Genomic DNA, 72089 nt, shown 5'->3' with positions numbered 1-72089 from the left:
CTGTTGGGGCACCAAGAACCACACCCATATCAGACAGCAGCGAACTAAACGAATGTTGTGTGTGTTCTGATGACTCCACCGACAAGCTGTTCCCCATCTCTCTCCTTCTCCTCAGGATATCTTATTCCCTGAGGCGCAACAATATGGAAATTAGGCCAAGCAATAACCCCAAAATAGCCTCTAAGTGTTCAAGTGACAGGAAGACTCACAAGTCTCTCACTTTAAATCAAAAACTAGAAATGATTAAGCTTCCTGAAGAAGGCATGTCAAAAGCCAAGACGGGCTGAAAGTTAGGTCCCTTGCACCAGTCACCCAAGTTGTGAACGCAAAGGGGAAAAGTTCTTGAGGGAAATCAAAAGTGCTACTGCAGTGAGCACACCAATGATAAGAAAGCGAGAAACAGTCTGATAGCGGTGTGAAGAGTTTTAGTGGTCCGGATAGAAGGTCAATCCAGCCACAACATTCCCTTGAGCCAAAGCCTAATCCAGAACAAGGCCTAGCTCTCTTCAGTTCTATGAAGGCTGCAAGAGGTAATGAAACTGCAGAAGTAAGCTAGCAGATTAAACCGTTTCCATAACATAAAAGTGCAATAGGCACCAAGGCAGGGTGGCTCATGCCTGTAACCCCAACAGCTTGGGAGGCCGAGTTGGGAACATTGCATGAGGCAGGGAGTTTGAGACCAGCCTGGGCAACGTAGTGAGACCCTGCCTCTACAAAAAAAAAAAAAAAAAAAAAAAAAATTAAAATGAGCCAAGGGTGGTGGCACACACCTGTAGTCTCAGCTACTCAGGAGGCTATGGTGGGTGGGGGATCACTTGAGCCCAGGAGTTCGAGGCTGCAGTGAGCTGTGATCATGCCACTTTACTCTGGCCTGGGTAAAAGAGCAAGATGCTGCCTCTAAAAACTTGAAAAGAAAATATTTTCAAAGTGCAAGATGAAGCATCAAATGCAGAAGTTGAGGCTGCAGCACGTTATCCAGAGTCTCTGTTTTGGTACCAGAACCATGCTGTTTTGGTTACTGTAGCCTTGTAGTATAGTTTGAAGTCAGGTAGCATGATGCCTCCAGCTTTGTTCTTTTGGCTTAGGATTGACTTGGCAACACGGGCTCTTTTTTGGTTCCATATGAACTTTAAAGTGGTTTTTTTTAATTCTGTGAAGAAAGTCATTGGTAGCTTGATGGGGGTGGCATTGAATCTATAAATTACCTTGGGCAGTATAGCCATTTTCACGATATTGATTCTTCCTACCCATGAGCATGGAATGTTCTTCCATTTGTTTGTATCCTCTTTTATTTCATTGAGCAGTGGTTTGTAGTTCTCCCTGAAGAGGTCCTTCACATCCCTTGTGAGTTGGATTCCTAGGTATTTTATTCTCTTTGAAGCAATTGTGAATGGGAGTTCACTCATGTACAACTATGTGATCTTTGACAAACCTGACAAAAACAAGCAATGCGGAAAGGATTCCCTATTTAATAAATGGTGCTGGGAAAACTGGCTAGCCATATGGAGAAAGCTGAAACTGGATCCCTTTCTTACACCTTATACAAAAATTAATTCAAGATGGATTAAAGACTTACATGTTAGACCTGAAACCATAAAAACCATAGAAGAAAACCTAGGCAATCCATTCAGGACATAGGCATGGGCAAGGACTTCATGTCTAAAACACCAAAAGCAATGGCAACAAAAGCCAAAATTGACAAATGGGATCTAATTAAACTAGAGAGCTTCTGCACAGCAAAAGAAACTACCATCAGAGTCAACAGGCAACCTGCAGAATGGGAGAAAATTTTTGCAACCTACTCATCTGACAAAGGACTAATATCCAGAATCTCACTGAACTCAAACAAATTTACAAGAAAAAAACAAACAACCCCATCAAAAAGTGGGCGAAGGATACGAACAGACACTTCTCAAAAGAAGACATTTATGCAGCCCCAAAACACATGAAAAAATGCTCATCATCACTGGCCATCAGAGAAATGCAAATCAAAACCACAATGAGATACCATCTCACACCAGTTAGAATGGCGATCACTAAAAAGTCGGGAAACAACAGGTGCTGGAGAGGATGTGGAGAAATAGGAACACTTTTACACTGTTGGTGGGACTGTAAACTAGTTCAACCATCGTGGAAGTCAGTGTGGCGATTCCTCAGGGATCTAGAACTGGAAATACCATTTGACCCAGCCATCCCATTACTGGGTATATACCCAAAGGATTATAAATCATGCTGCTATAAAGACACATGCACACGTATGTTTACTGCAGCACTATTCACAATAGCAAAGACTTGGAACCAACCCAAATGTCCAACAATGATAGACTGGATTAAGAAAATGTGGCACACATACACCATGGACTACTATGCAGCCATAAAAAAGGATGAGTTCATGTCCTTTGTGGGGACATGGATGAAGCTGGAAACCATCATTCTCAGCAAACTATCGCAAGGACAAAAAACCAAACACCGCATGTTCTCACTCATAGGTGGGAATGGAACAATGAGAACACATGGACACAGGAAGGGGAACATCACACACCGGGGACTGTTGTGGGGTGGGGGGAGGGGGGAGGGACAGCATTAGGAGATATACCTAATGCTAAGTGACGAGTTAATGGGTGCAGCACACCAACATGGCACATGTATACATATGTAACAAACCTGCACGTTGTGCACACGTACCCTAAAACTTAAAGTATAATAATAATAAAATTTAAAAAAAGAAATAAAACAAAGAAATTTCTTCCCCCAAGATATCTAAAAACATGACATGGGAAATCTTTGTATTTGTAAAAATAAACAATTAAACAGATGGTACAATGAAAAAAAAAAAGATGATGAGGGTGGCTACGCTGAACAACAGATTTTCAGTCTGAATTAGACTGTCTTCTATTGGAAGATGTTACGTAGGATTTTCATAGCTAGGGAGGGGAAGCCAATCCCTGCCTTCAAACCTTCAAAGGACAGGCTGACTCTCATGTTAAGGGCTAATTCACCTAAACATATTCAGTTGAAACCAATGCTCGTTTATCATTCCAAATATGCTAGGGCCCTGAAGCACTATGCCAAATCAGCTCCACCCATGCTCTATAAATGGAACAACAAAGCCTGGATGACAGCACACCTGCTTACAACATGGTTTGCTGAATATTTTAAGCCCACTGTTGAGACCTACTGCTCAGGAAGAAAAAGAAAAGAGAGATTCCTCTCAAAATATTATTGCTCATTGACAATGCAATGGTCACCCAGGAGCCCTGATGGAAATGTACAAGAAGATGAATGTTGTTTCCATGCCTGCTAACACAACATCCATTCTGCAGCCCATAGATCAAGCAGTAATTTTGACTGACTGCCAAGTCTTATTTAAGAAATACATTTGATAAGGCTACAGCTGCCATAGGGAGCTGGACAAAGTAAATGGAAAACCTCCCCTGATGGAGCTGGACAAAGTAAACAGAAAGCCTTCTGGAAATGATTCACCATTCTAGATTCCATTAGGAACATTCATGAGTCGCAGGAGGAGGTCAAAATATGAATGTCAACAAGAGTGTGGAAGATGTTGATTACAAACCTCTGGCTGACACTGATGGTTAAAGACTTGATTGGAAGAAGTTACTGCAGATGTATTGGAAATAAAAAGAGAATTGGAATTGGAAGTGGAGCCTGAAGATGTGAGTGAATTGATAAAACTCGAATGGATGAGTTGCTTCTTACGGATGAGTGAAGAAAGTGTTCTCTTCAGATGGAATCGACTCCCAGTGCAGAAGATGTGAACGTTGTTAAAATGACAACATAGGATTTAAAATATTACATTAATGCAGTTGACAAAGCAGGTGTGTGTGTGTGTGTGTGTGTGGGTGGGGGGGATTGTTGAGAGGATTGGGTGCAATATTAAAGCAAGTTTTACTCTGGGTAAAATGCTATCAAACAGCATTGCATGCCACAGAGAAATCTTTCATGAAAGGAAGAGTCAATGAATGTGACCAACTTCATCGTTGTCTTCTCTTAAGGAATTTCCAAAGCCACTCCACCCTCCGGCAACCACCACGCTGGTCAGCCAGCAGCCATCAACATCAAGACCAGACCCTCCACCAGCAAGAAGATGATGACTTGCTGGGGGCTCTGACCATCGTTAGTCTTTTTTAGCAATCAAGTATTTTTTAATTAAAGTGTGTATATTGTTTTGTAGACATAATGCTATCGCTCACTAAATATATTTCTTTATACGGTAAATGAAACTTTCATATGCACTGGTAAATCAAAATATTTGTGTGGCTCACTTTATTGCAGTGGTGAAGACCCAAAAATGCAATAGGTCAGAGGTATGCCCGTAATTGCTTTTCCTTGATTCTTAAAATCGCATGTAATATTTTGCAATGGCCGTGTAACAACATGGAAACATTAGCCCATAGTTTTCTGAGTCTCAACACATTACAGCAGTCCTACAGCAGTGGGGAAATTCACCTGGAGGACTCTGAGTCAAAGCATGGTCCCATGACATTAGCTCTTCATGGTTTTGACAGGGTTTACCTTAAGGGATGCTGTGAGTTTGGGTGTGTCTTTGTCTTTCAGTTGTCTCCATTGTGTGTTATACGTGCATTTCTACTTAAAGAACTAATTTTTGAGTTTTACTTACTGGACATGTCAAAATGTCCATGTATTGTATTTGTATCCTTCAGGTAAAAGCAGGGGTCTCACGCTGATTGGTCCATCCAGCTGGTGTCATTTCTCTGAGAACTGCCCACTGCATACACACCCTTGTGTTTGCTATTGACTGAGTCCCCTGGCCGTAGTTACTTGGTTTCATACTTTTCACCTCAACCTAGCGGAGTCGATCATGGTTTTGTCCTGCCAATTTTGGAGCTCTGGACTAGACTATATGACTGAGTATTTTCCTGCTCAGTCTGATGATACCATTTCTTTACAGAAAATGTGATTTAGAAGATCCACTGTTGAGTTCTCCTGAGCTACCTGCGTTCTTGTTTTTATCAAGCTTATCAGTTGCTTCTATTTCTCAGATTTTGTAGAATAGTTATGGTCTTCTGATAAAAATTTGTTGTAGAGTTCCCACTCATGGATTGCTGTCAGTAGCCAACAGCACAAGTGTGATCAAGGAAACTTGTGGAGCTGCCACATGCATCCTCACATGTACCAGCACAGAGCTCTGACCTTTATAATCTTGTGCACGGAGGTGAGGAGATTGGTGGCAGTGGTGTAGAGGTTTCCAGATCAGGAGGGATGATCTCCCGGTTCTTGAGGTAAGAAATATGGCAGTTAATTGATACCTCCCTATGCTGGCTACCCATATGCTGAAGAGTGAAACTGGACCCCTCCATTTCACCATACACAAAAACCAACTCAAGATGGATTAAAGATTTACATGTAAACAGATAATTATAAAAAAAAAAAAAAAAATCCTAGAAGACAACCTAAGAAATGCCATTCTAGACATAGGCCCTGGCAAAGATTTCATGATGAAAACACCAAAGACAATTATGACAAAAACAAAAATTGAGAAATGGGACCTAATTGAACCAAAGAGCTTCTGCACAGCAAAACAAGCTATCAACAAAGTAAACTGACGACCTCTATAATGGGAGTAAAATTTGCAAATTCTGCATCTGAAAAAGGTCTAATATCCAAATTCCATAAGCAGCTTAAAGAAATTAACAAGCATAAAACAAACAGCCCCATTAAAAATGAGCAAAGGACACGAACAGACACTTCTCAAAAGAAGATATACGCGTGCCACAAGAAGCATATGAAAAAATGCTCAACATCACTAATCATCAGATAAATGCAAATTAAAACCTCAGTGTGAGACCATGTCACACCAGTCAGTCAGAATGGCTATCATTAAAAAGTCAGAAAATAACAGAAGCTGGCATGACTGTGGAGAAGAGGGAATGCTCATACACTGCTGGTGGGAATGTAAATTAGTTCAGCCACTGTGGAAAGCAGTTTGGAGATTTCTCAAAGAACTTACACAGAACTACCATTCGACCCACCAATCCCATTACTGGGTATATACCTAACTAATTATATAAATCATCGTACTGTACAGACAGATGCACACATATGTTCACTGCAGCACTATTCACAATAGCAAATACATGGAATCGACGTAAGTGGCCGTCAATGGTAGACTGAATAAAGAATATCTGGTGTATCTATACCATGGAATACTATACAGTCATCAAAAAGAATGAGATTGTGTCCTTTGCAGCAACAGGGTGGGGCTGGAGGGCATTATCCTAAATGAATAAATGCAGGAACAGGAAACCTAGTACTACGTGTTCTCACTTACAAGTGTGAGCCAAACCTTGAGTATACATGGAAACAAACAATAGACAAATAGACACCTGGGCCTATGTGACGGTGGAGGGTGAGAGGAGGACGAGGATAGAAAAACTACCTGATGCGTACTATGTTTATTTTCTGTGTGATGAACTAATTTGTATACGAAGCCCCCATGACATGCAATTTTCCATATAACAAACTTGTGCATGTACCCCCTGAACCTAAAATAAAAGTTGGAAAGAATTTTTAAAAGGTGGCTCTTTGACAAGATCAAAACAATTTTGAACCTCTAGCTAGGCTAAGTAAAAAAAAAAAGAGAGAGAGAGAGAACACAAATACTGATATCAGAAGTGAAACAGGGGCCACCACCAATGATCCCAGGTACATTAAATGAATAATAAACAACTTAACTCCCACAGATTCCATAACCTAGATGAAATAAAACAATTCTGAAAAGGCACAATCTATCAAAACACACAGAAGAAGAAGCAGATACTTTGAATAGGCCTATGACTATTAAGGAAATTGAATCAATAATTAATACCTTCCAAAACGGAAATCAGGAAACCCGGCTGGGTTTACTGGGAAATTCTACCAAACATTTAAGTTTTAAACTATACGAATTGTCTACAATCTCTTCAAAAGTTTGAATCAAAGAGAATTCTTCCTAACTCATTCCTTGAGGCCGGTATTACCCTAATACCAAAATCAGACAAAGATGTTATAAGGAAGGAAAACTATAGGCTAATATCTCTCACGAACACCAATGTAAATATTCCCAATAATACATTATCAAATTAAATCCAATAAGGTGTACAAAGAAATATACGCCATGACCAAGTGCGATTGATTACATTTGTCAAAGCCCATAGACTATGCAACACAATGAGTGAGCCCCATATAAATTACCAGCTTTGGTTAATAATAATGTATCAATACTGGCTCTTCGGTGGTAACAAATGTCCCACACTAGTGCAAGATGTGAATCATAGAGGAGACGGTGGTGGTGGGCATATGTGAACTGTCAGTACTTTCCACTCAATTTTTCTTTAAAACAAATATAGTCTATTAGTCTAAAAATCTTGAGTATGTAGATTAAGGGAACAATTGAGAAATAATCTAGCACTGCTATTACAATCTAACAAGTCTATGTGTGTCAGGTGATGAACAGATTTGTCTAACAATGTGTCCATAATGTCCTGGGTCCCATCACGCTCTTACTCGGTAGATGCTGTGGGATCCCTGCTGCTACCCACACACTTGTCTAACTGCATTCTTTAACTCAGAGCAGTAGAGCCTCACATTTTTATTTTGGGGACGTGGGATACAGGTGGGCTTTCTATGCCTTGGAAAATCTGAGGCTAACGTGGACCTGTTCCTTCCTAAAACCTCCTGAACCACAACCCGTCTGGTACAATTCAGAGACCCCCAGAAGTGCAGTCACGGAGCCCCAGTGAGGGATCCCTATCACCTCCTTCTGTGTGAAGCCAGTCCCTCCACCATGTCTCTAAATGGCCACAGATACATGTCAAGTCTTGTCCTGATCTGTCAACCACCCCCTCCCTCTAGGGTCTTTACCTCTCCCTGGGGAGTGTTTCCTGAATGAAGGGAGGAAGAAGGAAACAGAAGGATGGGTGTCTGCACTCAGCAGGTAACTGGCCTCAGGCTACTGAGTCAAACACTGTGCTTATGGGCACCGATGACAGAGCCAGGCTGCTTGGACCCAAATCCCAATTCTCCCAGGCTTGGGGCCTTTAGGCAAGTTGTTCAACTTCCTTAGACATTCAGTTCCTCATCTACAAAAAAAGCTATGATAATAATCCCTGCCTTGCAGAGCTTTGAGGATTAAGTTAGTTGTCACACATAATGGGCACAAGACTGTGTCCAGCATAGATTACATACTCTCTAAGTCTCTGCAATTACAAGTACCATAAAGAAGGAGCCTGCATTCATCTTCCTTCCCCTCTCTTGTGTTTTTCATGCTGAGACATGATGAAAAGACAGGCCACGCACACTATGCTCCTTTCATGACCTATTACCACCCCAATTCATTCCCATGACTCTCAGCATTCCTCTACGTTCAGTGAACCCTTCCAGCCCGCTGCACTGGGGACTACTGTCCTCCACCCTGTAGACCTCTCTTGATGCCCCAGCACTGCTTCCACCTGGTTCTTAAGACCCTCACTTTCCCCCTCCCTCTGTGTGTTCATCTTTTGCAGTGATCATGCCTGTTTTCTCTACAGGAGAGGAAAGACAAACAGATTACAGTCACAGTGCCAAGGAATTACAGAAGACCCATCCTAACTGGTCACCCTGCTTCATGTTTTGGCTCCTTCCAGCCTGTTCATAACCACACGGCCCGAGGGATCACTGGAAAGCTCCAAACCTTTCAGGGATTTCAAATGTCACGTACAGTAACGTCCGAAACACTTTCAGGGCCCTACAAGGCCCCACAGAGACCAAAACTTTATTACCTCTCATGACATTCTCTCTATATTTTGCATATTTAATATCATGTCATTTTTTAATAGAGATGGCTTTTAACTTTCCGCTTCAAAAACTCCTTCTTTGTTTTCTTTTTTTTCTATATTGATTTGGCTCAAATGTCCAGTGCAATACTGAATAGACGTGGTAAAGCTGGCATCCTTATCTTGTTCCTGATCTCAGGGGAAAAGCTTTCAGTCTTACCAAACTCTATCCTCCTACAAGAGACTCACGTCACATGAAAGAAGCACATAGACTGAAAGTGAAGGGATTGAGAAATATATTCTATGAAAACAGAAACCAAAAAGAGAGCAAGGGTATCTTTACCCATATCAGATGAAATACCTGTAAGTCAAAAGAGAGCAAAGGAGACAAATAAAGTCACTCTATAATAATACGGACATCCATTACTCAAGATGATTTAACAATTGTAAGTATAAGTACAGCCAATACGAGACCACCAACATGCATAAAGGAAATATTAGTAGATCTGAAGGGAAAGATGAACCACAATACAATAATAGTAGGGGAGTTTAACACCCACTTTCAATAATGGAAAGATCATCCAGACAAAAGGAACATTGAACTTAAACTACACCTTAGACCAAATGGACCTAACAGACTTCTACAGAACATTCCATCGGAGAGTAACAGAAATACACGTTTTTCTCCAGTGCACACAGAACGTTCTCCAGGATAGATTGGTCCTATGTTTGGCCACAAGACACGTCAAAACAATTGATTGTGAGGACTGAAGTCATATCAAGTATGTTTTCTGATCACAATGATATGAATCTAGAAACCAATAATTGGGGCAATCAGGAAATTCATAAATATGTGGAAATTGACGCACGAGCCACTGAACAACAAATGGGCCAAAGAGGAACTCAAAAGTGAGATAAAGAGTACCTTGACACAAACAACAATGGTAATACAACATACCAAAACGTATGGGATGAAGTAAAAGCCTTTCCAAGTGAGAAATTCATAGCAGCAAATGCCTGTATCGAGAGAGCAAAAATATCTTAAATAAAAAAGCTAACATTACACCTCAAGGAACTAGAGAAAGACAAACACACTAAGAACAAATTAGCACAAGCGAGAACATAACAAAAATCAGAGCAAAAATAAATGAAAAAGAGACTATAAAAGCAATAGAAAAAATGCAATGAAATCAAGAGTTGGATTTTTTAAAAGATAAACAAATTCGTCTTTGTTAGCTACACTAACTAAGAAAAACAGAAAGAAGACAACATAAAGAAAACCAGAAATAAAAGAGGAGACATTACAATTGGTACCACAGAAATACAAAGGATCATAAAAGATTACTATCAAAAATTATATGCCAACGAATTGGAAGACCTAGAAATAATGGGACAATTCCTAGATACGTATAAGCTACCAACAGAGAATCAGGAATAAATAGAAACTGGAGGACATTATGTTAAGGGAAATAAGCTTGGCACAGGAAGACACATTTTGACACATTTTGCATCTTCTCACTCATCTGTGGGAGCTAAAAATTAAAACAATTGAACTCTGAGAACAATGAGGAGGTTTCTCTGCGGGACTCTTGCTTGTGGGTTCTGGGCTTGAGAGGCACCTCTGGGTTTGAGCTCTCCGCTGTCTCTGCTACACAGGGACTCTGACAGTCCACAGACGTCGTGTCACCCAGTAGCTGCTCTTCGGGGCTTGGGGAGCGCGGGGTGATGCCCGGGCCATTCACAGTCTTTTTGTAAATTGCGACCATGAAGTGCATTCCTGTCTAAAGAAACAAAAAATGAATACACGCTCTCCAGTTTTTTTTTTTTTTTTCTGCTCTGACATTTTTTCTTCATTTTCTTTGCCAATATCAAACCCGAGAGAAGAGATAGGAATTGCAGATGTCACCCCGCTCCAAGGAGAACAGAGAGATGGAGAAGAAGAAGAGCCATCTTCGATGCCTAGTGGAAAGGTAGAAGCTCCCAAGCAACATCCTAAACCTCTTTACCGTGATTAAGGCTGCATTTTTCTTTTCTTTCTTCCCAGGCGTTCAGTGAACACTTGCCCACCTCTCTTGGGGTCAGGTAACTGAATCACGCCCTTTGAATCCTGCAGTTCTCAGTGCAGACAATGTTTTGCTTGAGAGAAGCTACTTTCTAGGCACTTCAACATTCATTCAGGAGAGCTGCCTCACAAGTGCCCTGAATGCGGGAAAGGATTCCCTCATAGGTCCAACCGTTATCGGCACCAGCCAGTTCACGTGTGGGAGACCCCTGTGAATGCACAGTGCATAACAAGCGAATAATAAGTCGCACCTCACAGCACCTGTGAAGACGTTGTGATAAGGAAATGTATGAGTGCCTTGAGTGCAGGAAAGGTGTTTCTCCTAGATCAAGTCTGACAGGACACCCGAATGCTTTCACAGGTGAAAAATCTCAAGGTTGTCACAGTTGTGGGGAAAGCTTTAGTCAGTCGACAGCTCTTTTTTGCACCCGAGAACACACGCTGAGGGGATACCATTTATATGTGATACTTGCGGGACAAGCTACAGACAGAGATCAAGTCTTGTTATTCGCTTAAGAATCTATACGTGGGAGAAGCCATACAAATGTAGGCACTGCTCTAAAAGCTTCATAAAGAGAGCAGACCATATGATGCACCAAGCTGCACACTTTAGAGAGTTCTCTAAGCATATCTTGAGGGAAACAGGTCCTACAGAAATGAACAGTTACTCATAAAGGCCTTTGCTTGCGGTAGGCTGTCTTGGAAGTAGAGTTTTCGTCTACCTCATTTAAGAGAATAGCTTTGCATTTTGCTATTAAATGTTCACCTACCCTTGCCACTGCCCTACATTGCATATTTTTCTGCCTAGGCAGATCTTGCTTCATCATTTCGATAAAAATGTCTTTGTCCCAAGCCAACCACATCATAGGGGTAAGGAGTATGTAAGCAGTGGCATTCCTTTCAGAACTCAGGACCATACAGCAGGAAGCATGAGGTGCCCGACTGATCTTTATCTATGCAATATTTTAATCAAGTGGACAGGCATATGCTCTTCCTATTTCAGTCTCATTACCACATTGTCTGAGCAATTGAGGTTGGAGATGCTTCCCTGAACGGTGGCGAAAAGTATCTCTCTTGACTCCTGCCCCCAGCACGTGCCAGGATCCCTTTCTTCAATACAACCACAGTGTTCTGTTTGTGCATGCTTTGAGCCTTCAACACAGTCCACCTTTGAAGTATGGACTATTTCGAAGAAATAATGGCAACTCATAAGCACTACGAGGGACAGGAAACACTGGCCAACACATACATAGCAGGAAGATGAAATATTGGTGTGCAGGTGCTATTCACAGTGAGCTTTCCAAAAATATCAGCCTATTGTACTCTCCTTCTATGTTGTTTGAAACGATAAGTGCATTTAAGGCTATGACTTGTACTTTAAGTCTAGCTTTGGTCACATTCCATAAGTTATAGACAATGTTCTTACTTCTGATTTTGCACGTTTCTCTTTTCAGTTTCGATTTCATTTCCTCCTTGCCTCAAGAACTGGACAATGTGGACATGTACCGGTCAATTTTTTGTTATATTGCACTTTGATTAATAGTTGGGGTTCTTTCCATTTCTCCTTTGAAGTTTACTTAGATGTTCTTGAAGGATTATATCCTAAAGACCATAAGAAAATCAGGATTTGATTTGTAGAGCGCACTTGTAGCATGCAGTCTGGGGACTCACAATTGCTTTTGTTTCATCAGGACACAGAGTAGATGGCCTTGCTCCCCATTCTGAATGCCTGCATTTTTGTACTCTCCATTCCTTCTTAAGAATTTGCTGTCATAGAGCAATTTGTAATCTTTTGTCATAGAGTGATTTTGCTATAGAGATGTTCTCTGTTACGGAGTAATGCTTAACAGTTGCCTAGGTATGAAGGTAGCAATAGAAAAGGGAGGTTAAATTGAAAACCTAGGAAAGACCAAGCCTCTCTAAATCAGGCTGACAACAGTCTCCTCCAGAATCCCTTACTTGTCTTCCCTCCTGAACATAGAGAGGACCTGTAGGGGTCCCTCTAAGGTTTTTGCAACCTTGACCACCCCCCTTACCCCCACCCCCCACCCCGGAGTCTGCAGGGATGGTTCCATAGTGTGCCAGGTATGTTGTCCAGGCTAAAATCCAGGAAAGTAAGGAATACACAGGGGAATCAGCCCCCAGGCGGCTCAGCATCAGGTAAGGGAGGAGAGACATTACACTTTGTCCGCTTGCCCCTGCAGCACACAGGCCATCCCGAGCAGAAACAGTCATGGGCACCTCCAGGAAACTGCACGGGCTTTCTTCTTGCAACACTTTCTCATTTCTAGCCCGGTCATATGGGCTGAATACTGCCATATATAAACAAAGCTCACCCTTAAACCCGGGCCAGCCCTCTACTTCTTGTCCTCCAGTCCTCTGTAACAGATGTGAAGTAGAATGCATCCAGAGCTCATCCCTCTGGCTCTCTTTTGCATTTACACTAAGCTCACTCAGCCCCCACTTCTTGGTTGTTAACAGTTGGGTTTGCGGATGTTGCTGGATTCCTTTCTCCCATCCAGTTGTTTAGTTTGCATGTTCAGACAGGACTTCTCGGAGGTCTAGCAAGCGTTGGTTTCACATTGTTAAGGATCTTGAGTATTAAAATGTTACAAACATATTGATATATTTTAGATAATTACTTTCAATTGGCATCTCTAATACTGAACACAAGAATAGGAACGTATAAATTATTGAAGACGACTTCAAGAACTAAAATGTGAGGCCTTTTAAAAAGAGTCAGATGGTATCACCAGGTCTGAGAGTGGTCTCTTGAGTCTTATCAGCATTACATTTTACAAAAATTCTTCTTCGGACATCTCTTCCCAACTAGGTTCCCTCACTAAGAAGGAGAGAGTATGAAAGGCAGGCAGTGAAAGACAGGAGGCCTCTCATCCTAGTCTTCAGTATGAGAGGCGAGACCTCCACTGCTCTACCTGCTGACCCTCTTCGGTCTATCCTGGGCAGGGTGAAGTTCCTCCTCCCAAGATGTTACTCTCAGGGCAATTTCCCCCATGCGAAAGAGCCCTCCAATGCGCCAAGGCAGGAAAGAAGGGTGAAGGACATCTGTGGTTCTTGCTACAATTCTTCCCCTTCATTATGAGAGATGACATAATTAGCATTGAGAAATCTCCCAAATGTTTACCAACTGAAGCGCCTCGACAAGTCTCCAGGTCTTTGTTACTTTCTTTGTTGTGGTTGTGCTAAAGATGGCTGTAAATGATGTCCTAACAATCTATGGCAGGCAGAAAAAATGCCCTTCAAGATGTCCAAGACCTATTCCCCAGAACAGATTAATATGGTACCTTCCAACACAAAAGGAAGTGTGCATATGTGATCATGTCAAGGGTCTTCAGTTAGGGACATTATGCAGTATTATCCAGGTCAATCCAAAGTAATTACAAGAGACCTTGCAAGAGGGAGGCAGGAGGGTCAGAGTGAGTACTAGGACATATGAGGACAGGAGCTAAAGTTTGGAGTGATGCCAGGAAGGGACCCTGAGCCAAGCAACGCAGGTGTCCTCTGGAAGCTGAAAAAGGTGAGGAAATAGTTTGTCCAGAAAAGCCTCCAGAAGGAACTCGGCCCAGCTGGCACCTTGATTTTAGACTTCTGTCTTCCAGAACTGTACTAAAATAAACTTGTGCTGTTTTAAGCCACTAAATTTGTGGTCATTTGTTATACAGCAGTAGGAAGCTCCTACACCTATCATCAAGAGGGGGGGTCTATGCCCCCTGCCCTTGAATCTTGACAGGTTGAGCCAGCTTTAACAGAGTACAGCACAAGTGAAGCTGTGTGGATTCTGAGGCGAGGTCCTAGAAGACAGCACTGCTTCCATTTTGTTCTCTAGGGGTACAGGGGACAGACGTTGAGCACCAGTTAAAGGTCTGTGTCTGTGTTAGTTTGATGCTTGCCCTGTGTATGCATGTGTGTGTTTATGCTTCCTTTGAAGAGAGTTCTGTGCTGTGTTTACTTCCATATTGGCTAAAGGTTCCTCATTTGCCTTGTGTCATTAACACGTCCCAGTTGGAAAACCTCACAGATTTGTTTCTCTATGAGCACAATCTGCTTTTAAAAATCACTTTCTGAATCCTCTGTACTTGCATGAAACAAACACCTCACAGCGTGAGATTTTAACACTTTCTAGCTGGATGTGTTATGCAGACACATAAAAGGCCCCCTTTCACATTAAATTTGCTACATTTTCTGTTTTCCCATATTGCTTCACGCTGAAAATATACATTTACAGAATATATTTGTGGGGGCAAAACATGTTTAAATGCTCATTGAAAAATATCAAAATACAGGACACCGAGTGAAAAGCACAACTTCTCTCTTGTCCAGTTCTAAAGTCTAGAGGCAATCATGATATTTCCGTGATTCCTTTCAGATATTTTGCTATAGAAGTCTTCTCTGGCATTTCGAAAATAATTTCATATTACATACATTGTCCTGTAAACTTGCTTTTTTCGTTTTAGAATGTACACGGGCTTCATTGCACATTGGCACACAAAAATCCATCACATTGCTTTCAATGAATGTTGTGTCATCCACAGAACGGACTCACCAGAGTGCATTCAGACAGGCCCCTGTTGATAGACATGTGAGTTGATTCCAACTGATAACCCCCTGGCAAGGGGGACAGGCAGGTGAATGTGGCAAGGCGATGACAAGGATCCGAGTACAAAATTGCTACCTCACACGGCCATGGATCCATTGTCGAACACAGTCTGGATATATGTTTACCTGGGGAAAGCAAACAGGGCAAGCGTCTTGATGGATAACCCCCTTACAAATGGAAAGTTCAAAGTGGAAGTATAGATAGATATCTCACTTGGTTGGTGGGATTTTAACAAGTTTTGTTTATACCAGTTATGAGGAAAAAGATCAAAGGCCCCCTCTAACACTTAGCTGGTCATATTTTCTGTTGTTCTATATAATTTTACCCTGGACTCTATGCATCGATTATATGTAATGTGACAGGAAGCATTTCAGTGCTCACAGAAAACCAATCAAATATACAGCCCCCAGAGGAAAAATCACATTGTCTCTCTCTCCAGTTACACTCCATTGTGGCCGCATGTTATTTATTATGTATCCATCCAAATATTTAAACACTAAAAAAGCTTACCATTGTTTGTAGAACTGGCGTCACAGGGTGTGCAGTGTACGCACTTCCAACTTGCTTGCTTGCTTCTTGTAATGATGTATGTGGCCATCTTTACACATTACTATACAGAAATCCACCACATGTTTTTTAATGGCTACAAGGTAATCCACTGAATGGATTCACCAAAATCTATTCAGACAGGCACCTCCTGATAGACATTTAAGGTGTTCATATTTTATAAGTAATTGCCCAGTGTGGCCTGAAGGTAAGTGATCTAGGAAGATGGCAGGGAGGTGGAAATACAGCCATGTAATTACATGCCCACAGTGGTGAGTCAACACCGCTGTGCCTTCTCCAACCACTGGCTTGGTCAACTGTTTTCCCAGTGGAGACTGCCCATGCATAGGAAATCCTCCTAGGTTCCTGTGAGCATGTACAGCCAAGGACAGCAGAGAGCCACTTACTGGAGCAGAACACGTGTGGTTGGATCAAATGCTGGACAATTTTTGAAGAGAGGTTTGCAAAAATGCAAAGTTAAAGATGAGAGCAAGGTTGATGCCAAAGGAATAAAGGCAGCCAGGGGAAAGGTCCAAAACTAGGGTTGAACAGGCCGCATGAGGATGGGGAAATTTTGAAAGGTAAAGATGTCTCCAGGGAGGTAAAATGGATTTTCAAGAAGCTAGAGGCATTTTCTTTATCTTGTCACCACTCTGCAGTCAAAGACCACCAGGAACACACCCGTAGTTAAACAAGCTCAACTTTCTGAGTACAGTTTATTGCTTGATGAACAAGTTGAGTTCATTACTCAAAGAACAAAAGGAGACTGCAAGGCATGAGGGAACCATGGAGACTCTCAGGAAGAGAGTGTTAGAAAGAAATAAGATCTGGGCTTCAGCTAGGTGATTTAGAGGAGGGTTTCCTGAAGCAGGGTTTGGCTCTGGATTGGATGCTGCCAGGAAGTGGGGGGTAATTTTGTGACTGGGTATATTTGTAAACCTTATCCTAGAGGAACGAAGATTTGAAAAAAGCTATTGTTGGCACAGAAGGAGTAGTCACTCACATCAGCCAGGATGGCAGGTGTTTGGTGCCTTTTGTGACTTGGGCAATGTTCCTGTTTTGTTGTCTTCAGACTAGATTTGGCAGTGGCCTTGTTGTTGTTGTTTGTTTTATCTAGACATTTTACCTTAAAAGAGATTTATATTTATACAAAAGTTGTGAAGATAGTACAGCGAGGTCCCTCATATCCCTCACCCAGTTTCCCCTATGCATCTTGCACTAAAGTGTCATTAGCATTTGATACGGTTAGTGAACCGATCCTAATACATTATTATGACCCAAAGTCCTCACTTTATTCAGACTTCCTCCATTTTAATCAAATGTCCTTTTTCTGTTTCAGCCTCACATACAGGATGCTACATTATATTTAAAATAATCATGCCGTCTTAGGGTGCTCTTGGTTGTGATAGTTTCTCAGACTTCCCTTGTTTCTGATGACTCTTGACAGCTTTGATGACTACTGGCCAGGTATTTTGCAGAATGTCTTTCGACCGGGATTTGCCAGGTGATTTTCTCATGATGACACTGGGGTTACGGGTTTTCGAGAGGAAGACCAAGAAAGTTAAGTGCCATTCTCATCACCCCCTATCAAGAGAGCATACAATCCACATGACATGACAGTTAAGTTCAACCTTGGTCACCTGGCTGAGGTCGTATGGATCAGGTTTCTCAGCAGTAAAGGTATGTTTTTCTGCCTTTCCACATTCTACTCTTTGGAAGGAGGTTACTGCGCACAGCATATGCTGAAGGAGGGGAGAGTTCTTTTCTACCTTATCTTGGGTAAAATATCTGCGAAAAATTGGAATTATTCTGCAAAGGAGATTTGTCTCTTCGCCCTATTTATTTATATCAGTATGGACTCATGGATATTTATTTTGTATTTTAAGTTATAATCCAAAAGCACTGTATCTGTTCTGTTGCCCAGCTTGCTCCAGCTTTAGCCATTGGGAGCACTTTTAGCAGGCTCCTGTGTCTCTTTGCCATACTCCCATCATTGTGTGTGTGTTTGTGTGTGTGCTTACTGGTATTACAAGATTCTCCAGGCTCATATTGCACAATCCCAGGCTCAGCCTTGGAATCAGTCGTTTAGCCAAAGAGCCCTGGCTCCTTTTATTGTTGGATGACATTAGAAACCAAGGTTTGGGCTCTAGGTGTGCTCTTTACTACTTGGGTGTCATTGCTTCTTGGCTCTCTCAGCTGACAGAGCAAGAAATCATGTGTGTGCAAGCTGACTCGCGTGTGGTAGGTAAGCAGTGATCCCCCAGTGATGTCTACTTCACAATCCCCATAACCTGTGAATATGTTACCTTACACGAAAAAAGAAAGTTTCAAATATGATTAAGTTAAAGATCGTGACATGAGGAGATTATCCCACATTATGGGAGTGGGCCACATATAATCACAAGCGTCATGTTCTATAAATGAGCCAGAAATGCACCCTGTCTATCGGCCTAAAATGATCCCCATGTAGTTTACTTCTTCACAGCAGGCTAGGACTATTGCCTCAAAGCCCACTGGTGCCGCTCACATTCTCATATATTCAGTCTCTTTAAATATAATCTGAAAATGTATTTTTAAGTCCTTTAGAATGTACCTATTTTCCATCTCTCACAAAACTGCTCCCAATATCCGCTAACCATAGAAAAGACAAACTCAATAGCTATAAAAGACCCCCAAACCACTGCTGCCCTTCAAAGCTCTGTGACCCAGAGAACTCCCCACCTTGCTGCTGATGACATCACCCACTCATGTAAGCCCCCTCTCTGGTTTCCTCCTCTTTCTCAGAAATCCCCTTGCCCTCATCCCCTTCTGGGTGGTGGCTCCACGCTGCTGTCTCTGGAAGGTGTCTTGCAGAGACTTTGCCTCTCATACAACCCTGTCCAAGCATGGTCCCAGTATAGCTTCTGTGCGACTGGCTTTCACAGTCCCTTCTCTTCCTTCTTTAATCCCCAAATACATGAACCACAGAGACTTTTAAGAGGGAGGCAGAGGGATCAGAGTGCATCACAGGAGATATTACTATGGAAAGAAGTTGGAGTGATGCCAGCAAGGAATAATGAAACAAGGAAGCCAGGCCGGTCCTAGAAGCTGAAAAAAGCAAGGAATTGAACTCTGCCCTAAAGTCTCCAAAAGGAACATAGCCCTAACCAGCAACCTGATGTTAGACCTCTGAACTCCAGACTCTAAGAGAAATTTTTGTTTGTTTAAAGCCACTACACTTGTGGAAATTTGTTACAGCAGCAATAGGACACTAATACATCTTGTGTACACACATACCTATAAATGTTTCTACATATACCCTTCTTCATCTTTATTAACATAAGCATGAGTTCATACCAATCTCTCCAACTCTAATCCCTTATCACATGAGTCATCGTAGCTGTCCCATTTACTTCACTAACTTTCCTCACCAAGAGTGAGAAATCTGGCTTCTACCATCACACATCCATTAACTTATTTGTCTAACCCAGTACCCATTCAAGCAATCTTAGAAATGTTCATCTATACACCCCCAGGAGAACTTATAAACCTCAGCACAATGTTTTGACGTTGGCCTAATCCCTGACCTTTATTTTTATTTTTAACTTACCCTTCAACTTTTAAATTTTGAAATATTTTGCATGCATAGAGAATTTGCTTCTTTCTTCCTGGAAAGCTCAGCACTATAGATGCTGCCCTTACTCCCGTCCCACTCCTTCCCACTGGATGCCTGTCCCCTTCCCCTGACAGACTCACCAAGAGCTGCTTTGCAGGGTTTTACACCTGCTTGACCCCAGCCCCACTCCCATCACTGCACTTCCCCACCAAAGCCCCTGGCCAGCCCCAGAGCACCTGGTGTCTGTAGCTCCCATAACCGTCCCAACTCAACCACTGGGCTCTTCCAGAAGCTTCTACCCAGACACACACACACACACACACACACACACACACACACACCTGTATGCATAACTGCACACAGTGACACTGGAAGGAAATGGTGAAGTATTGAGAGGCTTGCAAAGGAAGGGAAGCGTATTGGAACAGGAAACATGAATTGAGATTCAAGACAGGGGAAACCCAGAGCAGAAAAGCACCTGGCCCCACATCCTGGGAAGGAGACCTGCTCTCAGTGCTCCACTCCAACAGGAGGAGGCAACAGGAGCTCAGAAATGACATCCTGGCACTTAGGAAAGCAAGGTTCTGACATGGTGCCCTGGGGTCCCCCATGAGTCGTTTGTAGCACAGACGAGTTATAGCTGCAGGTCCAGAAAGAGACTCCACAGAAGAGTTGAGAGAACAGCTCAACAAGATGAGGCCAGGGACAGAAAAGAGGAAGACCCAAAGCGTGTAACTCTCCTAATTGCAAGCCACAACAGCAGCGGCAGACACCAGCCTCAGACGCCGGTGTATGCCTAGGGCCAGGCAGAATCAATTATATCCACCATAGGTGTAGGGCAGACAATGGCCAACATCCAAAGGTCAAGGGAGATGAGACAGCCAAGAGGCAGGTCCATCCTTCTTGTGCAGTCATCTTATTTAAGTTCTCTCTGTATCCAGATAGCCTCCTGAGGAAGAAGAAGAGAAAAAAGAGGAGGGAGAGGAAGAGAGGCTGGGGAAGGAGGAGAGGAAGATGAATAGACAGAGTAAGGGGAAGAGTAGGAGGAGTGGTAAAGGAGTGCACGAGGGCTTCTTGGAGTCTTCAACACTGATGGACTTCGTATAGCACCCACTGGGGGATATAGCACAGAATAGTTGCCCAAACATACTGGCCAAGAGAGTACATTGTTTACAGGACAGTTAGCAACATCTCATAGATCTAGTATTCCATGAAACAGTTTCAGAAATATAATTGAATAATGTAATGTGGTGAAAAGGGGTATTTGACATAAAGGATGGGCAGTGAGACTCCAAAGATCCTTTCCCTTCTCAAATTTGCTTTGACTGACGCTGCGCTGGTCGTGCTCTGAATCTCCCTCTTGGTTTTCTCTCTAAGAATAGGACCCCACTTAAGTATAGCCTCTTTCCAAGCTGCCATAGCCTGCATTGCTGTTAATGGGGACTATGCCTGGTCTAATTCAACTCTTTTAAAGCTAATCCAGAAGACATTCAACTGGAGCCCTTCAACTGAACAGGAGACCCCAGTCACCTAACATTGTGTTCAGAGAGAGCAGCTGGGAGTTGTTGCAGCTTCTTGGCATTTCTTCAATAATCAATGACTTGTAAGACTGGAGACAGAAGAAAGGTGAAAAGCAACAGCAGTGGAGCTGGGCATTGCGAGTCCCATCTGAACTGCGACAAAAAGGATTCATTACTAGACTCCCAACACAAGCTTGAGAAGGCCATCTGTTGCTGCCAGTGGCTATGTCAGTGCTGAAATGGAGTCACCACCCCAGAACAGCATTTCCAAGAATCCCTGGGGACAGGGGCACCCACTATGGGGACAGTGTGCTGAGCGTGGGCCTGGATGGGCATAGGTGGGTGGGAGCAACCTAACCAGCTACTCATCCCGTTCCATAGAGAAAGTAATGATAGGGACATGAATAAAGTTCCAGCTGCTATGGGAGACCTGGAGAGGAGGAGGTTCTTGAAATTCCACGTGCTGAGGAACCCCTCAGTAAGAGGTGAGACGCTGCAGCTTGGATTCCACTAGGCTGAATGGCAAGAATAGAGTTTCTGACAAATGCAGCCCAAGATCTCCATGAAATCCCAGGGACAGACCTGTGCCTAACACCCAGCATGGCACATCTGCAGGCAGGACACACTACAAAAATCCTGCTTTCTTTTCCCCAAGGGGAAGATTTTGATGTCTGCAATGCTCCTTCCATGGCTAAACACGTATCTCACAATTCTCTGGGACAGAGGTCCTGCAATCAGTTTCCAATTAAAACTGATAATCGGCAAAACACTTAAAACATGCTATCTATAGACAGGAAATGTAGCTCCAGTTCATTGAAAATTTTCACAAACGGCGAGTATTGAACTATTTAAGGAACAGACGGTGCCAAAAAGATTCTGACACTGACTTATGTATTTAGACACTGGCCCTGCAGAGCTAGGTCTCACCTTTCCATCTATAGGGCTGCTTATGGCAATCGCCGTGACGCTCTGCTTTGGGGGCTTTTTGTCTCACCCTTAGAGCATGCTGGATATGACCCAAGGCCAACTGAAGGTGACAGGGATTTATATCTCCCATGGGGGAAGTACTTTATCAAGAATGGTTGGGTATTTGGTGTCTAAATACCCCCAAGCCATCTCATTCTGCACTTGGGATGAATGTGAGGTGAGTGTTCTACAAAGTCTCCCATAGGGTTCCCCTGGGAATTAGCTCCAGTCGCCCACAGTGGAAACCTGCTAGCTTATTCCTCCCACTTAAATTGGCTGCATTCCTTGTATGTCTCACCTCCCCACACCCTTACCTGTGCTATCTGGGACTCCCTCCCAAGTAAGTGTTTTCCACTCACAAGTGTGCCTCAGGGTCTATTTCCAGGGAACCCACACTTGAACACCTTGTATGCTAATTTATCCTCGAACTTGAATGTCTGGCTAGAAGTAGAATTGTAGGCTCAAAGTTATTTTGCACCAACACTTGAAAGACCATTCGTTATTTCCTGGGCATTTCTGGTTACCTCTTTAGCTGCCTTTCTTTTTTTCTCAATTTAAGAAGTATATCTCTTGCGAGAATTCCCTCCCCACTCTGCAAGCCACTCTCATTTTAAATTTATTTGATTTCAATTTCTACCCATGCTCTCCCCCAAACTTCAAGGGAGACAAATCAAGACCTCTAAGTGGGCTCCTGAAAGTCCCCTCCCCCTAGAAATTTAGGGTTGCAGGGCCTCTCCATGTTCCACTCAGCTGCCCTTCCAGCTTCTCTAAGCAGGGCCCCTCGTGTCTCCAACATCCCCAGACTCTACAACGTTAGTAAACACCTTCTCGGAGGGCAGTAGGTAAAGTTCATCTGCTGTGGCCTCGGGTAACACAGAGACGGGTCAGAAGTCAAGAAACCAGGTGATCAAAGACCATGTCCAGCCAAAAGCAGTGAGAACACAGCTTCCACTTGTAATGGTTGCATCAGGGGAAGGATTTATTGATCCACACCATTTTCTTGGATTTTCTATCCTCCCCAGGGGGCAGAGGTGGGTTGATTGTGTGGCGTGTCGGCAAAGGCCAGGTCCACCCTGGTATGGCTTGCTTCAGTGTCCACAGCCACTCTGTCAGATCCACATCGTTTCTATGATTCCCAAGCTGTCTACTGAGTAAAACGCTCAGCACCGATTTAGAGGCCAGGCTGGGTCTTAAGTATTCATCCACCTTCCTCCTGATGCTCCACGCAGATGTGCTGGGACCTACTTCAGAGTGTCCCTGAGCCATGACTGCTTGACTCCACAGATGGCTTCAGGAAGACAGCACAGAAGAGGGACCTGTGAAAGTTGATAGAATCTAGAATTACCTGAAGGAGAAGCATCAAGTAGCCCCAGAAGCCTCTCTGCATTTCTCCTCCCTAACACACATGCGTGCATGTGCACACACACACACACACACAATCATAAAAGTCAGCTTTGTGGCAACTTGTGATTTTTAAATTTCTTTGAGTTTCACATATGCATGAGTATATTTCTAGAATCTCTTCGTTGGTCCATGGACATGTCTATCAATTCTTGTCTCATTCACCAATACTACAGAGTAAGTTTTGAGTCCAGAATGACAAGCTACCCCTCTTGCATAATCCTTCACATTTTTTTGGAATATAATTTCATCCGATCTTCCAGTTACACACACACTCAAAATTCTGCTATAAACTATCATTAGGATTGTACTGGATATACTGATTTATTTAGAGGCGAATTGATGCCATTGAAAAAATTGATCTTCCTCTTAAGAAAAATGTAGTATTTTAAAATATTATGTGACTATTCAAACTGAAGGCTCATAAAAAGTGGCATGTGTGTTTTCCTTGTATTTACCTTCATTATTTTTCTAGGTGTTTCATAACGTTTGCAACCAATGTAAATGGGATAGCTTAAATCTATGATATTCCCTATTTATTGGAAGACTGTGCAAATTTTTAATTTATTTATGTATTCATTTATTTTTATTGTAGAGATGGGGTCTCCTTATGTTGCCCAGGCTGGTCTTGAACTCCTGGGCTCAAGCGCTCCACCCCGCTCAGCCTTCCAAAGTGCTGGGATTATAGGCGAGAGCCACTGTGCCTCACCTAGTATGCAAAGTTTTTACGCATTTAACTTCTATCAATCAGCCTCTCCTGACCTATTTCCTAGGTGATTGCCTTGGATTTCTAGGATGTCAGTTCCTTAAGAGAAAGATAGTTTTCCACTTTCTTTGTTAACAAAATACACCGATAAGTTATCTTCCCTCTCCAAATTGTTTAGGACAATGAATATGGCCTCAGGGTCTTTACACGGTTCTATGTGGCCAGGAGAAAACCTGCGGGACTGAGCGTTCCTTCCCTGCCACTCAAGAAAGGGAGTGTGTGACCTGGGTCGCTTTAAAAAAAAAATTTTTTTAAACATGCTATGTATAGAAAGGAAACGTAGCTCCAGTTCAATGAAAATTTTCACAAACGGTGAATATTGACCTATTTAAGGAACAGACAGTGCCAAAAAGATTCTGACACTGACTTATGTATTTAGACTCTGGCCCTGCAGAGCTACATCTCATCCTTGCATCTACAGGGCTGCTTATGGCAATCACCATGACTCTCTGCCTTAGGGGCTTTTTGTCTTACAGTTGGAACATGCTGGATATGACCCAAGGCCAACTGGAGGTCTTGAACTCCTGGGCTCAAGCGATCCACTCCCCTCAGCCTTCCAAAGTGCTGGGATTATAGGTGAGAGCCACTGTGCCTGACCTAGTATGCAAAGTTTTTATGCATTTAACTTCTCTCAATCAGCCTCTCCTGGTCTATTTCCTAGGTGATTGACTTGGATTTCTAGGATGTCAATTCCTTAAAAGAAAGACAGTTTTCCACTTTCTTTGTTAATAAAATACACCAATATGTTCTCTTCCCTCTCCAAATTGTTTAGAACACTGAACACGGCCTCAGGGTGTTCAGAACCATGTAAAGCATGGTTCTACGGGGGCTAGGAGAAAACCTGGAGGAGTGAGCCTTCCTTCCCTGCCACTCAAGAAAGGGAGTGTGCGACCTGGGTCACTTTACAGTAACGTCAATTTCCTCCGTTCTTACATAAGACTGAGTGGGCAGCCAGTGTGGAGGCAAGCCACATCTCATAATAGTCATTTTAGTTCCTCATGAGAACCACACTACAAAAAACACAAAGCGCTGTCCTCACCGTTATCCCTCTGACAGCCTGGAAAATCCATGTCCAGCATCTAGACAATACCCACATGGGTCACACTTTAATGGCAACAATGTAGTTATTCTAGATCAGAGACTTGGAAGGGAATATGGCTTGAGACATATGAGTATGTCTCAAGGAACTGGTCCAGTTTTAGCATAAGATTTTCCAAAGCATTAAAAGCCCACCTGCATCCCAGGTCCACAGAATAAAGGTGTGAAGCTGCACTGCATTGAGCTTTGGGAGGGGCTCCACTGCACTGAGCTTTGGGAGGGTTTAGATAAGTGTGGGAGACACAGCAATGTTTAATTGCAGTGTTCAATTTCTGCAACTAAACACTCCATTTACATGAATTGTGTATTATAGGAGGAGTACTTGCAGAGTCATGACCAAAGATGGATGCAAGATTGAGAAGCAGGTAGGAAGTTTGACCTGGAACTAATTCCTGGATTGGAACATGGCGGACAAAGTTGCTGATCACTACCCAGGGGACAAGGCAAGATGCAATGGGTGCTGTTTATTTACAGAAAGGAGAAATTTTAATGGATTTTATACAAGCCAGGAACAAGCTCTGAGGCCAGGGTAGTTGAGGGTTCTGTCTAGGAAGGAGACATGCAGATGGCACCCAGCCACAGGATATACCCACCTCCTCTCCCAGCAACTTCCACTCACCTTATTCAGGCTTGAACCAGAAGGAAGCCAGGCATGGTGGCCAGTGTTTGAATCTTGCAGACTGTTGGCACTAGGTTCTGAGGACAATTGTGAGTCACCATAGTGACTATGACTTCACTTGGTGCTGAACCAATCAGGCCCTGGGACTCAAGGAAAGAGAGGGAGTGCCAAGCTGTTACTGTTTACCCTCTGGCCCAGATCTTTCTTCAGAAGAAACCTGAGTGGTCTCACAGGTAAAATATCCTGATATACCAAGATCATAGAGCATCCTTTTGTGCCATTAACTAACTAACCTACCTGATAAACCCCAACCCTGTTTGGTAATGGGGGGAGGTTATCAGAGAGTCATTTGTTCAAACTGATACAGAGACACTATAGAGCAGTGGGTAAAAGCAGAAGCTTCAGATACAGGCTTTCTCAGTTCCAATCTCACCTCTCTGTCACTTGGGCAAGTCTTTTAGTCTCTCTTGGGAGGTCAAAATAGAGAACACAGTGAGCATCCACCCCTAGCCTTGGCACTGTGCTAGATTCAAATGAAATGCAGAACTGGGTTTTTGGGGATGAGGCAGGGCCAGGCATCAGAGGTGAGTACAATCTTTAAGCCACTGTGATTACGTTCCCAGGATGGAAAATCAGCAGGATGGACCTTAGAAACAGAAACTCGGTAGTACTTGAGAATGTCCAGTTTATCTCTTACACAGGGGTTTGGAGTAAGATTCATACCTGCTTCACCAGTGATTTTCAAAGGAGGCAAATCCTATTTGAAGCTAAAGTCACATAAAGAGATTTGGAATGAGGAAACAAATTATAGCAGCCTGCAAGTTGTAGAATGAAGAAATGCAAATGTAAAGTACTGAACTTTGTCATGGATGGATTTACCAAAGAGAATTACTCTGCATAACATGAATAATGGAGTTCAGAAGGAAGCCCATATCCCAGGTACAGGGAAAACTCAGAGGTGAGAAGAGGCAGCTCTGAAAAAGAGCAACATAGAATTGAGTTAAAATTAGTGTGGATATAAGAATTACAATGACATTTGAGCTATGAGGTAGTGTTTTGAGTACAATCTAACAAGCCTGTGTGTGTCAGGTAATGATTAGAGGGATGCAATAGTGTGTCTTTAATGTCCCGGGTCCCATCAGGCTGCTGCACAGCCCCATGTGTAAGACAGATAGAAGAAACAATATGGTTGGTGCTTCAAATCAGATGATGACCCAAAGCAATCTCCTGTGACTACTGCTGGTAGCAGTGTGTGTGTGTATGGGTGTGTGTGTGTGTGTGTGTGTGTGTGTGTGGTTTTGTGCCAGTGAGGAAGAGGTTGCCGGGTACACTTGATTACCTAGAATACATCATCTTTTTCAGACTTCCTCGGTTGTGCTGTTTTACTGAGGTTGGGTGGAGTCAACACATCATGGATAAAGAAGTCCCTAAAGGCAGTCCCAGGGAGCCCGCACTGAACATCAAGAAGTCAGACAAATCCTTCAAACGCAAGAAGCCCACCGAAAATGTGCTGATCTTTTTAATCAACAGACAACTGGGCAGGCACAGAAGTGACATCGACCTGTCAAGATGGGTGTGGATGCTGTCATAAAGCAACTCTAGGGTGGACATGGCCTTGGACAAAAAGTCATGTGGCTTACATGCTGAAGCCTGCCCATATTTTTGAGAAATTAAATATAATTAGAACAATAAACTCCTCCCATGTTTGAGTCATTAAAACAGAGTCTGTCATTTCACTCCTTGAGGTTGGATGTGTGTTTGCTGACAGGGTGTTCTTGGGTTACACTGGAAGGGGCTTCTGTTCATCCTAACATGCTGTGCAGGGGTGCTTAGACCCAGGGGAGAGGGTGAGATCATGCTGCACACCAGATCTCTCCCACCATCAATCTGAAAAACACTGCAAAGTCAAAGTGATGTAGTACTTGGCATTTGAGGACCAAAGACTCTTCTCCCTAGCCATTTTGAAGAGACTGCCCTGGTGTTCCCCTCTAAAACCCAATGCTTGTCCTAGTGAAAAGACATTGTTTAAGAGCAGACCAACAGTTGGCCTGGGGGTTTGGGATATGTTTTAATACTGCCAATGTCATATCCACAGAGCCTTCCAGAGGCAACCGCTCTGCCCTTTGTCCCCAGGAAAGTATAGAATGCTCTGGTCACTTTTTTGTGTCATGTCAAACAAACCTGCTCAGGCCACAGCCAAAGATAATTCATTTGACTGAAATGAAGCCACCTGGTAGGACAACAACACACATGAGATGGCTCCCATTGAAGAAGCTCTGTCCCCAAGGAATGTGCTGAGCAAGTCAGATACTCATTCTGAGAAACCTGAAATGGGAACTATGTGGGCAATTGGTCACTGACAAGTGAGAGTTAAAGCTGAAGAGGGGACAGGGAGAGCAAAGAGGTCAGAGCCGTGGCAAACATGGGCAAGCCTAAGTGAGGAGTAAGATGAAATTTACATAAGGTGAACCATTAAAGCCATCACAGATTCCAAGCATTTCTCTTGTCCTTTCACGTGAGCTGCAAAATAAGCCCCTGCAAGCAGTCCTCTGTCCCCTCTTCCCCTCCTCCCCAATTCCCTGTGTTCTCACAACCTGTCCAGCATTCCCCAAGGCCCCTTCCTGTGTCCCCTCCCCCGCCTACATCTAAGGGGCTGTTACTCTCTCTTCCCTTAGCCAGGTCTCTTCCAGATTTTTTATGTGGTACGAAGTTAAACTGCTCTATGTCCTTTTCACTGTCCTCTTTGTCCCTGTCACCTTCTCTGTCCCTGCACTGATGCAGCATCGCCAAAAAAGAGCCACCAGCCTCTCCTCAGAGGACGCAGCTGGCTGTAGGATGGAGAGGAGGGGTTAGAGGCTGCCAGGTAGAGGGGCCTCCTGGGTGCACCGTTGGGAGGAACGCTGCCTGGACACTGCTATGTCGGTGACTATTTACCTGCAGCCCAGCATCAAACAGTGGCTGTGAGGTGGAGAATAGGTGGGGAATGGAGGCTGAAAGGGCAGCAGGTAGGGCAAGAAGGAGCCAAACCCACAGGAGCAGAGGCCAATAACAGCCAACCTCCTACACTCCATGGCCACACAACAGAAGAGACAGAATTTAGGATACAGAGTTATGTGTGGATAAATCTCACCATCATACTGAGTGAGAAAACAAGTAGCACAGAATTATGTACCAAAGAGAAACCCAACTGTGCCAAGCAGTACTTGGGTATATACATAGACAGTAAAGTTATCCAAACTAGAGCAGCAGCACATTCAAGTGGAACTCTGTCCACTTTCCGACTTGACTAGTGCCCCAAAACAATTGGTACCAACTATTTCCCATCTTGCAAGGAGTTGCCTAACAATGGAGGCCTGGTAAAGAAGGCAATCACAATCATGTGACCTCTGACCACTCACTCACCTACAGGTGTCTACTCACACTGGAAGTCTGGGTGGGTTGGAGACCAGAGAGGCATGCTTCCCAGGGATTGGAGGCTGTGCCGAGTTTAAACGAGGAAAACTTCCTACACTTCAAATTCACTGGAAGGTTGGGGCTACTCAGTGTTCACCTAGAGAACTTGACTTTTGTTTCCAGAAGTGACACTCACAAGGAAGAAATTCAGGAGGAAAGTGGCTGTAGGAGAGGGAGAGAAGATTTGGCCAAAATTCCTCTGAAGAGATTTTTCTCAGGAGATCTTAGTGGCGGCCAAATGTAACCTTCTCGGGACGGGGAAGGGGGTGGGAATCTGGATGCAGCTGACTCACAGGAATCAGAGGCTGACTGGAGACCATGCACACAGTGTCAGGAGACACTCTCTTCTTCTACTCTTTCATTTCTAGCTGCTGCCTCTCATTGCTCAAATCACTAACCAGACAGCCAGGAAGCCAAGGTGATGTCTTCCATGGTATCAGCCTTCTGGAACACACAGCCCTGCAGAGAAGCATATATCTAGTTGGACAAACTGAGAAGAATCAAATCAATTCACCACTTTTTTCTACTTCCATTACTGTTCCACCACTGTTGCTTTAATCAGAGGAATAAAACCCTTGCCCAACACATGGTAGCATACACAGTGTTGTGAGCCATCTTATCATAACAGATGAGGTCAATTTGATTATAATACCATGTGGAACCTAAGTTGTAACTCTAATGGTTACAAGAAAGTTTCCTACACATTCACATTGACTGGGTGAAGGGAAAGTCACCTTGGCAGGGGATAGATGAAGATGGCAGAATAGAAACCTACACCACTCATCCCATCTCCCTTCACTGGAACACCAGATTTTAACGACTATCTGCACACAAAAAACACTGCCACAAGAACCAAGAATTAGGTGAGCAATCACATCACCTGGTTTTAACTTCATATCACTGAAAGAGGCATTGCACAGGGCAAGAGAGGTAGTCTGGAACCACCAATGCTACCCCTCCTCCATCCACCAGCGTGGAGAGTCTGTGCACTTTGGGGAGGGAGAGTGCAGCAAGTGGGGGACTTTACCTTGAACTCAATGCTGCCCTATCACAGCTGAAAACAAATCCATGCAGGGTGCAGCCAGTGCCCACACATATTATTATATATTATATATAATAATAATATATATTAATAGATTATATATTAATAGATTAGATTGTATATAATAATATATATTAATAGATGATTATATGGTAATATAGTAATAGATTGTATATAATAATATATATTAATAGATTATATAGTAATAGATGATTGTATATAATAATATATATTAATAGATTATATAGTAATAGATTGTATATAATAATATATATTAATAGATATACATTATATAGTAATAGATATTGTATATAATAATATATATTAATAGATTATATAGTAATAGATATTGTATATAATAATATATATTAATAGATTATATAGTAATAGATATTGTATATAATAATATATAAATAGATTATATAGTAATAGATATTGTATATAATAATATATATTAATAGATTATATAGTAATAGATGATTGTATATAATAATATATAAATAGATTATATAGTAATAGACATTGTATATAATAATATATATTAATAGATTATATAGTAACATGATTGTATATAATAATATATATGAATACATTATATAGTAATAGATTGTATATAATAAAATATATGAATACATTATATAGTAATAGGTTGTATATAATAATATATATGAATACATTATATAGTAATAGGTTGTATATAATAATATATATGAATACATTATATAGTAATAGGTTGTATATTATATTATATATGAATACATTATATAGTAATAGGTTGTATATTATATTATATATGAATACATTATATAGTAATAGGTTGTATATTATATTATATATGAATACATTATATAGTAATAGGTTGTATATTATATTATATATGAATACATTATATAGTAATAGGTTGTATATTATATTATATATGAATACATTATATAGTAATAGGTTGTATATTATATTATATATGAATACATTATATAGTAATAGGTTGTATATTATATTATATATGAATACCTTATATAGTAATAGGTTGTATATTATATTATATATGAATACATTATATAGTAACAGGTTGTATATTATATATGAATACATTATATAGTAACAGATTGTATATTATATATTAATACTTATATAGTAATAGATTGTATATTATATATAATAATATATTATATAATAATATATATTTCATATATATATATGTATAATCTCCAAGAAGGGCTGAAGCAAAGACCTCATCAACAATCACTAGGGAGAATCTATCTCAGTGCCTTTGCAATAACTGTTCCCTCCACATGGATTTCCTCTGGCTTTTTTCCCTATGGTTGTTTCCTTCATATCAGCAACTTGAGGGCAAGGGTTTTATTGTTGTTGTTGTTCTCTGTCATGCCTACAAGCCCTAGAAAAACTCCTGTCTGATAGTCAGTACTCAATAATATTTGAAGAATAATTGAATGAGAGAAAGGTAAGGTAGGGGGCAATTCCAGGAGATCTAGCGAAAGAGTCTGGTTTCAAGGTGAGTCAGACCAAATCAGAATATTTCACTTCCCTCTTTCTAAACACTATTTGTCCTTACTTATGATAATGTTATGAATGGCTCTAAACAGAAGGGGTATTTCTCAGAAGACACGAGATCTCATTTCAACTCTGCCTCTTCCTGGTTTTGTGACCTGTTGACAGGGCTCAGGCTGTGGCAATAACTTGTAGGTGAATCACTTGATAATTTAGGGTTTGTGTAGTAAAATGGTGTTCTTAAAGCTACAAAAGCTCTTCTGCCAATGAATATTTTACTAATGTTTAGACAAACATTTCTCCAAACTTATAATAGCATTAGTTGCTTTAGATGACATATATTATTAAGTATATTATTCATTATGATTTAATGGATGAGAGAAGTTCCCAACCAGCAGAAAAAGAAAATAAACCATTAATGAATTAATAAATGTAGTTATATCTTACCATTTCTTCCTCCATTCTTTGTCTTTTATGCCTAAATTTTGGAGGAGGGAGGAGTTAACCTCTCTCTCTCTCTCTCTCTTTTCTCCCTCTATCTCCCCATAGTTTTAGTCATACTGGGCCCACAAATTTTTATCCATTTTTTCCCTTAACATTAAATCACCAGCAATTTCTCATACTTTACAAAAGGACATTTAAATGGCTTTGTAATTAACCTTCAAGTAGATGAATTGATATTTCTTGAACCATTCTCCACTACATGGTTGTGCAGGTTATTTTCAACTCACTGCTCTTATAAGTGACTCCAGTTAATTTCCTAGTATATGTTCCTATAGTGCTCTGTACTTTTCCTCCACGGCACTTTTCACAACTTGAAATAATCATCTTTTTCATGTGTATCTTTTAAATAATCAGCTCCATGAGGGCAGGGACCACATTTGTTTGGTTCCTCAGTGTCCTCAACAAAACACATAGCACAGTGCCTAGTGCATAGCAGATACTCAATAAATATTTGTTGAATAAATGAATGAATAAATAAATGAATAAGTGAATGAATGAAAGGCATGTTGTCTTAGTCAACTCCATCTGTCATAACAATATGCCATAGAATGGGTGTCTTAAACAACAGAAATTTATTTTCACAGCATTATGGAGGCTAGAAGTCCAAGATCAAGGCGCCAGCATGGTTGGTTTTAAGAAATCTGGTTGTTTGAAAGTGTGTAGCACTTCCCCCCTCATGCTCTCTCTCTCCTGCCAGGCATGTGAAAATGTGCCTGCTTCCCCTTCATCTTTCGCCATGATTGTAAGTTTCCTGAGGCCTCACCAGAAGCAGAAGCCTGTACAGCCCACAGAACCATGATCCAATTAAACATCTTTTCTTTATAAATTACTCAGTTTCAGATAGTTCTTTATAGCAGTGCGAGAATGGACTAATACAGGTGCCAAACACTATGGCTGGTTCTCGGCCCCAGACGGTGCCTGGGGAAGGTGAGTGAAGGGACTTTGGGACTGCCCACTCTCGCCACAGAACTCTGGGATCCTAGCTGCAGGGGACCCCACCCTCTGTGGATGTTTGGGCTGGAAGGGGAATCTCTCTGGAGATTAGACAGAGAGGGAGCTACAGCGGGTGCAAAGCTGGGGACCTATGAGCATGGGACAGCTCCAGTGGAGCCTGGCCATAAGCATCCACCCCCAAGGGCTGCTCACCTCTTTTGGAGAGGCTCTGGTCTCAGCTAACTACTAGGAAGAATGCAGGGCCTGCTACCCCATGGGACTGGGGCATGTCTGTCCTGCAGACTTATCTGCCCACAAGCCCCTCACAGTGCCCTCACAGGGCCCCTGACTGGCCACCCCACAGAAATGTGTACACAGTGCAGCCTCAGCTGCCTGGCCTGGGTGCTTTGCTCCACCTGAGTGTGTTCTGGCAGGCTGGGAGTCCTTTGGATCTGCCAGTGCACCTGGAACCCAACCCCAAGGATCTGGAGGAGGGAGCTATGAGCAGGTCCTGGTGCACCAAGGCTGCAGCCCACAGCTCAGGAGTGCTGAGCTGGGGTCTGTGCTTAGTACTTGAGTAGAGGAGGAGCCCACACTCTCAGAAAACTGAAAGAGGTGAGTTGTAAAGGTTTGCTGGCTGGTGTGGGGCCTAGGGATGCCTCCCTCCACAGGGCTTGTCTGGTAAGGATGTGGCCTATCTCCCTTCCAGGCCTTCCCCCAAGGGAGACCTGTAGCCCAAAAGACCTAACAACGACAGCAACAAAATTACGAGCACAGTGCTAGTAATCAGAGGTGGCTCCCCCAAGGCCCAGGAGTGGACTTGGTGAGGAGGTCACCCACCTCTCTCCCCCAGCACCACAGTATAAAGCTGCAAATGCAAGGATACACAAGAGTCATGTGGCTAAGAGCCTGTCTACTGCCCATTGCTCTCAAGTGCCATCTACTGGATCGCAGCCCAAACTACAACAAAAAACTACTGATTGTCCCGCTACTGAGAAACCAAGGGCAAGAATTCAACAAAAAACAAATGTTCTGTACAGAGCCTTAGACCTCTGGGAACCTCGAGAAATAAAGCCAGATGACTATATTTAACTTACACCACAGTTGAAGGAACACCAGCCTTCCCAGATGAGAAATAATCAATCAGCACAAGAACACTGGCAATTCAAAAAGGCACAGTGTCCGCTTACCTCTAAAGGAACTTACTAGCTCCCCAGCAATGGTTCTTAACCGGTCTGAAATGTCTGAAATAACATACATGGAATTCAGTATCTGGATGGCAGGGAAGCTCACCGAGATCCAGGAGAAAACTGAAACTCAATCCAAGGAAGCCAAACAATCTAGTAAAATGATCCAAGAGCTGAATGATGAAATAGCCATTCTAAGAAAGACCCAAACTGAACTCCTTGAGCTGAAAAATTCACGACAAGAAGTTCATAATATAATCAAAAGTATTAACAGCAGAATAGACCAAGCTGAGGAAAGATTCTCTGAGCTTGAAAGCTGGTTCATCAAATCAACTCAGTCAGACAAAAATAAAGAAAATTAATTAGAAAAAAAGAACAAAACCTCTGGGAAATATAGAATTATGTAAAGAGACCAAATGTATGACTCACTGGCATTTCTGAAAGAGAAGGAGAGAGAATAAGCAACTTGGAAAATATATTTGAGGATATAGTCCACAAAAATTTCCCTAATCTTGCTAGAGAGGTTGATATACAAATACAAGAAATACAGAGAACCCCAGTCAGATACTATACAAAAAAACCATCCTCAAGGCACATAGTCATCGGATTCACCAAGGTCAATGCAAATAATTTTTTTTTTTTGAGACACGGTCTTGCTCTGTTGCCCAAGCTGGAAGTGCAGTGGCACAATCATGGCTCATTGCAGCCTCAGCCTAACAGGATCATTCGATTCTCCCATCTCAGCCTTCAGAGTAGCTGGGATGACAGGCATATCCCAACATGCCCAGCTAGTTTGTACATTTTTTGTAGAGGCAGGGTTTAACCATGTTGCCCAGGCTGGTCTTTAACCCCTCGGCTCAAGTGATCCACCCATCTCAGCCTCCCAAAGTGCTAAGATTACAGGTTAGAGCCACTGTGCTCAGCCAGATAAAACATCTTAAAGGCAGCTAGAAAGAAGGGGCAGGCCTGGGTGCAGTGGCTCACACCTGTAATCCCAGCACTTTGGGAAGCCGAGGCGGGTGGATCACTTGAGGTCAGGAGTTAGAGACCAGCCTGGCCAACATGGTGAAACCCAGTCTCTACTAAAAATACAAAAATTAGCCAGGTGTGGTGGTGGGCACCTGTAATCCCAGCTACTCAGGAGGCTAAGGCAAGAGAATCACTTGAATCCAGGAGGCAGAGGTTGCAGTGAGCCAAGATCGTGCCATTGCACTCCAGCCTGTGACAGAGCAAGACTCCGTCTCAAAAAAAAAAAAAAAAAGAAAAGAGAAAAGAAAAGAAAAGAAAGAAAGAAAGAAAAAGAAAAGAAGGGCAGGTCACTTACATAGGGAATCCCATCAGGCTAGCAGCATACCTCTCAGCAGAAACCTTACAATAGAAGAAATTGTGGACCTATTTTCAGCATCCTTAAAGAAAAGAAATTCCAACCAAGAATTTCATATCCCACCAAACTAAGCTTCACAAATGAAGGAGAAATAAAATCCTTCTCATACAAGCAAATGCTGAAGGAATAGTGTACACCTAGACCAATCTTACAAGAGATCCTTAATAAAGTGCTAAATATGGATTCAAAAGAACAACACCTGCTACCACAAAAGCACACTTAAATCATGTAGCCCACAGGCACTGTAAAGCAATTATGCAATCAAGTCTACATAACAACCAGCTAACATTACAATGTTAGGATCAAAATCCAACATATCAGTTTGAAACTTGTATGTAAATGGCTTAAAAGATACAGAGTGGCAGGCTGGATAAAAAGACAAGACCCAACCATCTGTTGTCTTCAAGAGACACATCTCACATGTAATGACACCTACAGGCTCAAAGTAAGAAGGTGGAGTAAGATCAACCATGCAAATGGAAAACAAAAAAGGGTAGGAGTTGCTACTCTTATGTCAGATAAACAGATTTTAAACCATTAAAGATTAAGGATAATGAAGGTCATCACATAATGATAAAGAGTATAATCAAACCAGAAGCCTTAACTATCCTAAATATACATGCACCAACATTGGATATATATGTTGGAGATATATATATATATATGTGTGTGTGTGTGTGTGTCTGTGTGTGTGTGTGTATATGTGTGTGTGTGTGTGTGTGTGTGTATATATATATATATGTCCTAAATATACCTGCACCCAGATTCATAAAACAAGTTCTTCTTGGCCTCTGAAAAAATGTAGACAACCATACAACAATAGTGGGAAACCTTAACACCCCACTGATAGTGTTAGACACATATCAAGGCAGAAAAAAAAAAAAACTCTTGACGTAACCTTGACACTTGATCAACTGGACCTAATAAACATCTACAGAACACTCCACCCAACAACCACAGAATGTACATTCTTCTCGTTTGCACATGGAACATATTCTAAGATCGACCACATTCTTGGTCATAAAACCAAGTCTCAATAAATTCAAAAAATCAAAACCATACCAACCAAACTCTTGGACCACAGTGCAATAAAAATATAAATTTATATCAAGAATATCTCTCAAAACTACAAAAATACATGTAAATTAAATAACTTACTCTTGAATAAATCCCTGGTGAACATCAAAATTAATGAAGAAATTTAAAAATTATTTGAAATTAATGAAAATTGGGACACATCAAAAATTTCTGGTATGCAACCAAACCAGTGTTAATAAGAGGAAACTTTATAGCCCTAAATGCTAGAAGTTAGAAGAATCTCAAATTAACAATCTAACTTTGCACCTAAAGGAACTTGAAAAAAAAAAACCCAAAGCTAGCAGAAGACAAGAAATAACTAAAGTTAGAGAAGCACTTAATGAAATGCAAAAATACATACAAAAGATCAATGAAACCAAGAGTTGGTTATTTGAAAAACGAAATAAGATTGATAGATCACCAGCTATATTAACAAAGACAAAGAAAGAGAAGATCCAAATAAGTACAATCGGAAATGACAAAGGCAATATTACAACTGATCTCACAGAAACACAAAAGATCCTGAGAGATGACTATGAACAACTCTCTGGATACAAACTAAAAATTTACAGGAAATGGATAAATTCCTAGAAGCACACAATCTCCCAAGAATGAATCACGAAGAGATTGAAACCCTGAATAGACCAATATCAACTTCTGAAATTGAATCAGTCATAAAGAATCTACCAACCAAAAGAAGCCCTGGACCAGATGGATTCATAACCAAATTCTATGAGATGTGCAATGAATAACTAATATCAATCCTAGTGAAACTATTCCAAAAAAAATCAAGGAGGAGGGGTTCCTCTCTAACTCATTCCATTAAGCCAACATCAGCCTAATACCAAAATCTGGCAGAGACACAATGAAAAAAGAAAACTTCAGACCAATATCCCTCATGAGCATAGATGCAATAATCCTCAACAAAATATTAACAAACCAAATCTAGCAGCATATCAAAAAGTTAATACACCATGATCAGGTAGGCTTCATTCCTGAGATGCATGACTGGTTCAACATATGCAAATCAATCAACAAGGTTCACCACATAAACAGAATGAAAAGGAAAATCATATGAACATCTCAATAGATGTACAAAAAGTTTTCAATAAAATCCAGCTTCCCTTCATGATGAAAACCTTCAACATACTAAGCATTGAAGGAACAAACTTCAGAATAATAAGGTTCTATGGCAAACCCACAGCCAGGTTCATACTGAGTGGGCAAAAGCTCAAACCATTCTCCTTGGTAACTGGAACAAGACAAGGATGCCCACTCCCACCACCCCTTTTCAACATAGTACTGGAAGTCTTAGCTAGAGCAATCAGGCAAGAAAAAGAAATAAAAGGCATCCAAATAGCAAAAGAAGAAGTCAAACTATCTCTCTTCACTGACTATATGATTCTGTACCTAGAAACCCCTAAAGACTGTGCCAAAAGGATCCTAGAACTGATAAATCACTTTAGTAATGTTTCAGGATACAAAATCATTGTACAAAACTCAGGAGCATTTCTACACACCTGCAATATCCAGGCTGAGAGTGAAATCAAGAACATAACCCACTTACAATAGCTACAAAGAAAATGAAATACCTAAGAATACAGCTAACCAAGGAGGTGAAAGATCTCTGCAAGGACAACTACAAAACAATGATGAAAGAAATCAGAGATGACATAAATAAATTTTTAAAAATTCCATGCTAATGGGTAGGAAGAACTAATATAGAAATGGCCATACTGCCCAAAGCAATTTACAGGTTCAATGCTATTCATATCAAACTGCCAACATCATTCTTCACAGAATTAGAAAAAAAAACTATTCCAAAATTCACATGAAGCCAAAAAGGAGCCTGAATAGCCAATGCAATCCTAGGAAAAAAGTACAAAGCTGGAGGCATCATACTACCCAACTTCAAATTATATTATATACCCACAGAAATCAAAACAGCTTTTTGTACTGGTACAAAAACAGACACATACAGCAATGGAACAGAATAGAAAATTTGGAAATAAGGCCACACATCTACAACCATCTGATCTTCGACAAGGCCGAGAAAAACCAGCAATAGGGAAAGGGCTCCCTATTCAATAAATGGTACTGGGATAGCTGGCTAGTCATATGTAGAAGACTAAAGCTGGAACCCTACCTTTCACTATATATAAAATTTCACTCAAAATCAATTAAAGAGTTAAATGTAAGACCTCAAACTCTAAAAATCCTGGAAGACAGCCTAAAAAATACTCTTCTCAACATCAGCCTTGGCAAAGAATTTTTGACTAAGTCCCCAAAAGCAATTGCAACAAAAACAAAAACGGACAAATAAGACCTAATTAAACTAAAGAGCTTCTACACAGCAAAAGAAACTGTCAATAGAGAAAAAAAAAACACAGATAACATGCATAATGGGATAACATATTCACAAACTATGCATCCAAGAAAGGCCTAATATCTAGAATCTATAGTGAACTTAAATTGACAAGAAAAAACAAATAACTCCATTAAAAATGGGCAAAGGATATGCACAGACACTTCTCAAAAGAAGACATACAGGTGGCCAACAAATATTATAAAATGCTCAATATCACGAATCATCAGAGAAATGGAAATCAAAACCACAGTGATATACCATCTCACACCAGTCACAATGGCTATTACTAAAAAGTCAAAAAATGACAGATGCTGGCGAGGCTGCAAAGAGAATGCTTATACCTGTTGATAGGAATGTAAATAAATTCAGCCACTGTGGAAAGTAGTCTGCAGATTTCTCAAAAAACTTAAAACAGCTACCATTCAACCCAGCAATCCCATTACTGGTATATACTCAAATGAAAATAAATCATTATACCAAGAAAACACATGCACTCATGTGTTCATGGTTGCACTATTCACAATAGCAAAGATACTGAATCAACCCAGGTGCCCATCAATGGTAGATTGGATAAAACAAATGTGGCACAAATACACCATGGAATACTATGCAGCCATAAAAAAGAATGAAATCTTACTACTTTGCAGAAACATGGATGGAGCTGGAGGTCATAATCCTAAGCGAATGAACACAGGAACAGTAAACCAAATAGCACATGTTCCAGCTCAAAAATGGGAACTAAACATTAAGCACACATGGATATAAATATGGAAACAATAGACACTGTGGACTACTAGAAGGGGGAGGAGGGAGGAAGGGAGAAGGGTGAGTTGAAAACCGATCTGTTGGATACAATGCTCACTAGCTGGGTGACAGGATTCATATCCAAAACCTCAGCATCACACAATATTTCCATGTAACAAACCTGCAAATGTACCCCTGTGTATCTAAAATAAAAGCTGAGACTGGGCACAGTGACTCATGCCTGTAATTCCAGCACTTTGGGAGGTTCAGGTGGAAAGATTGCTTGAGCCTAGGAGTTTGAGACCAGCCTGGGCAACATAGTGAGACCCCCATCTCTACACAAAAAAATTTTAATTAGCGGGGCATGGTGGCATGGCCTGTAGTCCCAGCTGCTCAAGAGGCTGAGGCAGGATTGCTTGAGCCTGGGAGGCAGAGGTTGCAGTGAGCCAAGATCGCATGACTGAACTCCAGCTTGGGTGACAGCACAAGAGCCTGTCTCAGAAAATAAAATAAAATAAAAGTTGAAATTTAAAAATAAATAAATAATAATGCTGATTGTGAATGCAAATACACTGGGTTCACAGACTCCCACCTAACCTATCTCAGAGCCTCAGTTTCCACCTCCTTACAAGCCCCCTTCACTGCAAGTACAGGCAACAGAGACCTGTCACAACCCTTTAGTCACAACCCTTTCAAATTACTGGATTTTAGACGATAATTACTCTTCAAGATGGCTGCTGAAATTTAAAGATGCTAAAAAAGCTAAAGTGCAACATGAATATAACAATCAGACTCTTACAATGGAAATATTTTATGACTTGATAGAAACCTGACACGATCATCACCACGTTTCTGTGTGTGCCAGCTGGCATGGTACCTGGGGAAGATAAATGAGGCTACAACAATTTTTGGTCCCAATTCTGAATCCTCCCACAGACAAGGTGACAACTAGAGCTGGCTACAAACAGGAAATTCAGTCTGTAAAAACTGAAGAACTTGGAGTTTTAACAGCCAGTGAGCAACAATTTTTGATACATTTACAAAAATGTTTTTTAAAATTCTAAAAAGAGGAGGACTGTTCTCTCACTCTCAATAAAATATTAGAAACAGACACATAAAATGACAAACTATTCTCTCGATTGGTGGCAATGGCCACCTTCTGCGTTCCAAATAATCCTTGGGTTGGGAACCATTAGTGCTGGAAAGGAAATGGAAGTTCCACAGCTTCTGCCAGAATTCCAGGATTTCAGAAAGAACACTATAAACTGAAGAAATGAAAAGTAAGGAAGAGAGGCACGGGGTGATATTTCCTCTAAATCTCAATGTTGACCGGAAAGTTGGAGGGCTCTAGGGCTCCATTTGCTGTGGCTGGACAGAAGAAATTTCACTGGCTGTTGTGTTCTAAAAGCTACCTGCAAAGTATCCCTTTGTCCAAAACACAGACTACTCCCCCATACAGGGGGCAGCAGGCAGATGCAGGCAGGCAGAGCCTCAGTGGCCCCAGCACAGCTGCTGGGAGCTCAGGCTGATGTGCAAAATGCTAATTCATTAAGAAACGATATCCAGTTGCTTATGAAGCAGGGGCATTTTCCTCTCTCCAGCTGCCATGCCCCTTTGCTGGAGCACATGGCATGCTATGAAAGTGGCGGGGCAGAGGAAGGCTTGGGTTACTTTTTGGAGGGCAGGGCCATGTTGAGGTGCAGATGCTCCAGCCAGGGCTGTTTCACTAAAATCTCACTAAAACAAATCTGTTCTAGAAGAGTGTAGTGAGCTTGAGGGATTTCAGAGCTGATCAAAGAAAAAGATATGACCATGAGGTGGACACAGCACACAACAATCTTCATTTACATGACTTGCATATAAAGGGAAGTCTCTCACTGAATGAGATCTTCCAGAGGTTAAGGTGAAGGGAGAGAGGCAACGTGCACCCAATGTGAAAAACAGTTTGGCATTTCCTCAGAATGTTCAATACAGAACTGCCATGCATTTATCCATTTTTGTGTTGCTATCAAGAAATACTTGAAGCTGAGTAATTTGTAAAGAAAAGAGGTGTAATTGGCTTACAGTTCTGCAGCCTGTACAAGCATGACACCAGCATCTGTTCAGCTTCTGGTGATGCCTTAGGAAGCTTACAATCATGGCAGAAGGTGAAGCAGGAGCAGGCACATCACATGGCAAAAGTAGAAGCAAGAGAGAGTGAAGGAGGAGATCCCAGACTCATTTAAATAACCAGATCTTGCTCGAACTGAGAGAGAACTCACTCATCACCAAGAGGATGGCACTAAGCCATTCATGAAAGATGCATCCCCATGATCTAATCACCTTTCATCAGGCCCCACCTCCAATATTGGGGGTCATATTTCAACATGAGATTTGGAGGGGACCAATATCCAAACCATATAATACCATATGACCCAGCAATTTTTCTTTGAGGTAGTATACCCAAAAGAATTGAAAACAAACATTCACGTACCGTACACCCAAATGAATTGAAAACAAACATTCAAACACATACTTGTACAAAATGTCCATAGTTGCAGTATTTACAATAGTTAAAAGGTGGAAATGAAGCAAATGCCCTTAAATGGATGAATAAACAAAATTTGGTACATCCATTATTATTCAGCCATAAAAATGAAGCACTGAGAGATGCTACCACATGGATGAACTTCAAAAACATTATGGTAAGTGAAATAAGCTAATGACAAAGAACACATACTATATGATTTCATCTACATGAAATATCCAGAATAGGCAAATTTAAAGAGACAGAAAGCAGATTCGTGGTTGCCATGAGCTAGGACCAGGAAGAGGATGGGTTGTAACTGCTTAATGAGTATCATTTGGGGTGGTAAAAAAGATTTGGACCTAGATAGTGGTGATGGTTGCACATCATTGTGCCAAAGATGGCCAACAAGCACACAACAACATACTCAACATAATTAGTCACTGGGTGCTTAAAAATCAAAATCACAGTGAGATGCATATCCACTAGGGTGTTACAATACAAAAGACAGGCAATAAAAAATGTTGGCAAGGATGTGGAGAACTTATAACTTTCATACATTGCTAGTGGGATTGTTAAATGTTACAGCCATTTTGGCAAACCCTCTGGCTGTTCCTCAGAAAGTTAAACATTGAGTTACCACATAGTCCAGCAATTTCACCGCTAGTTATATACCCAAGAGAAATGAAAATATATGCCCACACAAAAATTTGTACATAAGCATTCACAGCAGTATTATTCACAATAGTTAAAAAAATGGAAACAACCCAAACGTCCATCATAAACCAAAAATAAAATTCTTAGGTCACACAACCATCTGAATGGATTCCTCCTATCATCCAAAGGCATTCCAAAGTTAACCTGAAAAACTAATTCAGGCCATGATTGCAAGGGGGACCCAGAAATACCTCATTATACCCTCCTCCCTTTTGGAATTACTGATAGAAGAAACTCTAACTCTGATAAGAAACACTTACAATCTATTCTCTCCGAAGCCTGCTACCTGAAGGCTTCATCTGCATGATAAACCTTGGTCTCCACAACCCTTTCTCATAACCAAGACATTCCTTTCTATTGATAATAACTCTTTCAACCAATTGCCAATCAGAAAATCTTTAAATCTACATATAACCTGGAAGTCTCCCACTCCCCTGCTTCTAGTTGTCCTGCCTTTCTAGCCCAAAGCAATGTCCATCTTAACATGTATTGATTGATGCCTCATGTCTCCCTAAAATGTATAAAACCAAGCTGTACCCCAGCCACCTCTGACACATGTCATCAGTAACTCCTGAGGCTGTGTCACAGATGCATCCTTAACCTTGGCAAAATAAACTTTCTAAATTGATTGGGACCTCTCATAGATACTTTTGATTTACACCAAATTTGCTCTATCTATGCAACTGAATGTTATTCAGCCATAAAAAAATGAAATAATGATATTTACTATATAATGAACATTGAAAACTTTCTGCTAAGTAAAAGAATCAGTTCACAATATACCATATATTGTATGCTCCATTTATATGAAATGTCCAACATAGGCAAATCCATGAGATAGAAGGTATATTAACTTTTGCCAGTATAGACCATCCTCCTCATGAGTTTTTAAAATGGTGTTTGATGGTTGAAGCAGAAACTATTATGTCATCTGATGCGATGCTCAATATATGTAGAGGACATACCTAAAACATTTGTATTAAAAGTGAGGAGGGTAAATAGCCCTAAATGGAAGATTTCTACACCTTACTGGAAATGGTTTAAAATGTCGATGCCAGTAGATTGTGATAAGTTAATATGTATATTGTAATACCCAGAGTAACCACTAAAGTATCCATAAAAAGACATATATTTAAAAAAAAAAAACACTATAGATAAATCAAAATACCCCCTTACAAGGGGATGGGGGAGGGGAGAATGGGGATTCATTGCTAAGGGGTACAGAGTTTCTTTTTTGTGGAAGAAAAATGTTCTAAAATGAGATAGTGGTGATGGTTGTACAACTTTGCAAATATCCTAAAAACTATTGAGTTGCACATTTTAAAAGGATGGATTTTATGATATATAAATTATATCTCAAAAAATCTGTTAAAAATAAATACTAGTAAATAAATAAGCATGTTCTAATCTCATTCTTTCTGAAGCCAAACATCTATATAGAAAAAATAAAATAAAACTGGTACCCCACATATGTAGTATACAGTCCCATTGCAGGTGCCTCATTTTAAGAGAAATATTGATAAAATGGCCTATTTCCAGAGGACTGCGATGCAGATGATAAAGGAACTGACCTTATGAAGAACACTTGAAAGAAAAGTTTGTTGTTTAGAGAACAAATATTTAGTAAGGAAACATGAGTGTTAACTTCAACTATCTGAAAGTCTACCATGCTAAAGGGTTAACCTACTATTGTGCAAAATTTAGAATTTATACCAATGGATTGAAACTGTCTTTGTTCGAAATAAGGAATGGACCATCTTGAGAAGCAATAACGTTCCTGTCACTTAATCGTTCTAGCACCAGCTGGAAATTCATCATTGGTCAGGGATATTGTTAAAATAAGTCCTCTATGAGGGAGGATATTAAAATAGATGGTCTTAAAGATCCTCTCCAATTGTAAGATTTTGAGCTTCCAAGTTCAATTTCTAAAATTTATTTCCATTATAAAATTATGTATAGTTTTGGGGGGAAATGGTTTGTTTATGGGGAACATTAAATTATGCTTGAGAATGAGTAAATCTTTAAAATTAAGAACATTTGAAGTGAGTTTCTTATAAATAGGATATACTTGAGTCATGGTTTTTGTTTTATATCCATTCTACCTATCTCTATCTTTTAATTGGTATGCTTAGACCACTTACATGTACATTAATTATTGATATATTAGGACTTCAGTGTGACATATTATTATATGTTTTTTCTTTGTTAATTTTGTTTCTTGTTCTTCTGTTTCCATATATTACCTTCCTTTGGGTTACTTGAACACTCTTTAGAACTTCATTTTGATTTATCCATAGTGCTTTTTTAAAAAATATATGTCTTTGTATAGTTACTTTAGTGGTTACTGTAGGTGTATTAGTTCGGTCTCACGCTGCTACAAAGAAATACCAGAGACTGGGTAATTTATAAAGGAAAGAGGTTTAATTGACTCACAGTTCCACATTGCTGGGGAGGCCTCAGGAAACTTTCAATCATGGCAGAAGGCAAAAGAGAAGCAGGCACCTTCTTAACAGGGTGGCAGGACGGAGTGAGTGCAAGCAGGGGAAATGCCAGACACAGACATCTATAAAACCATCAGCTCTTGTGAGACTCACTCATTATCACAAGAACAGCATGGGGGAAACTGTCTCCATGATTGAATTACCTCCACCTGGTCTGGCCCTTGACATGTGAGGATTATAGGGATTACAATTCAAGATGAGATTTGGGTGGGGACACAGAGCCAAACCATATCAATAGGAATTACAATATACATATTAACTTATCACATTCTACTACCATGGATATTTTAAACCACTTCCAGTAAGTTGTAGAAATCTTACTTCCATTTAGGTTTATTTACCTGCCTCACTTTTAATACAAATGTTTTAAGTATTTCCTCTCTATATATTAAGCATCACATCAGATGACATAATAGTTTCTGCTTCAACCATCAAACATCATTTTAAAAACTCATGAGGAGGATGGTCTATTATATCTACCCCTATATTTACTCTTTCCAATTGTTCTTTTTCCTTCCTGAAATGCCATCATCTTTCTGTTATTTCTGTTTAGGGAACTTCTTTCTGCCATTCTTTAAGCATAGGTCTGTTACTCACAAATTCTCTTAATCTTCTTTTATCTGAAAATATCTTTATTTCCATTTCATCCTTAAAAGATGTATTCATGGATATAGAATTTGTAGCCCCATCTATTGTCCTAGCTACTCCAGAGCCTGAGGCAGGAGGATCGCCTGAGCCCAGAAGTTCAAGGCTGCCATGAGCTATGACTAAACCACTGCACTGCAGCCTGGGCAACAGAGTGAGACCCTTTCTCTAAAAAATTATTTAATTGTGTTTGGCAGCAGGTGGAAAAGTGGACTACCAATCAGCCCTGCACCACACCATTTCCTTCAGTTTCCTTGATGCTCAGTTTTGTCTTTTTTTACATGATCATGTAGGTAGGACAATTGCCTAATCAGTGTATATGAATCTACTACGTTCCTTAAACAGTTACGTGGGATACCATAGAGATGATCAAGTGTGACGGCGAACAGGTATTTTGAGAGTTCTTAAATACCCACGTCAATCTTTGCTGTGAAAACTGGGATGGGGTCGGGTGAACCTTCTTCTTGCGGACAGTTTTTCAAAAGTCATGACCATAACAAAGTGTGAGTATTTCCCGGCTTTATTAAACAGTCCGAAAAAACGCTACTGGGTTTTGATTGGTTTACATTTAATAAAGATTGAATGAAACCACAAAAGGGCTTTTAAGCACACCGGCAAAAAAAAAAAAAGGCCATAAATAAGAGCAAATGAAAACCCGAGACAACATTGTATGGATCAAGAAGACTGCTGAGAAAGGGAAGGACAACGGGGAAATTCGCCAACACAGAGATATACGTGACCAGCAAATACAACAGAAAGGGAAAAATGCACGCTTGTGGGTTTGGTGGCACTCTTTAGCGCAGAATTACTGCACTATGCGCATTAAAGAGAAATGCGAATTAAAGAAAGGTCTTGGCTGGCAAGTTTTCAGGGGAGACCGTGGGAGAAGGGGAGTGATATGAACAGGCAGAGTCTTCTGCATGTGCTTTCTGTACAGAATCAGCTTAGCGGTCCAGACTGTCCTCCTCCACTCCTGCTCCACCCTAGGAGACAGTGTCACAGCAATCGATCCCTGGCAGCTCCGCCCTTCAATCCGCTCCTGCCTTGGGAGGCGCCCGAAAAGAGGCAGGGCTTTGTGGGCGGAACCGGGCGGTGGGCGGAGCTGAGAATGCAGGGCGGGTCTAGTGGGCGGGGCCGCTACGCCGACGGCCTCTCTGCCGGGGGCGAGGCTGTTAGGGGCGGAGCTATGCTGGGGGGCGGGGCCCGCAGTGACGTGATGTGGAGCGGATGGAGCTGTGCGGGCTCGTGGAGGAGGGACCGAGGCAGTGGCCCCTGAAGCAAGGCTCAGTCTGGAGAACCCGAGGGCGGGGCGAGGGTGGGGAGAGGGCGGGGCGAGGGTGGGGCGAGGGCGGGGCGGACGTCGCTCTCCCGGCGGCCGGCGGGGCGCGCTAGTGTTGGGGTCCCGCCGTCCTGAGGCTCGAGCTCTTGCGGGTCGATCGGTCGGCGGGGCCTGCGCGGGGCCCGGGCCCATGGCGGCGTCGGCGGCTCTGTCTGCGGCGGCGGCGGCGGCAGCCCTGTCTGGCTTGGCGGTTCGGCTGTCGCGCTCGGCGGCGGCCCGAGGCTCATACGGCGCCTTCTGCAAGGGGCTCACGCGCACGCTGCTCACCTTCTTCGACCTGGCCTGGCGGCTGCGCATGAACTTCCCCTACTTCTACATCGTGGCCTCGGTGATGCTCAACGTCCGCCTGCAAGTGCGGATCGAGTGAGCGCCGGCGGCGGCGGCGGCCGCGGAGGCCCGGCTGGAGGGGCGACAGTGTCCCCGCCCGCCCCCGGCCGGGTCGCGGGCATGAAGGACAGCTGGATCGCGGCGGGGGGCGGAGGTGGGGCGGCCCGGGCCCCTGGACTCTAGACCTACGCCGCCCGGGCACGAAGGCCCAGCCCTGGCCCTGGCCGCGGTCTCAGCCCGGGACCCCGGATCGCGCAGAAATGCACTGAACAGGCCCCTACAATTGGGCTCCAGAAACTACCTGAGCTCGGACTACCTGTTGCCTCACATTGGCAAAAGAGGGGGAAACCAGAAGGAGGGAATTCTGCTGCGGCGACTTGACTTTCCCCGCCCCGAGCAGAAAGGTAGGAGGCGACAGGTTGGAATGGGGGAGGGGCTGTGGCTCTGCCCTGCAGAGGTCGGGGCGCCTTGGCAGTTGGGGGGAAATATGGAAGGCACCGGAGCAAACCAGCCCGAAGAGCTGTGGAGCCCAGGTGGGGAAAGGAAAGGCAGCCGCAGGCTCTCCCCTCCTCCCCAGTCATGATTGCAGGATAGGGTGAGGGGCAGCCGCCTCCCGCTCATTCCCCAGTGCCGGCCTCCCTTTCCGCAGAGGCCCCCAGGGTGTCCACTGAAACCTGGGGAATGGAAGGTAGTGGGCTGGGGGCGGCCCCGGGAAGGCCCTAGAGGAGCAACGATGCCCCCACCCTTCTCTTCCCCACCAGTCGGTGGGCATAGGGAGGACGGTTCTCTTCTAGGCCGAGCCCTACGTCTGTTCTCTTCTCAGCCCTCAGCCCTGGGTCTCTCTGCAGCTCCTGCACAGCCCTTGGCAAAACTGCCTCCTGCCCTGTCTTTGGGGCCAGAGGACTGGTCTCTCCCTGCTCCTGCTGTCCGTCGTGTTCCCCTGCCCCTACCTGAGGGCACCCTGCAAGCTTTGCATTTGGAGACTGGGAAGAGTGGGAGAGACGCATTCCTACCGTCCCCTCCCCCCACAGTCTTGCTCTTCCGCCATGTCAGCCCATGCTCCCTAAGGACCGTAGCTAGCAAGGCCCTCCCAGGGCCAGAGTCCCATCCTCCAGCCCCAGACGGCCTCGAGAAGCCCACTGTGTACTGAAGTGATCTGGGAAAAAGAGACCTCCCTGAGCACACAGCAGCTCTCAGCCTGGGGTGGGCAGAGCAGATGGAGGAGGGGCTTGCAGAGGAGGCCATTCCTGGGGGAAGCAAGGACGTATCTGGTGGCCAGGCAACTGAGGTCCCCATCTCTTTCTTTCTCTTTCAGGCATTGACGTTTGTAGGCGGTGACCCGCCCCTTCTCTGGCCTTGCCAAGAGTCTCATCCCTACCCTGGGGCACCTCTGACCCTGGACCTGCTTGGGCAGAGGCAGCGTGAAGGGCCTGAACAAGAGGAGAAGAAGGGCCTTCCTAGTAGAGGCACAGCATGGACAAAGGCTCACAGGGGTGGGGGTGCCCAGTGATCGAGTCCTGGCTTGGGAGGGAAGGTCTGAGTTCCCTGGGAACTGAAATCGGCTAGCAGCACTGTGAGAGAGGTGTATTTCCCCCTCCTAATGACAGAGGAAACCGAGGCTTCGGGGAGGGGGGGATTTGCCCTTGACATGCAGATAGGATGAGGAGGAACTGCGTGTGCCCCTGGGCCTGCAGGCTCCCACACCCCTCCCCAGTCTTCTCCAAGACCTGGCATGATGGGAGGAGGGAGGGGAAAGTGAAGAGGGAAGCATAGGGCTCCTAGGGCACCAAGGGAGAGGGGCCCAAGGGTAGGGAATCTGGGGATCTCGCTTTCTTTGGAGCAGTACAGAAGATCACAGGAAAGATTAGGACAGACAGCTGAGATGGCAGACAGGAGAGATGGGCCCCAGGATCCCTGGGGAGCCAAGCTTTCCCCCACAGCCTAGCCTCCCCACCCCACCTGGAGCTTCACCAAGGGCTTTTCAGCAGTGAAGTGGCACAAACCTCCCAGTTTGGTGGGCAAGTGGGGCTGATGGTGGTGTCATGGCTCCTGGAGACACGACATAACCAGGAGGGTGAAGGGATAAACCTGGGGTGGGCTGGGGCTGAGACCCATGGCATGACCCCAATTCTCTCTCCTCAAGCTCGACCCCCCCGCCATCCCCAGGATCACACAGGAGAATCTCATCCTCACGGCTTGGATTGGTCCTGGGGGCCCCCGGTTGTGCTGCTAACTGGTGTACAATGCTCAAGAGCAGCCCAGAGGGGAGCCAGGAAGGGACCCTCGCCCTCACCTGCTATCCCCATTTCCGCATCTCTTGCACTGGTACCCTGAGGGCCACATTCTCAGTTCCTGGGATTGAAAACTGCAGCAGTCTGGCCAGCTCCAGGGACAGAGTGATCCAACCACCTACCACGTACCCTCCTCAGCAGGCCACTGGACCCAGGTCCTGAATGAAGCTGTCCGCCTGCCTCACCCCAGAAGAGGCTGGACAGTGGCTGCCTCGTGCCCCCTGCAGTCTCCCACAGCCAGGGCCCGATGGGGTGCCTCCTTGTCCCAAGTCTCCTGAGAACCCCTGACCTTGCTGGCCTCTCTCATCCGCCCCAACCCTGTCCACCCTTGACCACCTCTGGGGGCCTGTCAGCCTGCTGGTCCCCCCAACAGATCTCTGGGGGCAGCCTCTGTGGGACAAGAGTGATACAGAGCTGGAGGAGAAGAGGAGTGAGGGGCCTCCTTGTGTCTGATGCACAGATGTGGCCCTTTCAAACCCTGGTGTCACCCTCTGGGTGACTGGATCCCTAGCTCCAGCCTCTTCCTGGGCCAGCCAGGAAGGGTGGAGGAAAGTTCTTTGCTGATTGCATGTGTGATACAGTGGGGGGTGCCTGAGCCCTCCCCATGCAAGGGGCTCATCCTGGGACTCTGGAAGCTGCTTCCCTACTGGGAGAAATGTGTGTCGGAGCTGCAGGGGTCCCTACCCTCAGAGACCCCCGACTGCAGGGAACCCACCCCATAAGAGGGTCACGGATGTCCATGTCCGCCCACCCCCCGTGGCTTCTGCTGTGGCTATATTGGCCTAGAGGGGCTGACTGGGGAGGAGCAGGGCTAAGCCCTCAGCATTTGCTCCTGTCCCTGCCTTTTCACCCCTGCTGCCTGAAGTGGTAGCCCCGCCTGCTGCTTCTCTACCTCCCCTCCCCACCTCTTCTCTCCCCTACAGGGCCCTTGCTGCGTGATGGGGTCTCCATGCACTTTATTTATTTGCAGTCTGTTTTCTAGGCGGTGGAGCTTCTAGACACCGACCGGAATGACATACGTTTCTGTGTGTGATTCACTGTGTACTGGTCAGCACAGGCTGGCCAGAGAGATGTTCTTGTTTCTGGTGTTGTCACGTCTTCTTGTTTTCTCTAAGTTTAAAAAAAAAAAAAAGTCCTTGGTTTAATACACTAAAATCCCAACTGGAGGCCTTCCGTGTCTGGTGGGGGTGATGCAATGGCCCCAGGTGGAGAGAGGCCCCATGGTGAGGTCACCGGCTCCCATGGCAAGGTCACCGGCTCCCATGGCCAGGAGCTGGCAGGGAAAAGCCTCTGAGGAGTAGGGCTGGGGGAGGCTGTGGCAGGGACCGTGTTTCCTGTTCAGAGGCTGTGCTGAGAACCGACTTGACCCAGACCACTGCCCCATGAGAAGCAGGCAGCAGCCTGGCCTGGCCCTGAGAGGTGGCTGCTTGTCCTGTTGACAGTCTCTGTTCAAATGACCCAAAACATAAGTCCTCTTCCGTTTTAGAGTCTGGTGATCAAAAGTGCCTAAGTCAGTAGAATCCTGAGGGTGGACTAGGGTGAAGTGAACTGAAACAGACTCCACGCAGGTCATTTCGTGTAGCGCTGAGACCCTTCTCCCTGCCTGAGGTCACCTCCCACTGCCTCCCTACCAGCCAGGTTACTGCAGAACCCTGGAGAAGATAAAGGACCTGGCCCTAGAAGCCTCCTTCCCTTCCCCAGCCTTGGAGGCAAACTCTGTCCCATCAGAGTCCCCCTCCTTAGTGGCTCCCACAGGAGAGAGCTCCCTAATGGCTGCTGTAAGGGTTGGCAAGCAGGCAAAAGGTGGGAGAGGGAAGGCCGAGGGGAGTGTTAGAGGAAGATGCCTAGGTGAGAGGCATCCTGAGGACACAGGGCTATGCTCAGACTCAGGAGTGCAGTCTGAGTTTAGGGGCCCTGGGGGCACTCCTGTTGCCAAGGGCTACCCAGGGGTCACAGCACCCTGATAAGAACCCCTCCAAAAGCACTAGTGCCAACATCCTATGGCATCTGCCACCACAGGAGAAATGGACCCCAGTCCCTGAGCTTCCCTCCCCTTTGTCTAGATGGTCCTCTTCAGTCCCTGATGGTCCCATCCCCACTCCAGGGATCACGTGACTTGGCAAACCAAGATGGGGGATGATACCCCCAGAGCCTGGCTCCAAGGCCTCCTGAAGAGGCCCATCCTTGCAACAGAGGAAGGGAAGGCAGGAAGGCCGGTTCTGCTCAAATGGGACCCCAGGAGACCAAAGCCCTGAGCCGTGAATCCAGCTCTTCCACTTACTACTGTATGGTGCCAGGCAAACTGCACAACCTGGAGTTTTTAGTAAGGTTCCTTTGGGATGCTTGTCAGCAGCGAATACAATGTCTGTTCAACGTTTGTCATCAGCTCTCACCTGGAGAAGCCTTGTTACTGTGGGGAAAGGGAACCAAGTGAAGGGAACGGACATCCGATGAGAGCCTGCCATGTGCCAGGCACCATTCTAGGTGCTTTGCATTCCTAATCTCATCATAATCCCACAACCACCTAACCTTTATCTCCATTTTACAGAGAAATCAAGGACAGGAACCAAGTCTGAAATAGAACCCCAAGCAGAATCTCTTTTCCTGAGCTCCCAGTGCCCCTGGAGAGGCAGGGAATTGGGCTGGAGTAATGGTGGAATGGAATAGCAAAGGTGGAAGATGACCCTGTTCTTTCTGGGTGGGGTCCAGGAGGCAGATAAGAAATCCAGGTGTGCCTGGGTGCGGTGGCTCATGCCTGTAATCCCAGCACTTTGGGAGGCCAAGGCGGGCGGATCACAAGGTCAGGAGTTCAAGACCAGCCTGACCAACATGGTGAAACCCCGTCTCTACTAAAAATACAAAAATTAGCTGGACGTGGTGGCGCATGCCTATAGTCCCAGCTACTTGGTTGGCTGAGGCAGGAGAATCGCTTGAACCTGGGAGGCAGAGGTTGCAGTGAGCCAAGATCTGGGCAACACAGTCAGACTCCGTCTGAAAAAAAAAAAAAAAAGAAAAAGAAAAGAAAAATCCAGGGCTTGGATGGGGGACAGACCTGGGAGCCCTCTCCAAATGGAGCTCCCCAGTGGGCGCAGCTGGGGCCACCCTGAGATGGGTTCACCTGTCTTTTCTCCATCCTCCCTCCAGAGATTGATTGGGACCTAAGAGATTGAGTCAGGAGAGGGCAAGAGAGCAGCTAAGCAGGCAGTTCCGGGGGCACCAGAGCAAATACATTAAGAAGTGGGAAATATAAAGAGCATGCAAAACCTCATCCTACTCCTGTTCACCCACCCACAAGGGAAACTGCTGCGTTTGGACAAATTTCTACTTTGTGTTGGTGGAGGGAAGGAGAAAGAACATACTACTTTGAAAACTTCTCCTCCCACTTCATCTTTATCTTTCCATGTTATTAGGTATTTTTCTATATCCAAAGCCACCTAGTAGTCTCTTGTGTGAAGGTATCATGCATTTCTCATGCCTCTTGGTTGTTTCCCTTTATTGTTTATTTGGGGAGTTTGGTTTCTTGGTTGTTTGGTTTTTTTCTGTGGTTTTGTTTTTATAAACATTCCAGTAACAGATAAGTTGGACCTCATCAAAATTAAAAACTTTTGTGCATAAGAAGTCACTATCAGGACAGTGAAAACACAACCTGCAGAGTGGGAGCAAATATTTTAAAATATATATCTGATAAGAGACTTGTATCCAGAAATATAAAAAGAACTCTAGCTACTCAACAAAAAAAGACAGACAACCCAATCAAAATATGGGCAAAGAGTTTCAATACACATTTCTCCAAAGAAGTGATACAAATGGCCACCAAGCACATAAAGATGCTCAATGTCATTAGTCATTAGGGAAATGCAAATCAAAACCACAATGAGCTCACCTCACCCACTTCACACATTAGGATATTTATTTATTTATTTATTTATTTAGAGACAGAGTCTTCAATGCCCAGGCTGGAGAGCAATGACACAATCTCAGCTCACTGCAACCTCTGCCTCCTGGGTTCAAGTGATTCTCATGCCTCAGCCTCCCAAGTAGCTGGGATTACAGACGTGCACAACCACACCTGGCTAGTTTTTGTGTTTTTTGTAGAGGCGGGATTTCACCATGTTGGCCAGGCTGGTCTTGAACTCCTGGCCTCAAGTGATCAACCCTCCTCAGCCTCCTAAAGTGCTGGAATTACAGGTGTGAGTCACCACGCACAGCTCAACTTTTTTTAAAAAAATTAAAATAACACGTGTTGGTGAGGATGTGGAGAAATTGGAACCCTTGTTCATTACTAATGGGCATGTAAACTGGTACAGCAGCCACTGTGGAAAACAGGTGGTTCCTCAAATAGTTAAACCTAGAATTATCCTATAGCCCAGCATTTCCACTCCTAGGTACATACTCAAATGACTGAAAGCTGGTACTCAAACATGAATTTTCATAGCAGCACTATTTACAATAGCTAGAAGGTGGAAACAACCCAAATGTCTATCAGTCTATCAACTGATGAATGAATAAACAAAACTTGGTATATTTATACACTGGAATATTATTCAGCCCCAAAATAATCCCACAATGAAGGATTTGATACATATTACAAGGTGGATGAACTTTGAAAATATTATGCTAAGTGAAAGAAATCAGACACGAAAGATTACAAATTTTATGATTCCATTTATATGAAATGTCTAGAATATGTAAATTCATACAGACAGAAAGCAGATTAGTGGTTGCCATGGTCTAGGGGAGGGAAGGATGGAGAGTGACTGCTTAATGAGTACAGGGTCTCCTTTTAGGGAGATGAAAATGTTTTGGAACTAACAGTGGTGATGGTTACACAACATTGTGAATGTACTAAATGCCACTGAATTATACATTTCAAAATGGTTGATTTTATGTTATGTGGATTTCAACTCAATAATGAAAACAAAATTTGCTGACACATTTTACTATCTCACCACTGGGCCTTTTCCATAGATGAACTTCTCTCCTGGCCTTTCATTCAATCCCCTGCAGCCCTTGTCCTGCCCCTGTGGTATAAAAAGCTTACAAAAGTAGCCCCATCCCATTAGTTCCCAAGCAATCCTAGCCCTCAACTCCTTCCCCATTAGGGTGGCTCAGAGAGTGGGAATCTCTAGTGAACGATGGGATCATTGAGGACTGATCTGGCCATATTCCTCAACTGCCTGACCAGTGGAGAACAGCACAGACTCCTTGACTCTTCCTCCTGGCCTCCTGTTTTGGAGAAAAAGCAGAACATTCCCCTCCCATGCTGGCAGGCTCGCCCACACTGCCTTTAGTCTGGGCTCCTGGCTCTAACCCTGGGGCCTTCTCCTTGGACATGGATGTCTTGGCCTTGTAGTTAATGGATGCCACAAACACATGAATGCCTGACCCTCTGGACACAACCCCACATCATCTCACATTCCCAGTTCCTCCCAGGAAGAGGATCAAGTGACAAGCAGGACCCCAGGCAACAGCAACCAGCCGAGGCGGCTCAGTCACTTGCCACAATATTTAAATATGACATTGATGAAGAGCAGACATTGAGTCTGTATTAGTCTATTCCTACACTGCTATGAAGAAATAACCAAGACTGGGTAATTATAAAGAAAAAGGGTTTACTTGACTCACAGTTCTGCATGGCTGGGGAGGCCTCAAGAAGCTTACAATCATTGTGGAAGGGGAAGCAAACACATCCTTCTTCACAAGGTGGCAAGAGAGAGAAGTGCCGAGCAAAGGGGGAAAAACCCCTTATAAAACCATCAGATTTCATGAGAACTCACTCATTATCATGAGAACAACATGGGGTAACCAAGCCCATGATTCAATTACCTCCCACCGGGTCCCCTCCACCACATGTGGGGATTGTGGGAACTATAATCCAAGATGAGATTTGGGTGGGGACACAGCCAAACCATATCATTCCACCCCTGGCCCCTCCCAAATCTCATGTCCTCACATGTCAAAACACAACTATGCCTCTCCAACAGTCCCCTAAAGGCTTAGCTCATTCCAGCATTAACCCAAAAGTCCAAATCCAAAGTCTGAGACAAGGCAGTTCCCTTCTACATAAGAGCCTGTAAAATTGAAAGCAAGTTAGTTACTTCCTAGATATGATGTGGGTACAGGCATTGGGTAAATACATACATTCTAAATGGGAGAAATCGGCCAAAACAAAGGGGCTACAGGCCCCATGCAAGTCCGAAATCCAATAGGCCAGTCATTATGCCTTAAAGTTCCAAAATTATCTCCTTTGACTCCATGTCTCATATCCAGGTCATGCTGATGTCCACGGCCTTGGGCAGCTCTGCCCTTGTGGCTTTGCAGGGTACAGCCCCCCTCCCAGCTGCTTTCACAGGCTGGCATTGAGCATCTGTGGCTTTTCCAGGCACACGGTGCAAGCTGTTGGTGGATCTGCCATTCTGGGGTCTGCAGTCTGGAGAATGGTGGCCCGCTTCTCACAGGTCCACTAGGCAGTGCCCCAGTGGTGACTCTGTGTGGGGGCTCCAACTCCACATTTCCCTTCTGTACTGCCCTAGCAGAGGTTCTCCATGAGGGCTCTGCCCCTGCAGGAAACTTCTGAATGGACATCCAGGCATTTCCATATATCCTCTGAAATCAAGGCAGAGGTTCCCAAACCTCAGTTCATGACTTCCGTGCACCCACAGTCTCAACACCACATGGAAGTCACCAAGGCTTAGAGCTTGCACCCTCTGAACCAATGGCCTGAGCTGTACCTTGGCCTCTTTTAGCCACAGCTGGAGCTGAAGCACCTGGGACACAGGACACCATGTCCTGAGGCTGCACAGAGCAGGGTGGCCCTGGGCCTGGCCCAGGAAACCATTGATCCCTCCTAGGCCTCCAGGCCTATGATGGGAGGGGCTGCCATGAAGGTCTCTCACATGCCCCGGAGACATTTTTCCCATTGTCTTGGTGATTAACATTCAGCTCCTCGCTACTTATGCAAATTTCTTCAGCAGGCTTGAATTTCTCCCCAGAAAATGGGGTTTTCCTTTCTGTCACATCATCAGGCTGCAAATTTTCTAAATTTTTATGCTCTGCTTCCTCTTGAACATTTTGCCACCTAGAAATTTCTTCCACCAAATACCCTAAATCATCTCTCTGAAGTTCAAAGTTCCACAGATCTCTAGGGCTGGGGCACAATGCTGCCAATCTCTTGTCATAGCAAGAGTGACCTTTACTACAGTTCCCAACAAGTTCCTCATCTCCATCTAAGACCACCTCAGCCTGGATTTCATTGTCCCTATCACTATCAGCATTTTGGTCAAAGCCATTCAACAAGCCTCTGGGAAGTTCCAAACTTTCCCACATTCTCATGTCTTCTTCTGAGCCCTCCAAACTGTTCCAACCTCTTCCTGTTACCCAGTTCCAAAGTCACTTCCACATTTTCAGGTATCTTTATAGCAACACCTCACTACTCCTGGTACCAATTTACTGTATTAGTCCTTTCTCACACTGCTATGAAGAAATACCCGAGTCTGGGTAATTTATAAACAAAAGAGGTTTAATTGACTCACAGTTCCTCATGGCTGGGGAGGCCTCAGGAAACTTACAATCATAGTAGAAGGGGAAGCACACACATCCTTCTTCACATGGTGGCAGGAGAAAGAAGTGCAGCACAAAGGGGGAAAAGCACCCTATAAAACCATCATGTCTCATGAGAACTTACTGTCATGAGAACAGCATGGAGATAGCTACCCCCATGATTCAATTACCTCCCACTGGGTCCCTTCCACAACATGTGTGGATTATGGGAACTACAATTCAAGATGAGATTTGGATGAGGACACAGCCAAACCATATCAGAGTCTCACAAGTGGGGTGAGCAGACCCTCAGAGATTCAGAAGGACCAACAGGCTGTAACTTCCAAGAGTTTGCTCTCTGAGCCCTGAGACTGGGAGACAGTCTTGCTGCAGGCTGTACCCTATTGGCTCTCCTCCCACTGCCATGCTGACTGTGGCAAACACACCAGTCGCTGTTGCCATCTGTTCCAACTTGGCCACCTGGAACCATGCTGAAACTTGGGCCCTCTCCCAGTTTGGCAGAGCAGTCCCCAGGGCCTTCTGAGTCCAGATTGACTCATGCCTGCCACTAGCCATTTCTTGGAAGGCTCCCTCTGTGGCGGCCATGACAGCACTTCCTCTTCCTGGCCGCCAGAATCCATCTGTAACAACCATGGCTGCTTTTCCACTCAAAACACCACTTCCTACAGATATCAGGGGTTCACTCATTAACCAAACCTCCCTTCTTTCCCCCCACATATACTAATTCATGCCACAATCCCCCACCACCTGGCAAAATCAGAAGGCCTTCATGCTCCAGGAAAGCCCTTCAGGACACCTTGAAAATGGACTCATGACTTATTCTCTAGCCCCTCTCCATGTCTGATCCTGTGGTGGGCACCAGGCACATATTCCCTGTGGGCAGTTAGAGGAGGAGCTCACAGGAACATGTAAGTGCAGAGTAGGAGCCAGGGTGTGAGTGAGGGCTCAACTAACAGGAATGTGATGCTCCTCACCACTACCAAGGAAGTAATCTAGGGTATGGGTGACGTCGCTACCTTTAGGGAAAAGGTGGAATCAGAAAAACTGGGCCACCCAGACCAGCAGAGCAGCAAGATGGCCTTCCCAGTTCCCAGAGACTGGCACCCAAGGATTTCATTTTTCAAATCATGCATGTTAAAAAGAAATATCAGGGCACATGCAACATGAATCCCACTGGACACACCAGACACAGCTGGAAGGTGATTCCATTAATACTACAAAAGCGCTCTCAGTGCAGTTTTCCTGGAATGTCTTTTCTAAAGGCCTTTCCAAGTGAACACCATGGCAAATCTGAGCACTGGTTAAAGCAGTTTTTGCTCAGATGTGATGCAAAGCCTTGCCCCAGACCCTCAGTTGTATTTCCCATACTCCTCTTTCCACTTCCCTTTTCTACAGGCTTTTGCCCATGGAAGTGCAGAGGGAAGAGGTCAGCCTGGGAGCTCAAAGGTTGGCTTGGAGGTTCAGCTTCTGGCTCACCAGCCCTGGGAACATGAGCATGTTACTGTGCCCCTCTGCACCTGCCTCCCTTTCTGCCCCATGGGCACAGCGGTTCATGAAGAGGAAGCAACGTTCACAGTGCCTTTTAACATTTGAAACTGACAGACCCGTCTCTCTTCCATTGCCTAGTTTCTCACTTTCTGTGACTTTTCCTGGTGACAGCAACTCTCCACATACATGCCACCTGGGAATGACTGCAGGTTTAATGTCAAATTTAATAAAATGTCAGATCATATTACCCTGGGAATCACAGCAAAATGTTTAAAGTTGAGGCTCTGCGGCCTCACACTGACACCTGCTTCCTTCACTCCTTTCCTGTGCCCCATGGCCTTGTAGCCTTTCTTTTTCCCTTATCAAAGCCTGTGATGCAGTGATGACTGTGTCTCTTGCTGAAAGCCTTAGCAACACCCTCCCAAGGGCTTTTAGATATAGTTCAAGGAAGTGGCCAACAGATGGCACTATTCTCATTAGCGCAAGCCAGGTGAGCTGAGAAAAGAGGCGTTTCACCAAACAGCTTTGACAAAATTAGCTTTCTGTAATTGAATAGCCCATAAGAATGAGATAATAGGTTTGAAAAGTTATACAAGGTGTACGATCTTAAGCAAATAAGAACCTATGAGGTGGTTATGTTCTTTTAATTCCTACACACACTACAACAGAGATTTGCAAACAAGACTGGAGACTCAGATACCCAGATAAGTCACAAGGACCTTCTCAGAACACCAATAAACACTGGGAGATGGTTCAACCCCCTGTTTTACATTAGGCACCATGTGGTTCAAGCAGGCTTTGGAGGGAGAAACCAGCTGGGCTTAAATCCTGGCTTTCCAGGTTATGAGCTGGGTGACTTTGGCAGATCCCTCATACTCTTGGCTTCACTTTCTTCATTTGTAAAATAATGAGTAATTCATAGGGTTCTATGAGGAAACAATGAAATAATGTACACAAGTAAATATTTATTACGGTGCCTGTATTAGTTTCCTAGAAATGTGGAAAGAAATTACTACAAACTGGGTCACTTAAAACAACAAAAATGAAAGGAGGCAGAGCAGGATGGCTGAATACAAGCCTCCAGTGATCAGTCCCCATGCAGGAGACCAAACTGAACAACTATCCACACAAAAAAAGTACTTCCATAAGAACCAAAAATCAAATGAACAATCATAGTACCTGGTTTTAACATCCTATTAAAAAAGAAACAATGTTGAAGGCCGAGGCGGGCAGATCATGAGGTCAAGAGTTCAAGACCAGTCTGGCCAACATGGTGAAACCCCGTCTCTACTAAGAAGACAAAAATTAGCTGAACGTGATGGCGCGTGCTTGTAATCCCAGCTACTCGGGAGGACCCAGAGGTGGAGGTTGCAGTGAGCCAAGATCGTGCCATTGCACTCCAGCCTGGGCAACACAGCAAGACTCTGTCTCAAAAAAAAAAAAAGCAATAAAGGGGGTAGGAAACACAGTCTTGAATCACCTACACCACCCCTCCTTCATTCCACAGGGGTGGTTGTGTGGCATGGAGAGAGAATCTGTGCACTTGGGGGAGGGAGAGTGTAGTTATAGTGGGACTTTGCCTTGAAACTCAGTGATCCCCTGTCACAGCAGAAAGCAACATGGGGCGGGAGTCAGCCGGCACCCACAGAGGGAGCATTTAGACCAGCCCTAACCGGAGGAAAATTCCCCATCAAATGGCTGGAACCTGAGTTCCAGCAAGCTTCACCACCACAGGCTAAAGTTATCTGGGATTCTAAATAAACTTGAAATGCAGTCTAGGTCACAAAGCCTGCAATTTCTGTGCAAGTCCTCGTGCTGTGCCTAACTCTTCAACGCCCAGACATGAAAAAACATACACAAGCATCGAAACAATACAAGAAAACACGACCTCACCAAATGAACTAAGTAAGACATCAGTACCAGTCCCAGAGAGACAGAGATATATGACTTTTCAGACAGAGAATTCAAAATAACTATTTTAAGGAAGATCAATGACACCCAAGACAACACAGAGAAGGAATTCAGAATCCTATCAGATAAATTTAACAAAGTGATTAAAATAATTTAAAAGAATCAAGCAGAAATTCTGGAGATTAATAAATCAATTGACATACTAAAGAATGCATCAGAGTCTGTTACTAGCAAAATTGATAAAGCAGAAAAAAGAATTATTGAGCTTGAAGACAGCCTATTTGAAAATACAGAGTCAGAGGAGACAAAAGAAAAAGAATAAAAATGAATGAAGCATGCCTACAAGGTCTACAAAATAGCCTCAAAAGGGCAAATCTAAGAGGTATTGGCCTTAAAAAGGAAGTAGAGAGGTAGCGGTAGATAGTTTATTCAAAGGGATAATCGAGAACTTCCTAAATCTAGAAAAATATATTAATATTCAAGTACAAGGTTACAGAACACCAAGCAGATTTAACCCAAGAAAGACTTTTTCTAATATATTTTATGAGTCCTTATTCATTGAAAATATTATTATGAATGTAATCATTTGGAATATATTGTCTCAATTTCTTTTCATTTTGATTTTCATTTCAAATGAATGTGAATTTTACAATTCATCATGTCGGGGTTTATTATGAAAAATAAAATTCTTGGCTGGGCACAGTGGCTCATGCCTGTAATCCCAGCACTTTGGGAGGCCAAGACAGGTGGATCACCTGAGGTCAGGAGTTCGAGACCAGCCTGACTTACATGGTGAAACCCCATCTCTACTAAAAATACAAAAATTAGCCAAGCATGGTGGCACACGCCTGTAATCACAGCTACTTGGGAGGCTGAGGCACAAGAATCACTTTAACCTGGGAGGAGGAGGTTGCAATGAGCCAAGATCGCACCATTGCACTCCAGCCTGAGCAACAAGAGCGAAACTCCATCTCAAAAATAAATAAATAAATAAAAACAAATATAAAATTCTTGAGATTCTTGTGGCTGATAAGAAGATACAACAAGAATAACAATTTGCATATTATAATGTTTTCGAATGAAGAAATGTTTTCAAATGAAATGAGGTAGAGGTATTTTGAACAAACATTTTGCTGTAAGAGAGATACCCCTCACTTCTGATTTCTGTATCTGTTCTTTAACAAATATATTGAATAGTTCTTAACTATTTAAAAGACAAACTCTAGGCCACTTCAAAAACCTTTTTTTATAGTCTCAGAAATTATAGGTTAACAGTCTAGTGAACTATGGAAGGTGTAATAGGGTTCTCCAGATAAACAGAACCAATAGATAAGAGGAAATTTATTATGGGAATTGGCCCATGCAATTATGGAGGCTGAGAAGTTCCATGATGTGCAGTCAGCAAGCCAGAGAACCAAGAAAGCTGGTGTTGTAACTCAGTCCAAGGTTAAAGGCCTGAAAACCAGAGTAAATCCTGGAGTCTGAAGGCCCAAAAACCAGGAGCTCTCATGTCCCAGGGCAGCAGAGATGGCTTATACCAGCTCCTGAAAAGAGAGCAGATTTGCCTTTTTCCCATCTTTTTATTCTATGCGGGCCCCCAAAGGATTGCATAATGCCCACCTACACTGGTGAGGGATGATCTTCTTTACTCAGTCTACTGATTCAAATGCTAATCTCTTCTGGAAACACCCTTATGAATATATGCAGAAATAATGTTCTATTAGCTTTCTGGATATCCCTTAACCCAGTCAAGATGACATATAAAATTAACAATCACAAATGGCAAAAGGCAAAAAAGAATCAAGGGATTAGAACATTGACAGCAACAGATTCTTCTAAAAGTTTACTGAGTCAACAGAGAAATTACCTCTTATTTTTATCTTTATAAAAATATGGAAAACCTTTCAAATTAATTGGTAGTCTGCAGTCTAACATTCTGCTCCATTGCTATTAACATTTCTTAAACCAGTACACTAGCGTGAATGATGAATCTCATCAGGAGAATCTCTCCTTCCCACTCTTGTTCCCTGGGTAGGTGCATCTCACCTCTATCATTAGTTCTTTGATGACAATCAGTTGCCTGGAGTATTTGTTTTAGCCCAAATCATTACCCTGGAGTATTTTCTAAGATGGGGATGAATAATTCATTTTTTAAAAATGGATATCCTGTTGAACTAGCAGTTTTATTTTCCAACTATACTACTCTATCACTTTATCATAAGTCAAGTAACACTATGTGTGTGAGTCTATTCCTGGATGCTCTACATTCTACTCCATAGTAGTATAACAATGTAAATGTCATTTTTCCAGATAGTCCATTTCCCTGTCAAATTTATGGAATAATCTTATTGTCTTGTTGTTTAAATGGTGTTGGCTTTCTCAAATTTATCTTTTATTTATTAGAGTTTACTTTGGAGCTGGCCTGGTTGTTACATCACACCCAGGGATTGGCACTAAAAGATGAGCTGGAACCTGTCATAGGGTGGGGGGAGGGGGGAGGGATAGCATTAGGAGATATACCTAATGTAAATGATGAGTTAATGGGTGCAGCACACCAACATGGCGCATGTATACATATGTAACAAACCTGCACATTGTGCACATGTACCCTAGAACTTTAAGTATAATAAAAAAAAGAACTTAAAAAAAGTTTTTAATAAATTAAAAAAAAAAAAAGATGAGCTGGAACCAACAACTGTGCCCTTCATAGTTCCATGAGAACTTTGACCTCCTCTTTATGCTCTAGAAACTGAGCCCTGTCAGGAGAAGTATTCATTAGCAGAGAGAACATGCCCCTGTAGAGCAGAAAACAGTTATCTTAGGTAGAGTGACTGCAACCCTATAATGCAGGAAGCAGACTAAAACATCTGAACAGCTCAAAGAGAAATGAATAACCGTTCAAAGATTGGAATAGGGTTCATCACAACAGTGGTCACTACCCACTTGTATATAATATAGTCATTTTAATATATTAATCAAAGGTGAGGACAGTTTGAAGACCTTTTCAGAAATGCACAATCTCAGGAAGTTCACATACCAAGACTCATTCAGGGAAACTACTTAAAGATGTATTACTGCCCAAATGGGGAGAAAAAAGAAGCTTGAGAGTGTAGGGAGTAAAAGGCAAGTAGAGAAGTATCAGAATGACAGCTTGCAGTAAGTCTGGATAGCAACCATGCTGTTAGGAGTGCATGGGTGGAAAACTCCACAAGGAACTCCACTACACAAAAAGAGGAGTGAGGGTTAATAGAATAAACAGTATGCCTGAAGCTCTACATGCTAATTATTAACATTCAGAATTATTCAGTCTGATGACAACACAAGTTCTGAGCACACACACTGTTAATCTGGTGCCACCCTTTAAGAGAACCAGTATGAATTTACAACAGAAATAACTAGAGGAAAATATTTACATAGCACAATATTCTTTAATTTTTCAAAGGAATTTACCATAGGAATCGAGTCTTCTCTAGTGTGATTTCCAAATTATCAACTGCATTCATAAACATTTAAAACATTAGTGCCAACAATAACTAAAGATCCAATTTCTACTCTTCTTCCAGGTCTATACAGTTTGTGAATTTTAATGCCCACCCCTCCACCCTCACCCTACTCTCCACCACCCAAACCTAGACCCTGCTTTACTTATGCACTTTGGTTTTTTTGTTTTTTGTTTTTTGTTTTGTTGTTGTTGTTTGTTTGTTTGTTTCATTTTGTTTTTTTGAGAGAGAGTGTCTCTGTGGCCCAGGCTAGAGTGCAGTGGCACAATCTCGGCTTACTGCAACTCCACTTCCTGGCTTCAAGTGATTATCCTGCCTCAGCCTCCCGAGTAGCTGGGATTACAGGCGCCCGCCACCATACCTGACTAATTTTTGTATTTTTAGTAGAGATGGGGTTTTACCGTGTTGATCAGGCTGGTCTCAAACTCCTGACCTCAGGTGATCTGCAGGTCAGGGAAGGCGGGATCCCAAAGTGCTGGGATTACAGGCATGAGCCACCACGCCCAACCTACTTATGAACTTTGTGTAACATCTGCTTGTTTCTTTTATTTTTGGGGGAGTGGGGGACAATCAGCTTCCTCAGATTGAACAACGTCTGCTTATTTTACTATTGCACTGTGTTGAACCATGTGAAGCTGCCCTTTTTATATGTCACACAGTTGAATTTCAGGAATTTAATATGTGTCAAACTTATGTTACATAATTCTTTGTGTATTTTTATCTCCGCGGACTATGTGATGTTTTTGGAACGTGAATGTTGAAATTCATTTGTATGCTCAACATTTATTTTCTTCTCTCTCTCTCTGTCTGTCTCCACCTCCCCCTTCCTCCCCTTCTCTTACAAGTAAATCCATTCTAGTATGCATCAAATTCTATGACAAACATGACTGCTAACTTCACTGATCATAAGCAATACTTTACTAGAATATTGCTCATGATGATTTCTAATGGTGTATACTAGAGTTAAGAGTAAGATAATAGGGCTAGTTCCAGTTTATGATCCCTTGTTATTACAAGGGATGTCCCTTGGTTTTGCCAATGACAAAATGTTTATGTGAACAATTACCTCATGGAAATAGTTCTTCCTCAAAAATAGAAGTAATGTTATTTCTCCAGTCCTTGTCTATCTCATTGCGGTAGGTATCATGAACAGTATTATAGCTCTAACATTTGTTCTTGCAATTCTCAGAACTGTTAACAGGAAGAGGAAAGTCCTCAAGAGCCAGAGAGTAGAGGTCCTTGATGCACAAAAATCTCCACCTGTCCTAATGCTGCGCGTTCACTGGCATGGCTGTTTTGGGACCTAAGGCCCAACTAGATGAAGCACATCTGCCAGCTACCCCTGAACACTCCATTCACTCCCTCTCAACATTCCTTTCAAACAGCCTCATTTAACACATCTTGCCCAGCTTCCTGACTAGAATTGTATCTCCTTTGCCCCTTTAACTCAATATGGTTCTGGAGTTTAAGACATTAAGTGGCCTATGAATATTGTTCTGGTCTGTTCTGGTGTGGTAAAAAGAAGCTGGACTAGGAGACTGGTTTTACGCCAACAATTACATATGGACACACATTCTTAGTGAGTCCCATTTTACTTATGTGTAAAATGAAGTATTAGAACAAGTGATCTTTAAGAGGTTTTGTTTCCTGCCTAGATCACCTCTTTCCAATCTTTCCAGGAAGTACCCCTAATTGGACATTCTGATATCACTAAGAGATTATTTGAGCACCAGTTTCTTGGGCTGTAAAGGTTGGCACACTGCCCATCACATCACACAGTAAGGCTTAATAATCAAAGGGTAAAATGAATAAATGAATCCTTTAAACAACTCTGCAAAGTGGGTATGTGTTTCCCCACATATAGATGAAGAAATTGTGGCTCAGAGGTTAAATGGCTTACCCAAGTCCCACAGACATTAAGTGACAGGCTTTGGATTTGAACCCAGGGCCATTAAGCTCTTTCTGGTGTACTACACACATCCTGAGCACATAATAAGTGCTAATGTCTGTTCAATTTTTCATTGTATTTTTCTAATTTGATGTTTGTTGCCAAGAACACAGTGTATTGAGTATGTAGATACTTCTCAATAAATATTCTGCCCCATCATGTGAAAGGAACCATTCCAGAAGCTCTGTAAACAAAGACAGACAGCATACTGCTTCTGCTCTTAAGAAGATGGTCACGTTCCAGTGAATTTAATTCAACTAAAATTTTTGAACCAGAATGATCCCCAATCTTGCACCTGCTTATCAAATCATATTTTAACTCAATAAGATATGAATGGTACATAGTAGTTGTCTCTGACCATGTTTCTTGAAATTTTTGGCAGTACCCTAACTAATTTTTCTGGGCATAACTGGGGTTTCCTTTCTAACCAGGTCAGGATACTGAGAGTGTCAAGTAAGTCACAGAGCTGATAAAGTACTGGTGAGACTTCTACTATGAGCAAATAAGAAACAAAGGTTGATTTGAACAATTACTTTTTTCTTTCAAATGACTCCTTAGCACAATTTAGGGATTTCTACTGAAATAGCTTGTTTCATCTTGACCTGGCCCACTACCCTACCAACTCTTGATAACCTCTAGGGAAAAAAAAGGAGGAGGGAGATCCCTAGAGACCACCATAAACACCACAGTGTGGAACTGTAGCTCCATCCTCCTTTCAACTGAATTTCTGCATACCCCATAAGTATTCACTTGGTCATTAATCAAAGATTTGCACAGTAGACTATGTCTATGTCTGTGAAATCCTCTGAGCCTAAAGAAAATGTCTGCCTATCCACTAATTACCAGTATGTTTAAGGCTTGATTTCTAAAGACATTCTAGTGTCCTAGGAAAGTAAATCTTCAAAGGTGTCAAGATCACCCAGATGAAAACATAGTATACTATTTAAGAGGGAAACTAATATGATTTTAAATTCCTGGTCTACCACTCATTAGCTGTGTGACCTTGGGCAAATTACTTAGCCACACTCAGCCTTAGATGCTTGATTTGGAAAAATGAGGATAATAATTGAGGTGGGGGAGGCTGTAGGTATTATAAAAGACAGGGTTTATAAAGCACTGAGTATGGTGCCTGACAAGTAGTAAAGACATAACAAATGATAGCTAAAATTACTATTAGTTACTCTCAGTGTGGCATGAAAGCTCGAAACCTATAATAGGACCTGTGAGTACGGGACCAGAATCCAAGTGGGGCTGAAAAGACACCTTGCCAACAAGGAGCCACCTCTCTTCCATGCATAAGCATGCAGTTTAGATTAGCCAGGCATAGCCATGGTGTTGAGGAGTCTCTCTGCCTTGCTTTGTGATGCAGGACCACAGCTCTCTAAATGCAGGTCAACTCTTCAAATCCAGTTTACCACATAAGGAATTTACCAAACGATCCATTCACTATATTTGCCAAATTTACTGATTATTATGCCTGCAAACAGCTTCAACAAGAACGTTTCATTTTGTTTATTAAAGCTAGAATAAATGTGTTTGAATATTACCTAAGATAATGTGCATATACCTTAGTAAGTGAGGGAAAACTTCAAAATCAGGGACCAGCATAAGTATAAATTGAAATATTCTTGTACCAAACCCTACTTTTCCCATCTAAAATTTTGTTTATACCTGAAAAGCACCTGACTTTTTAAATTTTTCTAAATCTTATTTTCTATTTTTTCAAACCATAATCACTTTGGATTTTCTTTTTCAAATTCTTCAGGTTGATATGTTATTTCTTGGAATTATAAATTAAACTTTAAAATGAATAAATTGAATTTAAATGCTACATTTTAATTCAATTTTAAATTTAAGTTCAATTCATTTGTCTTGGATTAAAGTTTAATTAAAAATTAATTTACAGTCTAAAGCATCTTGAAGAATTAGAATTCGCAATAAAATTTACTGGGCAGACACAGTGACCATGCCTGTAATCCCAGCACTTTGGGAAGCCAAGACAGGAGTATCGCTTGAGCAATAGGAGTTGGAGGCAGGAGCCAAGGCAGGAGTTGGAGAAGCATAGCAACATCTCGTCTCTACAAAAAAATTTTTTAAAAATTTAGCCAGGTGTGGTGGCACACACCTGTAGTCCCAGCCACTCAGGAGGCTGAGGTGGGAGAATCACTTGAGCCCAGGAGATCAAGGCCACAGTGAGCTATGATGGTGCCACTGCACTCCAGCCAGGGCAGCAGAACGAGACTCTGTCCCGAATAAATAAATTAATAAATAATAAAATTTACCTCTAAAGTGTCTATTTAATTAAATTATAATTATATTACAATTACTATCAAAACATGAAGAAAATCAGAATTAGCTCAAAAAAATTGTCAAGTATAAAATGCTGAAATTGAATTCTAGCAAGGAGCATTTAAGATATGCCACCCTGATAAGTTTACATAAAATTCCTCCTGAACATGTTCAAAGAAGTAGAAAGGAAATGGGGATACCCAGAAGAGTTCTATATATATTAGCACTGAAAACCTAAAGCATAGTAACCATACATATAAAATCGTGAGGGGAAAACCAACCAGTTCATTGGTGAAACTCTTTAAAATGCTATAAGTGAATAAATAAATAAATAAATAAATACTATGATGTTGGCAAAACAGACAGTGGCCACAAATATTGGAGAAAAAGCATAACCTACAAACATCGTGGTGAAAATGCTAAAAATTTTACTACAAATATACAGAAGTATAATTCAATAAGCAGAAATATATATTTCACCTTCTGTCATGAGAAATGAACCATTTCTATTAAAGCTGTTTTTAAAAACATTCCTATTCTTTTGCCTCAGTCTTGAACTCTAGCTAGCAGCCTGATATGTGTGCTTCTGTATCTTCAGTAGCCTCCAGTCACCATCAACATTGTGTGGCTTCTTCTGGGACCCACTGTGACACACTGCACAGTCACAAGCGACCATAATGGTGAAGCTTATGATGACTGGTTAAAATTAAGACACACTCAAGAAAATGGCTTATACCCCAAAGAAGATAGAAGAAGATAGTGAAGATGAGGACATGTGAGATGATAAAGATAGCAGCGAAAATGAGCTTATTATACCTCAGGGGGGAAAAGGCAATAAGACACAACTCCGACAAAAGCAACAAGGTTGAAGTTTCCACACCTGTCAAGAAAGCACCTGTCATCCCAGGCAAAATGGCAGCAGATATTGTCAGTCAAGAAGATAGTCGCACTGGGCAAAGCAGCAGCAATATGTGGCAAGAAAGAAGTCACACTGGGAAAAGCAGTTGAGGCAACCACTAGCTAGAAGGGAACCACCACACCAGCTAAGGAGGAAAAGAATACTAAGAATGCCATGATGAGGAAAACAAAAATGACAAAGACAACAAGGAGGACAAAGGTGATGAAGAGGAAAATAACTCTAAAGAAGATGCAATGAATTTACTATAATTTTGATAGGAAAGAAAGTTCATGCAAAATCTCTTCCTGTGAAGGCCAAAAGCATGGTTGAGGACAAGGAGGATGAAGAGGACAGGGACGATGATGAAGATGATGAGAACAATGAGGAAGATGGTGAAGAAGAGGAGAATGAGGGGGAAGACAGTGACAATGATGAGGAAGAGCCTACCAAAGAAGCACCTGGAAAATGGAAGAAGGAAATGTCCAAACAGCAACCAGCTTCCAAAGCCAAGAAATAGAAAATGGATGTCAGTATTAATGGATCTTAGGAGCTTAGCTGTGTGAATTTTGAAACTTCTGACCTGGAAAAAGCCTTGGAACTCACTAGTTCTAAAGCGTTTGGCAATAAAATTAAACCAGAAAAGCCAAAGGGAAAAAATAAGATTGAGATTTCATAACACTTTTATTCAAAATTCTGTCTTGGAGTCATTCAGGATGAATTTAAAGAAGTGTTTGAAGACTCTATGGAGATCAGATTAGTCAGTGACAATGGAAAGAGCAAAGGGATGTCCTACATTGAATTTAAGACAGAAGCTGATGCAGAGAAAACCTTGGAAGGAAAGCAGGGAACAGAAGCCAAAGGGAAGTCTATTTCCCTCTACTAAACTGGAGAAAAAGATCAAAATCAGGACTACAGATGTGAAAAGCGTACCTCTTGGATTAGTACATTGAAAACTGGTTTTAAACAACCTCTCCTAAAATGTAACAGAAGAAACTTTGCAGGAAGTATTTGTGAAGGCAACTTCTATCCAAGGTGCCCCAGAACCACAATGGCAGATCTATAGGGTATGCACTGATAGGATTTGCTTCCTTTGAAAATGCTAAAGAAGCTTTAAATTCCTGTAATAAAAGAGAAATCAAGGGCAGAGCAATCACACTGAAGCTGCAAAGACCCAGAGCAACTAATGCAAAAAGCCAGCCATCTGAAAGTGTTTCTCAGGGTCTGTCTGAGGACACTACAGAAGAAACATTGAAAGAGTTCATTGATGCTTCTGTTCATGTCAGGATAGTCACCAACCAGGATGGGTTTGGTTTCTCGACTGCAGCAGTAAGGAAAATGCTAAATCCACTAAGGAGGCCATGGAAGATGGCAAAATTAATGAAAATGAAGTTACTTTAGACTAGGCCAAGCCTAAAAGCAAAGATGGCTTTGGAGGTGCTGAAGAAGGCAGAAGAGAATTTGGAGGTAAAGGGGGTGGAAGAAGAGGCAAAGGTGGATTTGTTGGCAGAGACCACATAGGATTTGGGGGGCAGAGAGACTTTTCGTTTGTTTTGTTCTTGACACAGAATCTTCCTCTGTCCCCCAGGCTGGAGTGCAATGGCATGATCTTGGCTCACTGCAACCCCTGCCTCCTGAGTTCAAGTGATTCTCCTGCCTCAACCTCCTGAGTAGCTGGGATTACAGGCATGTGCCACTACACTCAGCTAATATTTTTGTATTTTTAGTAAAGATGGGGTTTCACCATGTTGGCCAGGCTGGCCTCGAACTCCTGACCTCAGGTGATCCACCCACCTCGGCCTCCCAAAGTGCTGGGATTACAGGGGTGAGTCACCGCGCCCAGCCAGGCAGAGAGACTTCTGAGGAGGAAAAGAAGGAGGGCATCACAGCCACAATGAAAGAAGATCAAGTTGAAATAGTTTCTTTTATCCCTCAGTCTTTTCTTCTTCCATTCCATTTTACTTTCCATTTGAAAGTAAGGACTCTTGAGTTTTATTACATGATCAATG

At 42.9% G+C, this 72089-nt stretch overlaps 2 protein-coding genes, 1 long non-coding RNA gene and 2 pseudogenes across 4 annotated transcripts, besides 2 other annotated features; 4 read left to right on the top strand and 1 right to left on the bottom strand.

Moving 5' to 3' along the window:
- LOC100419791 (zinc finger protein 449 pseudogene) lies at positions 10889-11447 on the top strand (annotated as a pseudogene).
- Positions 23034-26014, bottom strand: SMIM10L2B-AS1 (SMIM10L2B antisense RNA 1). Its single transcript, NR_103770.1, has 2 exons — positions 25963-26014; positions 23034-23394 (listed from the first exon to the last, which is right to left on the bottom strand). It is a non-coding gene; the product is annotated as an SMIM10L2B antisense RNA 1 (long non-coding RNA).
- Positions 26015-26108: 94 nt separating this feature from the next.
- On the top strand, positions 26109-27680 carry ETDB (embryonic testis differentiation homolog B). Of its 2 annotated transcripts, NM_001355519.1 has the most exons (3): positions 26109-26195; positions 26664-26901; positions 27325-27680. In NM_001355519.1, the coding sequence occupies exon 3, from the start codon at positions 27374-27376 to the stop codon at positions 27551-27553; it is 180 nt and encodes a 59-aa protein (NP_001342448.1). In that variant the 5' UTR covers positions 26109-26195; positions 26664-26901; positions 27325-27373; the 3' UTR covers positions 27554-27680. The 2 variants fall into 2 exon arrangements, with proteins under 2 accessions (NP_001342448.1, XP_024308083.1); XM_024452315.2 differs by lacking the exon at positions 26109-26195 and having other exon boundaries at positions 26759-26920.
- Positions 47562-47856: an enhancer, noted in NCBI's record as "tiled region #8062; K562 Activating DNase unmatched - State 4:PromP". NCBI's record gives its function as "activates a minimal TATA promoter and a strong SV40 promoter by Sharpr-MPRA in K562 cells {active_cell/tissue: K562}" and the evidence as "EXISTENCE:reporter gene assay evidence [ECO:0000049][PMID:27701403]".
- Positions 47855-48104: a silencer, noted in NCBI's record as "silent region_21018". NCBI's record gives its function as "represses an Ori minimal core promoter by ATAC-STARR-seq in GM12878 lymphoblastoid cells {active_cell/tissue: GM12878}" and the evidence as "EXISTENCE:reporter gene assay evidence [ECO:0000049][PMID:35858748]".
- Positions 47923-51650, top strand: SMIM10L2B (small integral membrane protein 10 like 2B). The gene is made up of 2 exons (NM_001348255.2): positions 47923-48602; positions 49514-51650. The coding sequence occupies exon 1, from the start codon at positions 48002-48004 to the stop codon at positions 48236-48238; it is 237 nt and encodes a 78-aa protein (NP_001335184.1). The 5' UTR covers positions 47923-48001; the 3' UTR covers positions 48239-48602; positions 49514-51650.
- On the top strand, positions 70628-71623 carry NCLP2 (nucleolin pseudogene 2; annotated as a pseudogene).

Source organism: Homo sapiens, chromosome X, assembly GCF_000001405.40.
Source record: "Homo sapiens chromosome X, GRCh38.p14 Primary Assembly".
NCBI lineage: Eukaryota > Metazoa > Chordata > Mammalia > Primates > Hominidae > Homo > Homo sapiens.
This window is presented reverse-complemented; position numbering and strand designations above follow the sequence as displayed.

Excerpts from the sequence above, each read along its gene's own strand:
- ETDB (XM_024452315.2), top strand. The coding sequence starts at position 26,832 with ATGGATTTACCAAAGAGAATTACTCTGCATAACATGAATAATGGAGTT. Across the intron at positions 26,921-27,324 it reads GGTACAGGGAAAACTCAGAG|ACTTCCTCGGTTGTGCTGTT; the intron begins GTGAGAAGAGGC and ends CATCTTTTTCAG.
- SMIM10L2B (NM_001348255.2), top strand. The coding sequence starts at position 48,002 with ATGGCGGCGTCGGCGGCTCTGTCTGCGGCGGCGGCGGCGGCAGCCCTG.